This window comes from Malania oleifera, chromosome 2 (assembly GCF_029873635.1).
Source record: "Malania oleifera isolate guangnan ecotype guangnan chromosome 2, ASM2987363v1, whole genome shotgun sequence".
Taxonomy (NCBI): Eukaryota; Viridiplantae; Streptophyta; class Magnoliopsida; order Santalales; family Ximeniaceae; genus Malania; species Malania oleifera.
The window spans coordinates 146,787,150-146,845,653 of NC_080418.1; the positions used below are offsets into that span (position 1 = coordinate 146,787,150).

The 58,504-nt window shown below is 35.2% G+C and overlaps 2 protein-coding genes, 1 long non-coding RNA gene and 1 pseudogene across 4 annotated transcripts; 2 read left to right on the plus strand and 2 right to left on the minus strand.

Annotated features, from left to right (window-relative positions):
- Window positions 1-4,899: 4,899 nt before the first annotated feature.
- On the plus strand, window positions 4,900-25,315 carry LOC131149331 (uncharacterized). The gene is made up of 3 exons (XR_009135197.1): window positions 4,900-5,082; window positions 8,575-8,747; window positions 25,022-25,315. It is a non-coding gene; the product is annotated as an uncharacterized LOC131149331 (long non-coding RNA).
- On the minus strand, window positions 21,157-24,018 carry LOC131149330 (uncharacterized). 2 transcript variants are annotated; one of them, XM_058099696.1, is made up of 5 exons: window positions 23,439-24,018; window positions 23,093-23,163; window positions 22,346-22,416; window positions 21,611-21,923; window positions 21,157-21,502 (listed from the first exon to the last, which is right to left on the minus strand). In XM_058099696.1, exons 1-5 carry the CDS (start codon window positions 23,739-23,741, stop codon window positions 21,436-21,438), a joined length of 825 nt encoding a protein of 274 aa, XP_057955679.1. In that variant the 5' UTR covers window positions 23,742-24,018; the 3' UTR covers window positions 21,157-21,435. The 2 variants fall into 2 exon arrangements, with proteins under 2 accessions (XP_057955679.1, XP_057955680.1); XM_058099697.1 differs by having other exon boundaries at window positions 22,346-22,413; window positions 23,439-24,015.
- Window positions 25,316-33,819: 8,504 nt separating the features above from the next.
- On the minus strand, window positions 33,820-48,585 carry LOC131149365 (octanoyltransferase LIP2, mitochondrial-like; annotated as a pseudogene).
- A 2,839-nt stretch (window positions 48,586-51,424) lies between these two features.
- LOC131148449 (uncharacterized) lies at window positions 51,425-52,744 on the plus strand. Its single transcript, XM_058098147.1, has one exon. It carries the CDS (start codon window positions 51,425-51,427, stop codon window positions 52,742-52,744), a length of 1,320 nt encoding a protein of 439 aa, XP_057954130.1.
- Window positions 52,745-58,504: the final 5,760 nt, after the last annotated feature.

Genomic DNA, 58,504 nt, shown 5'->3' on the forward strand with positions numbered 1-58,504 from the left:
TATTTTGGATGAGTATAAATGGTTGTGTGTATGTATGTGGGCATCCGTTCACCCCACGGTATCGGACCCTCTATTCGTATGGTATCATGTATGTTTTAATTTGATACAGAGATAGGTTAGGTTACTAAATTCACATCTGGGACCCACCTGCGAGTTCAGGGCGTGACATATAAACTATATTTATAATCCTTGTTTGATGAGATAGTGAAAATCAACCGCTTGCTCCCATGGACGTTGGCAAATTACTGAACTACGTAATTTCTTCTGTCGTGTATTCTAATTATGATTTTTTCTCTTTGTGGTTGATTGTTAATTTCCATATATTCATTGTTAAGTGCTTGCATTACTTGTTTCGGATCATTTTGAGTTGTGCGAGATTTCTGGTGCGCGTTTGTATCAACAAAAGATTCTTAAAATACTTGAGACAGGTATAGTTTATAGTAAATTTTTCACAATGCTAGAGGGGTACAATAATAACAATTAAATTATTGATTCATATGAGGTGAATTCCACTAGTTGTTATGTATTCATCCTCAGTGCGGTACAATGTCCTAGAAATATATGAAGCAAATTTTATAGTTTGCTCCATTGTGGAATCGCAAATTACTACCTTAAAGGTGGTAGGAACAAAAGTTGAATAGTTAGAAATTTCTTAATCAACATGCTTTTATGGATGAGGCCACAGTAACTAATGCAAATAATAGAACTTAATTATAATGAGAAAAGTAGTCGTATACACCTAAGATATCAATGATTTGTTGGAACATGAGCACCGAAAAATACTTTTGCTACGTATATTACTAAATAGTCACAACCTCGAGTCACCCAAAAAAATAAGCTTAAGTAATATAATATGATGACTACACTATTAGTCGAAAAATGCGGAGAAGTACTACTAAAGAGTTCCAATTAAGTAGAATAAAACTCTTGTTATTAAAGGAAAGACAAATGGATCATGATATAATCCAAAAGCCATTTAATTTGCCTAAATAGTATACATGTTTGTTGGCATTATAGAAAGAGAATGCATACAACGAAGAAGAATGATGATGCCAAAAAATTTGAAATAATAAATATGGAGGCAAAGGCATCAAATAAAAGAGTTCATTAATCATAAAATTGATCTTTATTTTTTGTAAAAGTTGGATTTTAGTTTGACATTGATGTGCTCGATATCACATATATGTGCATTCATAAAGTATGATATCACGTATATATGTGCTTCCATAACGTATGGTTTACTTCTTATGATGAGTGTGGAGATAATTTTATGACAATGAGAGGTAATTCAAAATCAAAATAGTAGGAGTTTATAAGGATTGAAACAAAATATATTATATTGTTTTGAGAACTCTTGAAAGTGATATGCATATAGGCTTATAGAATACTTGAAAAATCAAACTTCATCGATGTCTTGCTCGGAATTTGAGAGGTCATAAATTCACTAGTAAAGGTGGAGGTATTATAATTTTAATGATGCACTTGAGACGATGAAGGGATCCTAAATTAAAATCTTGTACTAGATAATTGGTCTCATGTTGATGAAAAAAAGTTCATGGCTCGAGTTTATGAAAAAAAGAAAGAAAGAAAGTACTTTGGATTAAGAAAATGAGATGTAAAAGTGGAAGTAGCAAACCAATGGCTCAAAAAGACCCGTGATATTTCTATTTGAGAATGTTAAACCACATAAAACATCTTTATGCTTCAACAATAAGGTAAATATTTGGTGACTTGGCCTTGGTACATGGCAGCAATATACCTTCATGTGCTATAATATATTTGTTAAGTTGACATTATAGAAAGAGAATGCATACCAATAAAAATGTTGGTAGAAAAAAAAACATCAATAACAAAAATGAAGGTAAAATGCATCAAGTAGAAAAGTCCATTACCGTTAATAATGTGGGTAAAGTGTTCTTTTTTAAGTAAAATTTTTAGCACTCTTAAACATTGCGAGGTAAGGATGGGTACTATAGACCCATTGTGGTTCGTCCTTCCTAGGACCCTATATACACGGAAGCTTTGTGCACCGGGCTGCCCTTATTTATTTTTTTTTTAAATGAAAATTGGATCTTAGTTTTGTATTAAATATTAATGTGTTTACTATTATCTTAAACTACTCCTAAAAAATTGTAAAGAAAAAATTTTGGTAGTACTCAAAGTGACAAAAATTAAAATTATAATTTTACTCTTCATTTTGTATTTATATAATTTAAAATTTCACAAATGTCCCAATAGACAAAATGCCACCTATTCCCTTTCCCACTCCCGTCCATATGACTTCCCAACCATTCACGTTCCACCAGTCCACAAATTGATCTATGCAAAACATTTAAATCTCACAATTATTCAAAACACAAAGAATTAACTCTCACTCCTTTCATCTTTATTGGGCGTTTGTTTAATTCAAATTCCAATAGCATAAATTCCCTAGCCAAAAGAATGATATTGAATTTTTTTTTTCCGATCCTATTGCTGTTGGAAAGTATATGGTGATTGTCAATACTAATCTTTCAGTATCGTCACTTTCTTCTTCTCCTTCTCTTTTTCTTGGTTTTGAACAAATTAACCAAGTTGGCGTTTAGTTAGACATTTATAATGTTCTACCTCTACCGTACCTTATAGAAAAATTTAGCATTAACTCTAAGTAATGATTTTACATTTTGGATTAGATTGGAGGTTGATATAGTGACATGTATATTTCCTTTTTTTTTTTTTTTTTTTTAGGATCTTATTAGCATGGTGTTTGATTTCTTTTATTGGTTGTAGTTTGTAGTGCAGTTGGAGTACATACTGCCTTTATCTCTCCAATATAGTTTATATTTGCGTTTAGGATAATATTTTATAATAAAAAAAATATTAATTTATTTTTAAAAATTTTCTAAGCAAATTCTTGTGTTTGAACACATTGATTACATTTACAAAATTTAGTTTCACCGTGAATACCTTGGGATTGTTGATGAAAGTGACAATGAAACTTTCATAATATGGAACTATGACACTTCTATTGTTTGCACAATTACTATTTTATAAAAATTATAAACTTAAATAATGTACCATATATTATAAGATTCATCAAACCTAATCTATTTTTTAGTTTCAAAATTTTTCAAATCAATTCAATTTGAATGATACTGTCTCGGTGATCATGACGTGCTTGCATAGAAAAAAAAATACTTGTGTAGAGAGAATTGATTCCTTGCAGTCAAAGATACACTAGAACACATAAAAAGTGAAAAAAATAAATTAAAGTGAACTCTTAAAAGAACAAATTAACGGTCCTTTTTTATTTTTTATTTTTTGTGCGACGTGCAAAGCATGTGTTCCAAATTAGTACCCCTAAAATCACGATTTGTTTTGAAATTTTGTTCGCTGATTTGGTACATATATATATATATATATATATATTTATTAATTTTCTTTTTTACTTTCTTTAATAACTAGAAAAAAGTGAATTCCTTCAAAATTTTATTTTCTTTCCTAAGTATTATCCAAATTTCATATGATGCCTAAATGTGTGAGTATATTTTCTAAAGTTATTCATGTCCTAACTTTGTAAAGAAAAAATGAAACTGAAGATTTGTATTGAAAGAAATAATTTTTTTTTTTTTATTTCAATCAATGGCTACGTGAGCACCTAAGCTACAAGGGAGGGCATTTAAAATAGAGTTACATGATAAGGTTGTACATAAAAAGATATTATGAATCGCATATCGGATCTTAAGATATTCAAAACAGGAGGATCCTCGGCTGAATTGGTTGAGTCAAAACTGTCGACAGTTTCAATCGAAACCGTCGACTGTTTGATGAAATTGTCGATGTTTTCTTTCTAAATTAGCCTCTGTTTGAAACCGGCAATGTATCCATCAACGGTTGCGTATCAAGATATCGAGGAGTCTTCATGCTGATTAGAATATTTATTTTTTAATTTGATTTCATTGCTGTTAGAGCAATTTTCGTATTGGTTTGAATCTTCTTTTTCTGGTGAGAATTTAAATTTATTGTCATGTTGATTTGAATTTTCTTTATTTGTAGGAGTTGTTGAATCATCATTATGATTTGAATTTATTGACATGAGAGTTCCAATATCCCTCTAATTTGGGCTAGATTGGTTGCTTCATTGATTGTCTCACGTGTGTTGAGAATGTCGAGTTGTGACAAGTTGCTAATACTTTGGTCAAAACACATAAATCATATTACATTGATTATTAAACTAACTTAATATATGTTATTGTATGACATTTTAAAGAGTAGTCAACGACTATGTGCATACTTACCTATTTTTCTGAAATTGTATTGTTATTTTCAAGACTTAAGCAAATCTTATATAGTGAAGTAACTATATATATATATATTTATTTATTTATTTATTTTTATTTTTTTCTTTTGATTATATAGGAACTCCAGTCACCAACAAGTCCTTCAAACCCCCAGGTACGATACCAAACCTACGGATCAGCATCCTCCCCTTAGGTCTTACTGATCAGGTAAAGTCCGGAATGCGGACACAGCTTCCGTGCATCAGTTGGACGTTCGGCCAATCCGACCCTCGAAACATATCTTCATTACCATCCACGATTCCCATTGGCTCATAGAGAACTTTCACCATCCACGATTCCCACTGACTCACAAAGTAAACTCTCACCATTCACGGTTCTCGCTGACTCACAGAGTAAATTCTCACCATCCTACTGGCTCCTGAGTGTATCTACTTGTAATTGAACTCACCGATGTTTTTTCTTACGTGCTGATATCTTTACACCGCGTCATGCTTTATAAATTTTTATTTTCTTTTGCCCCATAATATGACTACTATGTATTATAAATCTGTGATTTCAATTCTTGTATTAAATTGTTAAAATTTTGTTTATGGTACATCCAAAGTCCAAAATTTGTATTGGGCACAAAAAAGTTTAATAATAGTAAATGTACTAACTTTTAAGAAGTTCTCGTGCCCAACACACTTGAATCAGAAACATCTTCCAAGTTCCACCGAATGTTAAGCTCTGCTACTTGCCATTCAGCTACTTCTCCCATGGATTACTCTCCAGAAACATTCAAAGATTTTGCGACGTTGTTGAGGTGAGCTCTTCTTTAGCTACTCCGGAGACCAAACGCCACCCTAGAGTGTGTTGTTGGATTTTTTTTTTCTTTCGAAAGCATTTGTGTGCAACTACGATCTGAGTTCTCGATTTAATTCCTGCAATGTATTGGGAATGACCCATTTCTTGATTTCATTGCGACGTGGGTGTGCTTACATGATCACAGATGCCCTTCAGGGGCAAAGGGCTCCATTGTTTTCATAATCTCTGCTCTACTAGTTTTGGTAGATGCCCAGTTTCTTTTCCTGGTGAAGGCGTTTGATAATTGCCTTTCCTGGTTCTTTTTAATTTCTTTAGTAAATATTTCGAGGTCTTATGTTGTATGTATGATTTCTTCTTTTGCCAGTTGCTGATTGAAACTAGGCTTTTGTTTGCTATTTTCTTTGATGATGTTCTTGTAAATGCATTGTTGTTGTGTCATTGTGTTGTTCTTCCTGCCCTTTAGGATTCTGAAGTATGAATGATATTCTTGATTTGTTTTTGTTCTAGTTGTGGATCCCATTTCCTTGTTCGGGAGATAATAATTTGAACTTTGATTTGAATTTGTGGAAATTTGAAGATAACTCGGTCGCCTAATTCACGCAAATTCAAATCCTGGGTCCAAAATCTGAATACCTGAACACAACCTTATTGTTTTCTTCATCATAGAGGTTTTCAATAAGAATATCATTCTGTTATTTCAGGGTTTTTACATGGAAAAACTTTGTTCTAAAAGGAAAAAGAAAGAATGATATAAATTTTTGGTGAGCCAATATACCTCAAGTCACGGAAAGAGCTTATCTGAGTGTGCAGTTAAGGCTGCATGTATCATGTCCATGTGCACTGGCTGCTGTGTTAATAATTCCTCTTTGCATTATGAATGTGAATTTTATAAACATCTTGGACAATATCTTTCATAAAAGCACAAAACAAGGTTAGTTGAATATAGTAACATCGCAACAATTTATATATGATATATATCCTTGTTATTTTTCTGATTTTTTTTTTTTTTCCTAAATCTTTTGAGTTATTAAGAAAGATGAGAAGCTATAAGAAACTAATATTTCTAAGCATAGAAGGTCTTTGCATTCTAATGCACCATAAAATATTTCAAATCAGGCCAACCTAACGTGGATGCTGAAAATTCTTTTATCTTTGTAAAGGGTGCATCCTAAAGCCCAGAGCATAGAATTCATATTTGTTGATATTTCTTTTTCTTTTTTCTCTACAAGTTATAAGGGAATTGACTTTTTGGAATAATTTTTTGCTTGCCAGTTACCTCTAGACTTCTCTTTTGGGTCCATTCCTTGTCAAATTATTGCCTTGGAAGCATATCAAGAAAGGTGAGAAGCTAGGAAACTAATATTTCCAAGCGTAGAAGGTTTCTGCATTTTAATGCACCATAAAATATTTTAAAGCAGGCTGAGTTAATGTGGATGCCGAAAACTCTTTTATCTCTATAAGGGGTGCATCCTAAAGCCCAGAGCATAGAATTTCATATTTGTTGGTATTTATTTATTTATTTATTTATTTCTCCGCAAGTTATGAGGGAACTGTCTTTTTAAGACAACTCTCTGCCTTTTGTCATGTGCACAAACTCAAACAAACAAGTATTTATAGAACTAACTGTGGTAATTAACTGATTGTGTTTGTTCCAAATATTTCTTGCTTTTTTGGGTAAAATTATACAATCGTACAGCTGCATTATGGTAATTTATTCTCTTCTCAAATCTTAACTATTAAATTGACTTCCATTTCAACTAATCTTGTATATTCAAATCATGGAAATTTTACTATTTAACTCTTTCTATAGATTTACCAATCTTTGTCTGCTTAATTTATTTTACATTTAAGCGATAACAAAAACCCTAAAGGAATAAAAGGAGAGCTTGAGGGATGCATAGATTACCAACCTTGCATTTTCTAATCTTGATACTAGAAATAATAGGTTTTTGCCTCTCCTTTAAGTGAGCTCTTTTAAGAGCTTAAAAAAAGATGTCCTGATATTGTATAAGGTGAAATTCCATCTGTAGTTATCTGTTGGGAGTGAGGGAGGGATGAATGGGGAGGAAAGAAAAGAAATTGTCTATGTTTACATGTTGAAAGGAATAGAGGAATGGAATATGTCATGCGTATTACCATTTTAGAAAATCATAGTCCTTCTCCTTGAACCTTCTTAGTCCTTTTTTCCTTTTTTTTTTCTTTTTTTTTTTTCAGGGTTTGAGTGGTTCAGGGTCTGTTGTGGTTTTACTTATTTGGAGTTCAGTTGAAACTCACTGTCTTTCAATTCTTCTGAAAGTGAATGTGCGTATTGCTTTCAAATGCTAGCGAGCTGGCGTACCTAAGAAGTTCTTTTACAAGTGTAAATTTGCAGCGACAAGCAGTTGGATATGGTGCCTAATATTAAGAAATTCTTTTTTGAGTTACAGAATTAACCGACCTGAATTCCTTCCCTGAGTACAAATTAATTAATGAATCAAGAGGATGTACTGTTACTAGATTGTTCCTTGAGTTAAGGTCTGGAAAGCAGGGGTTTGACTGCGGTTTTTCTCAAATCTTGCTTGTCATTAGTTCATTATGTTCTTTTGCATTATGCCTTCTATTTACCCTTTTGGACTCATTTTCTCATTTGTCAAAAATACTCACTCTCTCTCTTAATGTTTCTTAGGCTTCCAGCATAGTAAAAACATTGCAAACCTTGTCATAGCTTGGTTGCTTTCCCAGCCCTTCACGAAGAACTTGAAATTCATAAGATTTGTGGATTGGTCTTGTTTAGTATCAGGATTCTGCTATTTAAATTTACAAGCTTTCCTAAGGTACCTTTTTTTTTTCATAGTAGGAGAACTACCTGATGCTTTGTGGATTGGTCTATGTTAGTATCAGGATTCTGCTTTTAAATTACAAGCTTTCCTAGGTGCTTTTGTTTTCTTTTTTCATAATGAGAGAACTACTTGTTGCTTTGTTCCTACTAGAAAGATTCAGAAACTTGTGCTCATTGAGAGTGTGAACAGTTAGTTGTTACTTGCCTCGTTCCATGTTCTACAGTTTGAGACAACTCTGATTGATGAACTGAGGCTTAATGTCCATTATAAGTAAGACTCAATATATTTAATACGAGATCAAGGGTTCTAAAGTTCCTAGATGGATGCTAAGGAGAATAGGGCTAATGTTTAACCTATTCAAAGCATATTAACAGACCACTGAGCTAGTGGCCTAGTGATTGGTGCTTGAACGAAGTGCTTAGGTTTGAGTTCCTGCCAGACTGTTTGGTGGGCTTTGTGTTATGTTATTTTCCCACCTTTGCTTGGGTGAGCACCTCCAAGATCTCCCTACATGTGGTCCCATTCTGTCAGCACTTCAGGAAATGCAGGTTGACCAACTTCTCCATACCTAGCAATAAAAAGGAGATTAAAAAATATTTTTTTCTTAATAGATTTTTGCATGCATGTGTGCATGTATTTTGGGACCTCATGAGGGTTGAAACCATGTGCAGGAATTACATCCACCAATGAAAATGTTAGTCCCCATCTGGAAAGCTTTGTGTGTTGCTGTCAACATTACAGAAAGCTGAGGTATATTTACAGAAGATGTGGATGATGTTGAAAACTTGAAATCATGCGCAGAAAAGGACAGTGAGGCTGGATGGCTTCTGCTGGCCCATGTCAGGTATGCCCAGCTGGCCCTGCAGCAGTATTTCTCTTATGTTGTAATTCTATAAAAAGAAAATTTAAAGAATAATTTACTATAGGAAATGGAATACATTCAATGGTGTCTTTTATGTACTACTTTGACCCCAGATGGTTAAAAAGAGTTTGAAGTATAAGGAAACTGGTACTTAATTGGATATACAATATGTATGCAGCACTAGTAAATATTCAGCATCATACAGAAAGTGGTTGATCACATAACACTGCACATGGATATGATTGGATATAAATTGCAAGCATGTGACATATTATTGTGCAACTTGGAAAAATGTTTGTGTTAGATTACCACTTTACCTAAAAGCTTAAACTGTTAGGTTGTGAGCCAACAATGTACATCAAGCTTTAACACTCCCTTGCACGTGCAGCTTGACAGGACGTGGGGCGATAAACACATGGTAGATAACACCCATTACAGGGAATGCAATAATTTTTTTAATCACACAATAAACACGGGCAACAAGACTAGAACCCAAGACCTCTTGGTAACCAACTCTGATAACATGTTAGATTACCATTTTACCTAAAAGCTTAAGCTGTTACGTATTGGGCCAACAATGTATATCAAGCTTTAACAGTTTGTAGGGATATGATTCATTTAAAAGTGACTAGGCTAGACCTTTTAGAAACTGTTTTGCTTGCCATGTATAACTTGTATGCACAAAGGGACAGAAATGTATTTGGGTAAAACATCATTGCAGATGATTCACAAAATTTCATTTTACACAAGTTAAATAATGTGAAAGAATTTAAGAGTGCATGAATTGTTGGACTGAACTACTATACTTCTTTATTTAGACTCCCTGTAATTTGATGAACATTTTTGCTTCCCTAGGTGTTGGTGATATAACATATTTTTGGAGTTCATAAATTCCTTTCCTTGTGGATAGAATTAATTGGGTGGGATAGAAGGGAAAGAAATCGAAAAGTTTGAAATTCAATTATTATCTGTGGAGCTTGGTGGAATTAAAGGAAGATCAATGCCCTTGGAGTTTCTGGCTACCCTTCATTATTTTATTTTTTTTCCTAAAGAAGAATACAGAAAGCAAAGGAAATTGTTCCCTTCAAGCATCTCATTTTATTTAACTCGTAATTGGACCATACACTAGTAAGGAATGAGCTAGATGACTTGCTTTTTTAAGGAGGAGAGGAGTTGGAAACAAAAGGCTAGATCAACTGGGTAGGAGAAGGTGATTGTTATTCAAATTTTTGCCATAGAATTGCTAGTGGTTGAAGGTGTAGAAATTTCATAAAGGAGTTTGAATGAATGATGGATATATTATTAGGAATCAAGTTTTGATTGCAGAGGAGATTTCTAGCTTTTCAGAGGTTTCTACTTGTATGAGGATACTTATAGGCCTATGATTGAGGGTAAGGAAGTTGATTGTAACTCAAAGGCTTTCCATAGATTTGCTAGTGGTTGGAGGTTGAGAAATTTGTATTGAAGGTGGAGAAATTTGATAAATGAGTTGGAAATGAATGATGGGTATATTGTTAGGGATCAAGTTTTAATTGCAGAGAAGATTACTAGCTTTTCCAGAAATTTTTACTTGGAGGAGGACGCTTGTAGGCCTACAATTGAGGGTTGGACTGGTTTTCCATCTCTGATGATTAGGTGTTGTGGTGGAGAGGCCTTTTGAAACAGAAAATGATAAGTTTTGGGGATGGATATGGACAAAGATCTTGGTCTAGATGGACTTTTTACGTCTTTTTTTTCAAAAGAAAAATTCTAGAAGTTCTAGGATGTGGCAGAAACAGAGTCATTAGAAATTTTTTTAGGTGTTCTATGTTATTAGGGTGATTGGCAAGAGCATTAACTTGATCTTTATTGCCTTAATTCCTAAGGACCGAGCTTTGTTTGTTAAGGTAAAGCATTTTAAGACCGTGAGCTTGGCTACTAGTGTGTATATGATTATTGCGAAGGTTTTGACCAGTCAGTTGAGTGATCTAAAAGATAGTATTTATATTTCACAAAGTGCTTTTGTTGGTTGAAGGTGTTGAATGCTGTTCTGGAGGCCAATGAGAGGTTTTCTGAGCATGTTGCAGTAAGGTTGTGGTGCTCAAGTTGGACTTTGAGAAAGCTTACGATCAAGTAGCTAGAGTTTTTTAATATAATGATTTAGATAGGAACGGTTTTAGTTCTAGATAGACTCATTGGATTAGGGGTTGTTTGCATCACTATTTTTCTGTTGTTATTAATGGGGAACCCAAGAATTGGTTTCTACTCTTGAGGATGGGTGTGAGATGGAGAGATCCGCTGTGCTTCCTTTTGTTCATTCTTGCAGCAAATGTTTTAAGTAAGTTGGTTGATAGAGCGATTTGTCATTTGTGAGAGGCTGTGTGGTAGAAGAGGATGTTGTATTTTCAGTTTGTTGATGATGATAGGGCGTATTTCTGTAAGCTTCTTATCCTTTAGAATTTTTATCTTGAGCTTGAGAATTTATCCAGGGAAAGACTGCAAGAGTGATGTTGCTGCCATTAATTTGAGCAATGTGGTGACCTTTTAGACTTTGCTGGTTTTTGCAGATTGTGCTGTCTCTTGGTCTTTGGCTTAAAAGTAAGAGAAATTAAAAAGAAGAAACATTAAAAGTCTAATGCAACTAATTTTAGAATCCCTTCTCAAATCTTTCCCATCACAATTTAGACGAACACTTTAAATTAGCTAATTCTATGACCTTCTAACCTTACTCTTACCACCATCCAACCTAACTTCTTGCCGTTTGAGAGCAGACAACCACATGCCCACTTTATCCATTAGATATTGACAAGTGGGATCCGTATGACTGACCTTGTGCTCTGGAAAGTCGCGGTTAGGAGGAATATCATCCCCATTGATATCCAAAGCCTGTGCCTTCACCTAAACCTGCTTACTACTTTCTTTTCTAATATTTCCTTAATCTTCAAGAATTGAAACCCTTTCCAAATCAGTTAGGAGTCTCTGACACATGGGAGACATCTATAATGCCATTGGAGGAGCCTCAGTGACAACCATACCATTATTGAGGTTCATCCAATAATAAACTGAAATCACACACATAATCATTGCTGAACTCACTCCCCTCCTCCAACTATCATAACATTTCTATTTTTTGTTTTGTTTTGTTTTTGTTTTTTTTTTTCCTCCCATGGAAAATCCTAGGACCATTCTTAAGATTGAATGAGGCTCTCCACTGCACTGCTCTTCAAAAATTGTGGCATCCATGGTTTTAAATCACAGTCGCGGGTAACGTTGTGTAACTGTCGCGGGTACCGTGGGATGCGGGAGACGCGGGTGTTATATAGCAGGAAGTGGGCGTAACGGTCGTGAATTTTTTTCACGCATGCACAACCATGCCAAAATTGAGAAATAAGCATGAAATCCATTAATACATGTTTTTTAATGGATTTTGACTGCTTTTATTCAACCTGCAAATGCTTGTTAATAGGCAATATGACTTTTATATTAATTTTAGTGTGTTGTTTACAAAAAAAGTCATATTTATTTATGTTTTGCACTACTTTAATGAGTAAAAAAAATGTAGAAATGTAATTAAAATGAAGAATCAATTTATTAGAGACATAAAATTACTAAAAATGAGTCAATACTCAATATACACATACATGAATTTGAAAAATGATTTGTATCAATAGTTGAATATATGAATACAATATTACAAATTTACAATGTAGCACATGTCACCACTAAAAAGAATGACGTGGAGGGTCTTCATAATCCGCATTCCTATTTTTTCTTATTTTATGACTTATTTTATTAATAGTCCTAACTTTAAATATTTATTACATAAAAATAAAATATAATCTTTGGATAAAAATAATAAGTAGAATTTATTTAAAATCTTTAAATATTTAAAAAATTTTAATATTGGATATTTCATCATTAATAAAATAAGAGTCATAAAATAAGAAAAAATATTAATTATTTATATTTAATATATTTAGTTTAGGATCATTAAATTTATTTCTCAAATCTTAGCAAGTAGGAATTTAGGATTTTAGGTATTTATTCAGCCTAATTTAATTATTAAACTGCCTAAGTCTCAAATCCTATCCCTAAACCTAATATAATATATGAACAACTACTTAAAACAACTAAAGCTAAACCTAATATAATACATAAATAAATACTAGTTTAAGAGTTTTAGTTAACAAGAAACAAAAGAGAGAGAGAAAAAAAAAAAAAAAAAACAGAAAGGAACCTGAAGATTCAAGAATCAAGAGTGAGACAGAGATTGCGCTGGAGGAGGAGTCTCGAAGAGTCCACTGCAAGACTAGAACTCTTGAAGACCAAAAGGGGAGCTGCTGCAGGGTTGGCGGCGACTTGTAGAGCTGCTGCAGGGCTAGCCTACAACTTCCGAACAGGCTAGGGTAGGGCTTTGAGCCTTCGACTACTCGCCCGGGGTGGGGGGGGGGGGGGAAAAAAAGCCATCGACAGTTTGACCACATGAGACCGTGGGGGGGGGGGGAAGTTAGGTGCATTTGAAGGAGAAAAGCAAAATCAAAGCGTTAGCTATAGTAACGGTCCGTAACGAACTATAACAGTGTGTAACAGATCGTAATGGCCATTACGACCATGAATTTTTCTCCCCCTGCAATATTGGTTCGTAACGGTTTTCGGCTTCTCAATTTTCCGTTACGTAACGGCTGTTATTTAAAACCGTGGTGGCATCTCCAGCCTCGGTTTCTTTGCCCTAAAGATTGTGAAATAGGTTATTTGGCGTCACAGTCTTAGAGTCTTGCAATCATGACACATGCTTTTGGTTTATGATTCTAATTTGGAGGGAAGGTTAAGTAACCTGGATTTGACTATGCAGTTGTCATGAGGATGACTTTGGTATGCCACTATGACGTTTGATGGATCCAGATCGTAATGATGGTAGTGTTCTCGAATTTAAGATGTATGATTATTATATCTCTGGTGGTTACTTGTACTTAAACGGGAATACTTCAAAGATAGTACTTTTGGGGGAACACTAGGTGAGTGGCCTACCTCCCTAGGTATCCTATTGGTTACTAAGTGAGCACCTTGAGGAGCCGCACAAGGGAGGGCTCTTGACATTCTTGAGGGGTGTCTTGGGCTTTCATGTGGGATTGGAAGCCTCATGGACAATCCATTTGAGAATGAGGTCAAGTTGACTCTCAGCTTGATTGTTTGGGTGTTCACCTTCCTTGTTCATCAAATATACAGTTGGGTGGTTTCAACCAAGACCCTGCTATGCTATGGGGATGAGAGTTATCTTCAATGCTTGTGGAATGTGATTTTAACTCCTTACTATTCGAGTCAGGGTTCCTTAGTGATGATTTTTTTGGATCAAGCACTTTCGAGCTATGAGACTTTACCATTGGGTTAGACACTTGAGTGTTTCCTCAGATGAGGATGAGTATGGTTGGGCTAGACTTGGTTTAGTCTTGCCACCACATGGGCGTGACTTCTTGACACTTTAGGTAGATCTTGGGAAGGGTGATTCCTTTTGGCCTTTGAGATTTCTACGTCTTTGACATTTGGCTTATTTGGAGAATGTTGGGTGTGCTCAAGATCTTTTAGCTTTTTTGTTTATGCCTATAGAGGTTTTAGAACGGGTAAGGATTGTAGTCTAATTGTGCTATTTTTTCTGTTTTTGGACCATATGGTTAGAGAGAAATGCTTGCATCTTCAATGGGTATTTTTTGCTGATGCAGCGACTTTAGGGTAGAATTGGCTTTTTTGCTTCTTTATGGCCTTTCTGAATAATTGCTTCAAAGGAGTGTGTTTTTTTTTTTTGAATTTTTAATGACATTGGCTAGCATTCTGATATCCTTTTTTTGGTTATCTTTGTTTGTCTTTTTCATTTTTTCCTATTTAGGAGGATTCCTTATCTTGCCTATTGGATTCTCCTTTCTTAATAAAATTTATTTTTATATATATAAAAAAAATAAAAAAACACCAAGGATAGAATGATAAATCTCTAGCTATTTTCTTCATTTCAATCCATCCAATACCCTCACACATTTAGCAGTTATATGAAGTTATAAACCTTCCATTCCTTTCCATCTCCTTTTATTCCTTTCCACTTCATTCCATTCCTTTGATTTCCTTCCATTTTCCTTTCCTTTCCACTCTTAGTAAGTTATCTGAACAATGCATAGAGCTACTAGACTAGAGTTCTACGACTGCAGATTGGAGAGGTTAAGGATCAGGATCATTGGTGTAAAAAATAATCCAAGGGGTGGCTTTCCCCATGTTTTGCTCAATGATATTCTTCCAAGTATACATCTGTTGGGGATAATCCTGGAGCAACAATCACACACGAAGAAAAATAACCATCCACAATGGAACACTGGAAATTATGTGGTTCGGTCAAATCGACCTATGTCCATGGAGCACACACCACTGCACTATACTGGGAGAAATATTACAAGGAGGAGGAGCTACACTGCTCAACTCACTCTCTCTCTCTCTCTCTTACTGCAATTCTCTCTGCGTACAACACAACCTCTCTGCACTCACACTACACACTCCTCACCTCTCACATACACTGCACTTCTCACGCTGCACTCAGCTCCAACTCACCACACAATACTCACACACAATTACAAACATATATATATACACAAACAGAGGGGGAGGAATTCAAACAACAGCAGCTGCAAAGTCAACAAGGCAGGCAGATTTGGTGGCCGTCCATCTCCAGCTTCAACAATTGCTGCTGGGTGGTGCGGCTGCCGACACTTATACGAGCCACACCCCAACAACATCAAGATAGAGAACTTTGCATGCATAATGTTTTGTAGCCTTGAGATGGCCATTTGCTGCACAGAGTTAGGCTCCAATTTGGCACAAATTGGTCCTAGCATTGCTAAAATAAGATGAGGTCCTGCCCTGAAATGTTAAAAGTAAAATATTCGCTATAACACCAAGTAATATAACTCATGATTATTTGAACATAAATATGTGATATTTATACTAAATAATAGTAAAATTAACTCTTATTAGGTTTGTAAAGCTAGACTAGCAAAACCTAACTTAATCACCATAGTCCAAAAGATCCTGGCCAAACATTTCAATGCAGCCGTAAAGTCTGGGCCTGCCCTGGTCTAATTCATATGCCCAAGCCTGCAACTGAGACTGAACAAGGATCATCACACCAAGCAGCCATCGTCTACTCACGAAACTGTAATACCTACTTCTATGTAAGAAGCAAATCATATTTTTCTAGTTAGTGCTCTATGGCTAAGGGCACTAGAAAAGGTACAATTAAGCATGCATTTTACTAAAAAATTGCAATTAATGCTCAACACTTTCCATTATTATAAGAAGGCATGAAGCCATGACTCTTAAATAAACAACCCTCCTTTATATTTGCATGGGTGCTTCCAGAAAGTATCCTAACAATGTGTTTGGGGGCGTAGAGTTGAAGCCTTAGATTTGGAATTGTGTGGACTTCGACATAATTCAATACAATTTTATATTATGTTTTGTCCAAATCCACACAAATCAAAATTCAAGGCCTGAATGTTTTTTAAGTTAATTTTAAGAAATATTTTTCATTGTAAAGCACCATGTTCAAGATTGGCAGTTGCATTAAATCCTAAAACATTTCGAAAAACAACACCTTACCAAGTGCCATATGGGCCCTTGTTGGCTTGTTTATTAATTTGTGAAGGGCCACCCCCCCCCCCCCCCCTCCCCCCTCCCCCCCCCCTTTTTCAAAATTTGAAAACCAGAAGTACCTCTGAAATATTTTTCAAAAACACATTTAAGATAAAAGATACAACCTCAAGATTTTATTTTAGAACATAAAACTTTATGCTTCACAATTTAAGATACTCTTAAATTTTATTGTTCTTAGGATTTAAAATTTATTCATTTTTTGTTTAACAAGAGATTTGATCCAGTATTTTAGAGTTTTATGGTTAGACTTTAGAAAGGTTGCTTCAATTGATAAGGACTCAGCTAGTTAAATATGGTTCCGTTCTTCAGTGTTTCACATGACCGCCTTAAGAGGGCCTATTAACAAGTGCCCTTTAAGAAATATACTGATTTATTGCAATGGAAATTGTCACATTCAATGTCAAACCACTGCATTAAATGGGAGACTATTTCCTAAAATAGCACCCTTTACACTCTACGGCTGAGAGCATGTTAGTAAAATAAACAACTAATTAATGATTCATCATTTCGATTAAAGGTTGTATTATGCTGTAGCATTAAATGCTGTTTAAATAAAAGCTAACTTCATTTACTATTCCTTTGGCAGATGCATCTTTAGCAAGATCCAATTACATTTTGAAGGACCAACCAAAGCTCTGAATTCTAGTGATTAAAGCCATAAAAATAAAAGATAATGAACCAGACTAAGCTATGCCTATTGATCATTCAACCGGAAAAAAAAAAAAGAAAAAAAGAAAAAAAAAAGGTCCTTTGATCAAATCAGGTTGCCTTTATTTCATGCATGGCAGGGAATTGAAGTTTAGGAACATCCCATTAATGACATTGTCAAGTAATTGATGCTTCTTAATCTTTTTGATACCAAAAAAAGAAAAAGCTTTGATTAAAGAAGAAAGAATGTACAAAAAGGCAAATAAGACATCCTTTTATGAAGAAGAGAACAAAAAGTTAAAAACTACAATCAAAATAACAACGCCTTCAAATCTTGCTATAGATCTGAAAAAGACTCCCCTTTAAAAATAGCCAGCTGCAAAAGACCAAAGGGAAGCCAAATAATGAATCCTATGTGATAGGAAGGAACACATGATCTTCTTCCATCTAAAAATATTTACATTCTGTTCCAAACAAATTCCCTAAAAATCTGCAAAAATCCCTCATCTCCAAAGCTGAGCCATCTCTGCTCTTACCAATACTTGTACCAGAAAATAATCAACAAATCCTCCACCAGCACCGACAGAGGATTCTAAACTATCAAAACATAAAGCACACAATCCAGAGATCAAGCCTTTGAAGGTTTCCGACTCTGCAATAGATTGTTTTGTTGGTGTTAGGTCTATTAAGGACAACCAACCAAGTAAAAACCTTATTCTTAAAGGGGGCTTTGGCCTTCCAAATACTATGATAAAGTGGAAAGGACATATTAATTCTAAGCAAATGCTAAAATATTTTTTGACAAAAGTAGACCCCTGAAGAATGATAATCCCAGAATCAAATCTCACTCCCATTGGAAGGCTGATACCTGCCCAACAACAACAAAGAAGAGAGTTTCTCCACCTCTTTAGCACTAAGTGACCTGTGAAAATGGAAGTCCTGAGAGGTACTAAACCCATTAGAGATCAAAAAGAAAGATGATAGAGACAAGGAAAAGATATGAAAGTTGGCATCACCCAAACAAATGTCTTTCCATAAGTGAATCCAAGACCCATTATGGTATTACCCAAAAGAAATGTGGTCATAGAGAGAGTAGATCTGTGCAATACACCTCTAATGACTCTCAATAGAACATCTTGTTTCCAAATTTGCATCTCACCCATTTACCAACATGCAAGGTCTTTAATTTCAATTTTGACTAAAATTTCAAGATTTCAAGAGAATTTCACTGGGAATTTTGATGTTGATATCAATTTCAGTTTCAGTTTTAAAAATTAATGGAAATATGCAGTAAAGAATGGAATTCCTGTATGAAACTTTATAAACTATTAATTGACATAATAATGCAATTGGAACTAAAATATTATAAATAAAATACATCAAAGACAGGCATCTGGTGTGTAAGGTGCTATAACTGTAACATAATAATGATATTAAACATATTCAATTAGATAAAATTCATTTATCAGTTAAATATTATTTGTTATGCAAATACAAATAATCTAGAAAGGTCAAATTAAATGTTGTAGCCAATATCTACAATTAATTTTTCATATAATTCCAAAAGTCTGAAAACTTTTCATATGCTTTGTGTTTAGTTTCAATAAGAAAAGAAGATCAATTAAGAAAACTTTAAAATTAGGTTTTACATCTCAAATTTGAATTTCTAGGAAATTTCATTCTATAGTTAAATTTCAATTTTTTTTTAAAAATTTCAAATTTTCAATTATTTTTGGGTAATTTGTGAAGATTTCAAACGAAATTTTGCTGTGGAAATTGACTGCAACTTCAATTTCGAGGGTGATGGAAAGCGGAAAATTTAACAAAAATTTAGAAGATTTTGTGGGAAGTTAAGACCACGACCGCGTGCCTTACTTCTAACTTTATGCCAAAGGAAGTTCTCCACTTCTCCTCTAAGGGAAACTGCCAAAGCTTTTTACCCATTAAAGTAGTGTTCAAACACCAACATGCCAAGACTCAGAACCCCACCATGTTACACCTACAATCTCCCTTACCAAGTGATGGCTCTTTTCCCCCCTGCCCTATATCAAAGCAAATCTGTCCAGACTTTCTTGATTTTACTAGCTACTGAACAGGATTCTAAAGTAGACAAATTATAAAGAGGGATATTGGAAAGACAAGCTTGATGAGGGTGATACAACCACCTAGAGAAAATAAGACATCCTCCCATCTGTAGGCTTAGATACCTTCTCCAGCACTGGCTGATAGACCTAGGATTACCACCCAAAGGAATCCCCAAATAAGTCAAACGCCACTCTAAAATGCCAAACTTCGTCAAAGATGCAAACTCCAAAGATCTAGTAGAACTAAGATTAATGGTAGCAATCCCACTCTAAGCAAATTTATTTTTTAACCAGAAACCCGCTCAAAAAGATGGAGGATTGTAAGAATATTCAAAAAAGACTCCACGATCACCTAGGAAAAGAACAATATCATCTGCAAACAAAAGATAAGATACAACTACCCCCGTGTTACCCACCTCAATGAAAAGACCTCTATCCACAGCCCTATCAACCAATTTACTCAAGACATTAAGAAGAACAAACAAAAAAGGAGATAGTGAATCCCCTTGCTTAATGCCCCTTGAAGTAAAAAAACATTAGACAAACACTTCCCTCATCTGTGCATGCCTCCTCTCCTCAAAACCCTTTCTAGTGATGATCTTATAAAAAAATTTCAACTAACCTAATTACAAGCCTTAAAAAAATTTGATGGCCTCATTCTCTTTCTGCGATGAACACCCACTACCCCATTGGCTAGTCGGATGGCGTCCAAGTTGGTCTATTGCTAATGAAAACACTGGCTCTGAGAATCAGCCATCTGCAAGAACCTTAGCAACAAATTTGTACACACTACTTACTAATAGGTTCAGCAACCTTAGTAGACCGACTCATCTTAGGCGCCAGAGTGATGAAAGTGGAGTTCATGCTTTTGCCCAAGACCCCATTATAATAGAACTCATTAAAAATCTGCACCAATCAACCCTAACCAACAACCCTAAAAAAGGCCATTCTGAAGACATCTGGACTGGAGCCTTATCACTATCCATCCCGAACACAACAGCCCTCACTTCACTGTCCTCAAAAGCCTTGACAGAAGCAAATTTCTGGGGAGAGAGATTGAGAGACTGTCTCCCCTAAACTACATCGTTCCTGCTCTTGCATGATTTACATCTTCAAAATTACTCTCCTGTAGAATCATGTCACATAGATTCTGTCGGCCAAAAAGATCAAATTTATTTGAAATATCCTACTAGAAGAATTTTCATTCATGTGCCAAGCCAACATAGGACTCAGATCAATCCATCCTGCTATTTCCACAAAATTGTCACACTTCTGAACTGTGGCAATCTGTAGGAGAGAATAGGACAATAGGAGTATATTCATGCCCCAAATTGTTCCTGAATTTATATAGAGCTGTGTTACCCTGAAAGTGAAGATACTTCTTGTGGGGTGTGGTGCATAGATTCATTGTATTTTGTATTAGAGCTGTCATTTATATAGAGCTGTGTTACCCTGAAAGTGAAGGTACTCCTTGTGGGGTGTGGTGCATAGGTTCATTGTATATCGTATTAGAGTATTCATTTAGCCTTATCATGCAGTACTTTACTCGGTTGCCACCTAGGAACATGCACTGTGCTGGTTCACTGATAGTAGACCAATTAAATATTCATAACATGGCACAAAACTTTTTCCACCCAGCCGCAAGCTGGATCTGACAGGAGAAACATTTCTTGGGCATTAGCAGCAATGTGCAGATGGATGTGATTGTATAGTCACAACATTTGTAGCTTTATTTAGCAGTAGGGACCCCCCAAGGCCCAAAGTTCACAAAATTATCAATTTTCTGTTGAATGTACATGTATCTGTTAAAATATTTTTATGAAATTTAGCCTTCTAAAAATAAAGTGTATGTGTACATACATATATGTGTGTTTCACCCTCATTATTTTATTCTTAAATCCATCCTAGTGCATGCCTTGCAGCATGTGAAGTGAAATTCTTCTTTTTTATCAAATGTTATATTGTTTGCTAAAGATACTGAAAAGAAGATGTTGATTAAACAACATAAAAGGAGAATCATATTAAACACAAAACTGAATCCATGAAAGTCATTACTATCAACTATGTAAAGTACATCATTATCGGCGCACCATCTATATCCCTTTCAGGGTAATTACTTGACAGACTGATCTTTCACTGTCTTTGGTCCCCCACTCAGTTTCTACCTTCCATTCTATTTTCATAATCAGAAGTTACTTTATTGATAATTGAACCTCAGGGGAAGCAATTGAAGCACACAGAGGACTGGAGAGTGATTGTTACTCATTTTTCTAATTGACGGGCTGATCTCTGATTTTCTTGGGCCTCCCCCTCTTTGGTTTTTGCTTTTCTCCATTCCTTCATAATCATATTTTTATGTGCTAATGATTAGTATCCCAAAAGTATGAAAAACATGCTCCATGCATGTGCACATAGCACAAGCTATTTAGGCTGTAGAGTACTTACATACTGGGCACATTGGTTGCCACTGTTGCTTCCTCTTTGTGCTGATGTAGGTTAAGAATAGCCGTTGATACTGCACCTTCCCTTCTCATGTCCCATTTTGATTCTTCTGCGAAGTTCTTCCATGGTTTTGGTCTGGAAGCACCATGCCAATGGGTAACAAACTCCTTCGTCGGCTGATGATCTGTTGCTTTCTTTTTCCATGAATTTGTTAGCCCCTTTGGCATCTCTTGCTTGACTATAGTTTCAAACAAGGTATACGTTTCTTCTCGTTCTTCCTGCCTTTGCAGACTTTTTGATGCAGGTTGAGGTTTTACTACCAAAAAGAAAGTTTGGATTGTCAAAAGTTGGCTAAAACCTTGGACTTTAGGCAGTCATATTCAGTCTAACGAGATAATTTAACCCCTTCAAAAGAAAAAAAAAAAAATTGAAACAATACTCTTTTGGAAAGAATTTCACTGCCTTTGATATGAAACTGTGAAAACATTCAGTCTCTCTCTCTCTCTATTTAATTTCACATAGTGAGATTTGGGTTGGAAATATGTATGAGCTCAAGGATTTTCACCCAATAAAATTCTAACCAGCAGTGAAAGAAGAAGCTATGCGAGGCATTTATGATAAAATATAGCATGAGGTTGTTTAAAGTTGAAATGCAATATAATTTCTTCCATTTTGGGCAACTCTCTCTCTCACACACACACGCACACATGTATATACATAGAGAGAGAGATTGTTTACCTGGTCTGGAAGATGTTGAAGGTAGTGCAAGGACAACACTGACTGGAGTATGAGATTGATTTTCAGTCCTGCTATTCAGAAGAGAAGTCATTTTACTTAGTGTCTTGTTTTGGGAGTCCTACGTTTGGGAAAGGATGCCCTTAGGAATCCAAACTACCAGATCCCTGATGCATAGAATTCCCAAAATGAACCGAACATGGCATCATGGATTCTCAAATCACATTCCCAGGATCCTCAAAAATTTCTTGAGCCAAAAACTAGTTAGGGTAATGAACTTTTTAGCCCAGTTACACACATGTTGGCGGTAGCCCTCCAAACCCCATACTCATAAAGTCCTTATCCTGGTGGACGCAAAGTCCTTCTTAGTTCTCTAGTACTGAGACTGAGACTTTATGAGCAAGCCATCTGCCACCTTCTTCAGCAGAATGGACCTTTTGATGAAAGAATAAAATTCCAGTCTCCAAACACACTGCTATTAATTGCAGCTTGCAATATTTAACTTAATACATTAGAAATTTATTTGTACATCTATTGATTAATGAGAACAAACGGTACAAATCTTGACTTGGAAGAAAGAAAAACATAAAAATTAAGTTGATCAATTATTTTGAAGGCATAATAATGATGGATGAAATGGAGATTGAAAATGAGATTTAAGCTTTTTCTAGATTAATTGACAAGATTCTTTTACTTAATAAAACAACAAACAGAGGTTATTAAAAAAAAAAAAAAAAAAAGCAAATTTACCTCTGATAATTTGTGAAGGAATTTAACCTTCTTTGCTTGCGAGCTTTTTCTTTGCCTTGCCCTTTGGAGCCCTAAATTTAAATTGTAAATGAAATAAGATTATTGTGAATTCTACAGCATCATGTTAATTCTTCTCACTTGGAGCTAGCTAATCAAGTTCGAGCAAAGTACATCAGATATTAAATGGTGGGACTGCAGTGATGAAATAGATCATCCAAGGAACTTTCAACGAAAAATAAAAAAAGGAGTAAGCTTTCAAAAATCGGTGAGTTATACAGATAATATAGATAGAGACATAGAGAGAGAAACAGAGAAGGGGAAATGAGGTGAAGTAAATGCTAATCACCGGTGCTGGCTTCTTTTCCATGTGATAATTTTTCACTTTCTTCTCATCAACACATTTCAATGATTTCTCTCCCCTTGTAACTTTTGGTAGCTGCAACTTTGCTTCTTGTTGATCCCCTTTAGTCTCATGATTACAAGATTCTTCTCGTGGGTAAAATGACCATCCAATGCGTCTATTTTCTTCTTCTACCAAGAAAGGGTTGTGATACTGCGAACCCCTTTCCGAAATATGATTAGAAACCTTTTCTGCAATCGGGAATGCAGTGCAAATAGGCGGCCGTGGCCATCTCTTTCGAATTCTCATATTTAGCTCTGTGAGAGAAGAGAGAAGGCTTGTGCGCGAAAGGGGAAATGAGCGTCTCTAGATCAGATTTGGCATTTTGGGAGGGATTCTACTATATTGAGGGCAAAGGAAAGGAGGACCATCACTCCTCTCTCATTGCGGCGGCTTTTTCCATACTATTTTGCTAAGCTTTGCCTCACTTCGAGTAATAAATACCAAAAATGCATATGCTTTAAAGGTAGCCAAAGTGGATTTAATGCACAATGATAAATGTAGATCTCGTGAGGTGGATGATAATGCGAGACGAAAAAAATGTAGGACTCGCGGGCTAATGGAAGACATGTCTGTCATGTTGTCCGATCATCACTTTATTTTTATTTTTTTGATCCGTTGGAGGACCACACTGAGCCTAGGCTACACAACATGAGGTAGCCCATCTCTCCATTGTCCTTCCAATCCTCTCGAGTTTAGAACCTAAGACCCCCTACGGTATCTCAAGCTTTAACCGTAGGATGAGTCCTAGGAGGCTGGAAATCATCTATTGAGGCCACCAAAAATGTATGGATTTTTCATTGATGCCAAGAATTAATTTTTACTAACTATTTCAATAGATATATGTAGATTTTGGATATTCTTAAGTTTATAGACTATGCAGGCCAAGGACCAACCACCTCGACCCACTCTAGATTCATCCCTGACCATAGATCACAAACTTTTCCTTGAAATGTTTCTTGATTTTCCATTTTTAAAGTGTTAATATATAAATGTATTCTTCACTTGATATAAGTCCCTTTAAAATTAACTTCATGGTTCAATTGATCATTATCAAAATTAAGTTTGGTGCATATAAACAGACGCAATTATAGAAAAAAATTTTAAAAAAAAAAGTTGGCTGAGTGGTTTCTATTCAACCAGTACAAACGTAACAATATTAACAACTATAGTTAAAGAAGTAAAACAAAAGAAAATGAGATATATATGGTAATGTTCTACCAAATATTATGGAAGGTAAAGGGTGTACCTTCACGTTTTAATTACGCAAATTGGTATCCAACTTTGAATAACTAATATTGAGTGGTGCATTAAAAATATTTTGAACACATATTCTTACAAACCCTCGTATATCTATCATATCCTAATAATTCTCAAATTAACATGGGTATTGTGTGCTTCCAAATTTCTGAAACTAAATTATTTTGGCGTTTTTGGGTGAATAAGATCATTATACTTAATCAAAAGCAATGTTGGATTATGTCTTCTGTTTCCAAGTGCCTGACTTCATGTATTTTTTCGGTTCTCAGGAAGAGTAATGGAATAGGAAATGATGGAATAACATTGCATCTGTGTTTGTTATTACAGTCAGAAAGAATGGAAGGGTAGATTCTCTGCAAATGAGGTAAGAATTATTTTGAAGTATTTCTAATCTCAGGGAGATTATTCTTGAATTCCTGAACAATGGAAAAGACTAAGACTTTTGGAGTTCTTTGCTTTTAGCTTCTTGTATGTGCCCAGCGCACTGCGGTGACTGCGGTCTGCACACCCTTTGTTAATGAAGACCTTATTTACCAATTAAAACAATGTTTGCTGTTCTTGAATTGTTGTGGCAGATTGTTGTTCGTTTCTTCTCTATACATTTGCTGTCTATTATTTTGGCCGTTTGGAACTCGAAAAATCTTAGGGAAAGGAAAGAAAAATGTGAAGGAATCCACTTTTTCTTGTTTGGTTATCAAGGAAAGTAAGAAAGATAACAAAAAATATTCTTAATCATTGAACAAAAATTTATTTTAGACACCATTTACATTTGATTTTAAGCACACTAAATTAAAATTTTGTTTTTAGTAGTATTTGGCATAAAGGAAAAATAAATATAATGAAAAATGAATTTTCTTCTTATTTTCTTTTTCCCAACCAAAACCCTTGATTCAAGCAGACTCTTATGGTTTGTTTGAATCAAGGATTTCACTTGGAAAAAGGAAAGGAAAGAAAAATAACGTGGAAACTCATTTTCCATTGTATTTTTCTTCTATATTAAATTTTATTACGAATAAAAGTTTGTTTTTATATGATTAAAAATTGAGAAAAATTAAATATTAATGATGTCTAAAATCAAAATTTTATTTGTGAATTTAATATATATATATATATATATATTCACTTTTTTCGATAATCAAAATGAAAAACGTAGATTTCTTGATATTTTCCTTTTTCTAATATTTTTTGAACTTCAAACGGGACTTTAATAGACTTCACTTTACTAGAAAAAAGATGGAAAATTCTTTTACCTTTCTTTGTTTAATTTACCTCGTTCGGAGAACTAAAATGTAGATGATTATTTACATTGATTAAAAAACATCCAAACTTAAATTTATCAGAGAAAGGAAGAAATTCACGTAAAAAGCTCATCCAAATCTCTTTCTTTTCTTTTGATTTCATATACAGCTTCATTGGAAGAATTTCTTTGTTTGGCTTGTAGTATCTGTTCTCTTCACTTCTCAAAACTTACAGAATGCATACATGGTAAAATGATACTTGGGACATTTAGTTGTGGAAAAGAATTTTCAATTTCATTGTTTTTAGTTTTTCGAAGATCAAATCAGCAACCTTATTTTCTAAGTCTTCGACATTTATAAGAAAAATTTGAAAAACAATGAAAGATATGACTATCTTCGACAAGCCTAGCTTTCTCAATGAAATAAATTATTAATCACTGTATAAACTATGAACTGATGAATTGGTTTTACAATCATATAAGGATTCAATGGATGAGAAGCTTTGATTCTCAATTCTAGAGGAAGCCATCCATTTAATGCATTGATGAAAGATTCTAGATTCATTGTATTAGTGGACCCAAAGCCCCTTCAACCATTGCTTTTGATCTTAAAATGTATATTGATGCTCAAAACGTTAAAGGCATTTTTATTTATGGTAAATAATTATTATTTTTTAGTTTTAATTTTTTTAAAGTTTTTTAGTATTTACATGAAAAGAAAAGCTGGATAACAATAAAGAGATTTTCTTTTTCTAATTTTTTTTACGTTTGTCGAGGTTTCTATATAAGTATTGAAAATTTAGACATTTAAAAAAAATCATTTTGATGATGAAAAATATTTTTCATAGCTAAAAAGATTGCAATGGTTACACCCGTCAGTAACAAATGAAAATGAGGTAAGCTTTATGCAAGCATCCATATCTATAAGAAGGGAAGTTGATAGACATCTTTTTGGATGATGCATTAAAGTCAGCGTAAGTCAACAAATTGAATGCTTGAACTTAGTTGGACTCAAAAACTTTAAGTTTGAAATTGAATCAATTCAAAATAAGTCAAGTACATGAACTCAATTTTATTTAATTTTATTATACAATAATATTAATTGTAAGTCAATATATACATGACATAATATTAGATACATTTATAAACTATATATTGTGTCACTTTAAAATAATAAAAGTTGCACAAGGGTTGCAAAATAATATAACTTAATAGCTCGAGTTTAATTCAAACTCAAATAAAGTCGAGGCTAACTGAACTACGACACAAATTGAGCTTACACCGACCTATTTTGTAACTCGAGTCAGTTTGACTCACTTTGTAACTCGAGCCGATTTGATTCACTTAAATCTCTAGTTGCATTGTTTTTTCTTTCTTCTTTTTTTTAAAGGACATTAAATTAAGAGACCAGTAGAGGGACTCAATATAACATCAAAAAATAAGAACGTAAATGGATTTGGCTTAGTGAATATCTTTCCTCAATCCCCTGATTTGGTAAATAAGGGGGACATGTATATACATTCTTGCTAGGAAATCGCTCCACCCAACCTAAGCAAAAGTCGTAAATATGTTATTTTTTTCAGTTAATTATTTATGGCTTCTAAATATATTGTTTTAATTTAATTTATTTTATATTAATCTACTAACAAGATAATGTTATCTATAATTTTGTTATAATTATAGTAAATTATGTTATTTTAATAATAGACTTTTTTTAAAAAAAAAAAACTATACTTTATTATAATTGGTGGGGTAGATTCGGGTTCCCAATGAGAGACCGATCTTTTAATTAGTCGGGATGGGGATATAAATAATTCCCATGGCTGGTTCGGCATGGTAAATAAGATGAATAATTCTGGTATGGGTGATTTCGAATTCTATTTTTCCTGTTTCAAATTCGTCCCATTTACATCCCGAAAAGTCATTAGCTTTTCAAAAAATGCAAAAATTATCCCTTTTTTTTTTTTATATATATTAAAACTAAGAGGTTGGTGGAGAGGCCCAATGTAGCAGAAGAGAAGTCATTAGCTTTTCTTTTCAAAGAGCACAAATCAAAAAGATGTGAACTTAAACACAGGGTCAGTTGCAGATAAACTCCGAAGGACAGCCTCAAAAAGAGGAAGCTTTTGAGAGAGAGATAAAAGTATTCAGCGGCACAGCTGTTACAAATCACATTATTGTCTTTACATGTGCAGTTCTCTTTTCACCGGGCGTTACTAAGATGGTAAGACTTTGCATGGAACAGTGTCTGTATGTGAACTCTTCACATGAAACCACATGCACAAAGCTAAGAGAAGACAAAAGACACCAAATGCTCATGTGGGCATGTCATCATTCTTGAACTCTTCCTGCAAAGTAAAAATTTTATATTGAAAATAGCAAGTAGAGACACACAGGAAAAGGTTAATGGTTGCTGTAAGCCCCCACACTGTCAATTACTGAAGAGGAACTTGTTAGATTACCATATTACCTAAAAGTTTAAGTTGTTAGGTTGTGAGCCAACAATGTATATCAAACTTTAACACTCCCCCGCACGTGCAGCCCGATAGCACGTGGAGAGATAAACAGATGACAAATAATGTCATCGAATAAAGACGAGCGATAAGATTAGAACCCAAGACCTCCTAGTAACCAGAGCTCTGATATCATGTTAGATTACCACTTTACTTAAAAGCTTAGACTGTTAGGTTGTGGGCCAACAATGTATATTAAACTTTAACAGAACTGATGACTCTGAAACAGGACGAACTTAGTTCTGTAAATACACTTCTCATCTCATCCAAAGGAAATGTTTCCAAACTTGAAGAACTAAACGAATGGCATACAGAACTTGAAATTAAAGGAAGGTCCAAAAGCCAAAACAGAAGTCACGGTAGATCTTGTTCAATTCTACTACCTACCTAACACCCAAAAAAAATAAAAAGAAAAGAAATGGTGACTGCAAAAATGAGGAAAGAGAATGAATTTGATTTCTCTTTACTGCTTAGATCTACAAACAAGTGTGGCTGAAAGCTACTAGTTCTGTGTAGGATTTGGAATGCTAGATGGCACCTTCCTCAAACTTGCCTCTACATATCACCGGGAATGTTTTCTCCATCCATTTAACTTGTTCAGATTTGCAGAAATTTAAGTCACAGAAACTAGAAGTCTCCTTGACTGATGTTCTTCTCTTGGATGAACCTGTCTTCTTGCATGGTGCAGAGAAAACATAAGAAAATGAATGAGAATGAAGGCAAAGAGAGCAAGCATAGATTTTTGGCTGGTTCTCAAGATGGTGTCTGTGTGAAAAGAAGAAGACATTAACAGAGAATTCAAAGGAAGGTCTGGGCTGGTATATATGAAGAGTTCTTTTAAAGAAAGATGGCCATGCATGCTTGTCACATGCAATTTGTGCCCAACATTATATATAGAGTAACAGACCCCACTCGTTCATACTCTTCTTATCCATTCTTGGGGATCAAATTGAACTTCCTTCTCCCTTTTCTGCAAAGGATCAGAAGTACCTAGCCAAGATTGGCAATGGCACATAAAAAGAAAAGTTTGAACTTTTAACTGTCGATAAACAGGTTTGAGGATGCTCCTACACATACGTCTTAAGGCCAAACCTTTGGTCATATTCAACTCTAGTCATTGCAGAAAAATACTGGAGGAGATCAAAATTTTCAAGCCCAAAACAGGGCATATATATGAATACAAAATGTTATCGTAAAAAGATGAATATAGAAGTGCAGTGTCAGGTTTCGGATTACGTTTAGAAAATTCTCGATACAAACCTAATTTGATTGGTTCGGTCTTGGTTACATTTCCCTTTACTATAGTCATTTTGTCTGGAAACGTTAATTAAGAATCCTTGACACCCACAAATTCCATGCCATGGGGGCATCTAGGATTTCAAGAGAATCCATTCTGCCTATAAAACACTTTTATCTATTTCTTTGATAATTCGGATGCTCAAAATAATAGCATTCTTCTTCCAAGTATAGAATTCCCAACCGGATACCTCATTAGAAATATTTTACTGATTTCATTTATTTTACAGATTTCATCCCCATTCTAGTTTAGTAGGTTGGAACTAGGAAGCACCATAACATGTGCTGATGTATTGACTATTGTATTTCTGTGGCTTCCCTGCAATCTTGAAAAATAAAAAAATTTCATGTGATTAAACACATGGCACCAAATCAGTCATACTATTCTTCTGTCCTTTCTCAATAGATTATACATCTTGAGTAATAGTTTAGTACTCCTAATAAGTGATATGAGAAAATGTTCTTCTTTCCTTCTACCATTACAGTGTCATCTAAATTCACTATCACCCATGAAACAAAATAGAAGTTGGTTTGGCTAGAAAAACAACAACAACAACAATAACAAAATCAAGCCTTAGTCCCACTAAGTGGGGTCGGCTATATGAATCCTTTTCCGCCAATTTATGCGATCATAGATCATTTCTTTTGATAAATTCAAGGATATTAAATTTTTACTCACTATCTCCTCCCAAATTATTTTAGGTCTACCCCTACCTCTTCTACTGCCCCCCACAGTAACTAAGTCACTCTTCCTCACAAGTGCACTATGTGGCCCACGTTGCAAGTGTCCATACCATCTGAATCGTCTCTCCATTATCTTATCTTCTATAGGAGCTACACCTAACTTACCATGAATATGTTTATTCTTTAATTTATTTTTCAATGTTATACCACTCATTCATCTAAGCATTCTCATCTCAACAATTTTTACTTTTTGGATATTATGTTTCTTTGTCACCCAGCATTCCAATCCATATAGCATAGCTGGTCTTATAGCTATCTTATAAAACTTTCCTTTCAATTTTAAGGGTATCCTACGATCACATAGCACACTTGAAGCACTTCTCAATTTTACCCAACCTGCTTTAACTCTATGCATTACATCATCTTCAATTTCTCCTTCAGCTTGCATAATAGATCCAAGGTATCGAAATCTACAAGTGTTATTTATTTCTTCATCATCAAGTTTAACTTTGTCTCCAATATTCCTCCTATCATTACTAAAATTACATTTCATATATTCTGTCTTATTTCTACTAATCCTAAAACCTCTAAATTCCAAAACTTCTCTCCATAATTCTAACTCAACCTCTACTCCGTCCATAGTTTCATCAATTAATACAATATCATCTGCAAACAACATACACCATGAAACCTCCTTTTGAATACTCTTAGTCAATTGGTCCATCATTAAAGCAAAAAGATAAGGACTCAAAGCAGATCCTTGATGTACACCTATGGTGATTGGAAATTCTCTAGTTTCTCCATCTATAGTCCTTACACTAGTCATTACTCCATCGTACATATCCTTAATGACATTAGTATACCTACTACATACACCCTTCTTTTCTAAAACCTGCCATAAAACTTCCCTAGGTATCTTATCGTATGCTTTCTCAAGGTCAATAAATATCATATGCAAGTCCCTCTTCTTTTCCCTAAACTTTTCCATTAATCTTCTTACAAGATAAATAGCTTCTATGGTAGATCTCCCTAGCATAAAACCAAATTGATTTTCTACGATCTTCGTTTCTAGCCTTAATCTTTGTTCAACTATCATTTCCCATAATTTCATCGTATGACTCATAAGTTTAATTCCACGATAGTTATTACAATTTTGAATACCTTCTTTATTTTTGTATATAGGTATTAAAGTACTTTTCCTCCATTCATTTGGTATTTTCTTAATTTTTACAATTGTATTAAATAAATAAGTTAACCATATAATCCCATTATTACCTAAGCATTTCCAAACTTCAATTGGGATGTTATCTGGTCCCATAGCTTTCCCATTTTTCATCTTTTTTAGTGCAAACTTAACGAATAACTCTAATTTTATAAATAAATCTTATATTTTTAGTCTTTTTCCTTATTTGACAATTATAAGTTTAAAATTTCTACTTGGTTTTCGGTAAACAACTTACTACAATAATTTCGCCATCTTTCTTTAATGTCTTCGTCCTTAACCAAGACAATATCATCTTCACTTTTTATACATTTTATATTTTCTAAGTCATTGTTCTTCCTTTCTCTAGCCTTAGCAAGTTTAAATATATCTTTTTCCTCTTTTTTTGTACCTAATCTATCATACAAACTATTAAATGATCTATATTTAACTTCACTAATGACTTTTTTTGCATTTTTTTTGCCTCCTTATAGTTTTCAAAGTTATCTCTATTTCTACATTTTTGCCACATTTTATACCAAATTCTTTTTGCCTTTGTGATTTTTTGTACATCTTTATCCCACCACCAACTCTCTTTGCTATTCGAGAATCTTCCCCTTGATTCACCTAAAATCTCTTTTGCTATCTTTCTAATGGAGCTAACTAATCTATTCCAAATAGTATTTGTATCTATCCCATCCTCTACGGACCAATCCCCATCTTTGATCATTTTATTTTTAAATTTTATTATATTTTTTCTTTTTAGGTTTCACTATCTAGTTCTCTTATATTGGTTTATTTTATCATTTTTTTTTCCATTTTTTAATACATATATCTAACACTAAGACTCTATATTGTGTGGTTAGGTTTTCACCTAGAATAACTTTACAATCCTTACATGATAAACGATCTACCCTCTTAGTTAAAAAATATCTATTTGACTTCTATTTTGTCCACTTTTAAAGGTTATTAAGTGTTCTTCTCTCTTCATAAAGCAAATATTCATTATATTAAAATCATATGACATAGCAAAGATTAAGATCATCTCCCCAAACTCATTTTTGTCTCCATATCCATACCCTCAATGTATCATCTCATAATTTTTATTATCTCTTTCAACGTGTCCATTCAGATCTCCTCCTATAAATATTTTCTCAGTCCCTTGTATGCCTTGTATAATACTATCCATATCTTCCCAAAATTGTCTCTTAAGATTTTCTGCTAAGCCAACTTGAGGAGTATAAACACTAATGATATTTATTATCTCTTGTCATAATACCATATTAATTTTTATAATTCTATCATCTACTCTAGTTACATCCACAACGCTATCTTTTAAGTTTTTGTCTATAATAATGTCTATTCCATTTTTATGGTTTTCTTTTCCAGTGTACCAAAGTTTAAATCCTGATTTGTCAATTTCTCTAACTTTCTCCCCCACCCACTTAGTTTCTTGAAGGCAAATTATATTAATTCTTCTTTTGATCATTGTATCTACAATGTCCATGTTTTTACCCATAAGTGTCTCTACATTCCAAGTTGCTAATCTAATCCTAATTTCCTGAACTAACGTCTTTACCTGCCCACATCCAGAACGATGTAGGAACTCTTGCATATTTGACACCATACCCAGGCGCCAACACGGCGCGTCGCTTCGGGGCGACGACCTAGCTTACCCTCGCCCACTTTTCGCTACATCCAGGTAGTTCAAGTGCAATGCGTCGCCCATATAGGACGCCCCAGCAAATATTCGGTAAAGATTCATATCATAATGATCTGACAAATTTTACGCTGGCTGTCAGCTACCTAACGCAACCCTCCTTTACCCGGGCTTGGGACCAACTCTGCGTGAAAAAATTAGAACATTAAGTGCTGCCCTCTTTTAGTAAAATAAAAAAAGTCTTCTTTTGGCTATGCAAAAGGGGGGCGGGGGCAACCAACGTAGCAACTACCCTAGGTGTTACCATAATGGCTCCCTCTTGCTGCAATATGTCCAGATTAAGCCATTGCTACCCGGCCAGAAGCCAAGATTGTCATCACAGCACCACCAAAGCACTAGGGATCTAGTAGAACTGGATTTACTAGACTTCTGTAAGATATGCAAACAAAACATCCTTCAATAACCAAAACTTCAGGTGGAACAAAGTTTTCAAAATATACAATTCACTAAGGTCCAATGTCTCAAATTACGCAAAACGTAAAACATTTTTTTACATCTAATTAGAAACTCTTAGAATAAGTTGTGCCTTTAAAATTGGATACATTGCAATTTAAACTTGTGCAAATAATCATATAATTTTCTTTCCCTACAACGACAATCATTATTTTTATTTATCCAACAATATAGATGCACCATCTTTCCAAATTAGACTAGAAAACCCAAATAACCTAGCAAAACAAGAAATCAACTGATCCTGAATGACTTCTTCAGTAGGAAGCACGAAATTTGTCTCCCTTCTCAAAGAAGTAACTTCTTTATCTGCAATTCCACAAGGCACAATATGCTTGAAATAGTTCAAATCAGGGTCAATATTAAATGCCAACCCATGAGAGGTAATCCCGGATGAAATTCGAACTCCAATTGCACCAATCTTTCTCTCTCCAACCCAAACCTCAGTTTCACCTTTCGTCCAGCCTGTGCTTTAACGCCATATACAGATGCCAATTCAATCATAGTTAACTCAAGTTTCTCAACATACATTCGAGCACCCACTCCAAGATCCCGAAGAGAAATGATGGGATATAAGATGGCTTGATGGGGACCATGAAATGTAATGTCTCCTCCCCTTTGAGTGTAATGAAGTTCAGCTCCAATAGTTTGAAGTTCAGATTGCGAGACTAGCAAATTGTGATCAGTTCGCCGTTTTCCAAGAGTATATGTAGGTGGATGCTGTAGGGACAAGAGAGTATTTGAAACCTTATTAGTTTTTCTATTGGAGACCATCTTGTCCTGCAGCTTAAGTGCATCCAAGTAGCTGATTGTACCCATTTTCCAAACCTCAAGACTTCGAGGAACTTTCATTATCTGTAGATCATGGTACGACAAATGCAATATTCATATTATATAAGCATTCACCAATTTCACCCATCACAAAACTGAAAAAATAAAGGCGATTACAACTATGTTCTAACACATATTTAAAAGGAGCATATGCAAAAGCACTTCAAACACAATAAGCTACAAAGTAGGATGACTAAAATTTTTAAGCATTGGGCAACGTATACACATACACATAAAAGAAACATGATCATCAAGTTTGGCTTCATTTAGTCACTATGGAACCAACACCAAAACGTAAAAACTAAATAGAGAGAAACTAATGCTATTGAATAATTGGGTTTAATGGGAGACCTGATCTCAATGATAGGTCTCTCCCTTTAGTTATAATACATGTCAAAGTACATACCAATGATCATAATACCCTTACTGACTCTCCCTTATTAACATAACACTAATATACTAATAATGCTAAGGCTCTAATAAACATCAACACTCCCCCTCAAGATGGAGCATATATATCATATGCTCCTAACTTGTTACAAATGAATTCAACACGAGCACCCTCCAGGATTTTAGTAAATAAATCAGCAAGTTGCAAATTAGACTTAACATAAGTGGTGGTAATGAGCTTCCACACAAGTTTCTCCTGAAAAAGTGGCAGTCATCTTCAATGTGTTTTGTCTGCTCATCGAAGACCAGGTTGGAGGCAATATGAATGGCAACTAGATTATCACACATCAGCTCCATAAACTAAGAACGTGGAAAACTCAATTCTTCTAACATGTTCTTCAGCCAAACAAGTTCACATGTAGTGTGATCCATGACCCTACACTTTGACTTAGCACATGAAATTACCACCACAATTTGCTTCTAACTCCTCGAAGGAATCAATTTTCCACCAACAAAGATATAGCACTCAATTGTGGATCTTTTGTTGGAAGGAGACCTAGCCTAATATGTTAAGCGTCCTAGCCTGGGAGTATATAGAGTTAAAGGGGGGTGAATGGACTCTTTTTGCGTGTTTTGATTTTCTCTACAAAATAAAACTCTTAGCAAGATTGCAAGCAATTATATCACAATATATATAATATAAATTAAGCACAAGACAAATAAAATAAAAAGAAGGGTAGAGAAAAATCAACACCAAGATTTTTACGTGGTTCGGCATCAAGCCTACGCCCACGCCTTAACACCAAGCCAAGGATTCCATAATCCACTAAGGATACTCCTTCACCGACGAAGAAACCTTACAAATCGGGAACAAATCCCTACCATGCTCACCAAGAGCCTTCACTTCGGTTCACAAAGAACATTCACCAAACGGTTCACAAAGAACCTCACAAGAAGAAGATGAATTACAAGAAGATGCTCCTCAAAATGAGCTGATATCAATTATAATGCAAACCTCACACTACTCTCTAAAAAAATGATTCAAAAAAGATAAATGAACAAGAGAGATTGAGCACTTGTGAATGAATAACAAAGAGGTTTTGTATAAAATGATATTTTTTCACTATAAACTTGTATAAATCAACAAAACCATAATAAACAAGTCTAAGGACTTGTATTTATAGTCAAAAACCCTTGCTAGTCATTATTTAAACGTTGGGAGCAAATCCCAAAAGAAACTAACCGTTTTCTAGCTGTTGGTGCGCTATTCACGATACTAATCGTCGATTAGTGGCCCCATTCGTAGACGAGTAACACTCTACCAGCAATCGTTAACATTCTGCCTTGATTCGTCGACGAGTTGCACCAATCATCGACAAGTGTCCCAAATCAGAAAAAGTCATCAACATAAAAGTTGTGGGATTTTTTCTTAACTTTCCATAGACACCAAGATCGTCCTTTTTGGACTTTTCTAACAAAATTTATGCCCCAAATACCGAAGGGTGATCAAGAAATTTGATAGGTGCATAACTGAGGTTTTAAACCCAACCAAGATCAAATTTGTAAAAAATTATAACACTAATATAATTTAGAACTTGTCCTATTGAAATTTCTTTTGAATATAAGATATATTATTTATGAAAACACATTTAAAAGCTTATTTTGATATCTTATATGCTAGTATGTCATTTATAAAAATATACTTGACTTTCTTGAGGCTTTAGGACACAAAATATGCTTTGAAAAAACTGGGACAAAGTATGAAGAAGTTTATAAAACCAAGATGTTGAAAACTTGTCCCTTAAGAAATTATATTTTGAATTTAGGATTCTTTTGACAAACTCTTTAAATTAACTTTGAAAACTATGAATGGTGAGTTTGTGACTTAAGTGACATCCTATAAACTCATGTGTCCTAGTATGCATATGCAATTTGCTCAACTCTTGCTCAAAAATCATGTGTGAAACAAAAACCGCAAGAGTTACAAAGACTACTACTTCAAACACTCCAAAATATAAATAATTCTACAATAATCTTCCTTAGATGTGCTTGAATCCTTTCCGAGTGAGTGTCTTTTTTATCTTTCCTACTTGATGTCAACTCGGTCCAATCTTTGCCTTTGATCCAGTACTTCATGTACAAATACCTGTACTAAATATGATCTGCAAAGATAGGAAAACACTAGGAACAACAAATAGGTTAATATCATCAAAACATATTAAATATGATAGTGTAGCCACCCAGGCTAACAATCTCTCCCTTTTTTATGATGTTTAACCTATTAAGAATTTACTTAATCTTTGCATTTGTGATTATATTTATCATAACTTAACATGATGATAAACTTATCATCAAAACAAGACAATTAAACTCATGTAGCCTCCAAGGCTAACACAATCTACATCAGTATATCCTTGAAAATGAGTGTGACTTTGATCTTGATATGAGAGACCTCTCCCAAGTGCACCTTTGAGATATCTCAAGATGAGAATTACTACATCCCAATGACTTATTCTCGGAAAATCAAGAAATTGACTCACAACACTTGTTGTAAAAGATATATCCAACCAAGTGACTGTGTGATAATTCAGTTTTCCAACAAGTCTATGATACCATCTTGGGTTGGGCAACAAATCACTTATATCTAGCACTAGCTTACTGTAAGGATCCATAGGTGTATCAATGGGTTTGGATCCCAGAAGTCCAGTCTCATCTAAGAGATCAAGAATATAATTCCTCTGTGACAAGACGACTCCTATACGACATCTCGATACTTCAATACCCAAGAAGTACTTTAATGATCCCAAATCCTTTGTCTAAAACTTAATCCACAAGAAATGCTTTAGGCTTTGGATGTCTTGATTATCATCACTAGTAATCACAATATTATCCACATAGACAATAGGCCGAATCCATTCGGATGGAGTATGACAATAAAATACACAATGATCTATTACACTATTGAAGGCCAGAAAAGTATTACAACACTAAATCAACCAAATCATTCCTGGGAGACTGTTTTAAACCATATAGCGACTTCTTGAGCCAACACACCAAACCTAACTCACCTAAGCAACAAAGCCAGGAAGTTGCTCCATGTTATAGACATCTTATTGGAGATCATTTTGTAGGAAAGCATTTTTCACGTCTAACTGGTGTAGAGTCCAATGATAGGTGGTGGCTAAGGAGATGAACAAACCCTTTAATCGAACCATGGAACCATCTAGATTGACCTTCATAATGTACATCCAACAACAACCAACCTTAGGCTTATCAAGAGGAAGAGGTAACAACTTTCTAAGTACATTATCTTGTAGCACTTGCATCTCTTTAGTCATTGCATTCATTCACTCAAAATGGGACAAGACTTGAGAAATAGACTTTACAAAAGCAACAAAAGATAGAGTAATAAGTACTAACAAAATAGTAGTATGAGTATGACAAAAAATCATAGGAAACTAAATTAGAAAATGGATGTTGGGTATATGTGTGTTTCCTTTTCAAATAACAATCAAAGGATCAACCGCTTGGGGAAGAGGATCTTCTAACAAGGGAACTGGAGACGTAGAAGTGGAAGCTAGAGGAGGCTCTCCTTTCTTGAGTTGTCGTGCATACACTTGTACATTAGGATGATCGAAGAGACTAAGACTCAAACTAGATGAAAAATGTAGGAAGACTAGACAGAGGAAATAAGTTAGGATCAAGACGGCTAGGCAGAAGAAGGGACCCATCAAGGTCAACGAAACTCAAAGAATCAGGATAGGAACAACCTAGAAACATACATATGATAGCACAAGGATCCAATGTATCCCTTTTTGGATTCAACAAATAAACATAGGACACAGAACTTAATATACAAGGAGGAAGGGAGAACACAGGAGCCTTAGGGAAGATAATTGAATATGGGATTTTACCACCAAGGATAGAAGATGACATTTTATTGATAAGAGAGTAAGTAGGTGAACAAAGCATCACTCCAAAAAACTTTGGAAACATTCATTTGATACAATATGGTTTGAGTGACTTCAAGAATATGCCTGTTTTTCTGCTCTGCAAATCCATTTTGTTGTGGAGTGCAGGTAAAACATGATTGATGGATCATGTCAGAGTTAGTCATATAGATAGTGAATTAAGTACTGAAGTGATTCTTAGAATTATCACTACGACGTATCTAGACTAGCATATGAAACTGAGTCCTTATTAAAAAACAAAAAGCACAAAAGATATTAAAAAACTAAAAACGATCTTTCGTGAAGTACAACCAAGTCATTTTGCAGTAGTCATCGACAAATGTAACAAAGTATCAAAACCCCAACTTTGATAAGACATGACTAGGATCCTACACATCAAAATGGATTAACATAAAAGGGCTAACAGTTCTTTTTTTGGCTTGAGAGGCAAAGGGAACATCATGATGCTTTCCTAATTAACAAGACTCACTGTCAAGGTAAGATACAAAAACTCAAAGTAGAACCTAGCTGTTTTAACTTGTCCAATGATGGATGACCAAGGCGACAATGAATTTGATCTAGTGTGGAACCCACACTACAGGCAATAGGAGAAGAGAACGATTAGAAGTAGTAAAGTCCACCAGCCTCATGTCCTGTGCTGATCATCCTCCTCATCTTTATATCCTGAATAAGAATAAAATCAAGAAAGAAGATTACAAATCAATTTAGTAACTTTATAATTTTGCTAACATACTTGAGATTGAAGAGGGATTTAGGAATGTTGAGAACAGAATAAAGAGAGACAAATAGAGTAGGATTTACTGTTCCTACTCCATAAAAACAAGGGTAACTTGAGATAGATTTTTAGAATACCGAAGGGTAGAAAATAAGTTGGTACTGTCATATGGTCAATAGCAGCAGAGTGATAACACAGGGACTAGTGGGAGAGATACCGGATGACATAACGATGGTATGATTACTTTTCTAAGCAAAAGATGCAATTTGATGAGATGCTTGTTGGGGTGTCAGATATTACAGGAACCTTGAATACTCCTCTGAGACAGTTATAGCACGTTGTTCACTCCAACAGGTAACTGAAGATGGAGACACTTTTGGGATTTGGGAACTCCATCCCAACACACATACAACGTCAATAAAGCAGCAGATAAAAAATACACAATTCACCAACTCAATCTCAAAATACACAACCTTCAACAATTGATGTGAACCACAAACTCACAATGTACGAATCAAAAACACAACAAATACCACTTTTTCAGGCCCAATAGACTCAATAAACATTAGCTTCGGAAAGCATCAAACAACCATTCCCTGGGCGTTGCACATGAGCAACTAAAAAAGGTGAGATCTTTGGACAAAAAACATAACAAAAAACTTCAATTATATGTTAACAGAGGCATTTGAGCACCGCTGGATGAATTCCTGCCTGAAATTGGCATCATGCACTGGCGTGTGGAGCCTGCCCTAGGTACGTGAGGGCACGTAAGGGACAGTCTGGAGATGGGATTTCAGTGGGGAAAGGTCGGCAGTGTCTGTGGGTGACTATGGTGTTACTTTTCCAAAAATCAATAGTGGATTTTGTGTCCCTGAACTGGTAGTCACCCAGGAAATTTCCAGGGACTGCTCTAGCTTCTGGCAACTGCTGGCTGTTTTATTAGGGCTCTATTGTTGCTGGAAATTCTTCTATGATGGTAGGCATGGAGCAAATATATGGTTTTAGGCTTCGGTTTTGATGGTGGCTGTAACAATTAGGGTTTAGTTCTCAGAATCATGCTCTGATACCATGTTGAATAATTGGGTAAAATGACTGGAAGATCTAATCACAATGATAGGTCTCTCCCTCTATTTATAATATATGTCAAAGTACATTCCAATGACCATAATACCCTTACTAACTCTCATTTATTAACATAACACTACACACTAATAATGTCAAATGACTAAGATTACCATCAACAAATGCAAATAAAAAGAAATTGGTATAAACTAGGGATTTTCAATTGTTTGCTTTTCAAAAGTTGGTATCAAAGAAGTAGATGCGAGAAAAATATTGGAAAATAACAAATAACACAAATGGGTAGCTAACTTCTTCCCCATTATAGGCAAGGAAGTGAATTCTCCGGCAATTAGATACAATGCTCTTTAGCACTATCATTGCATTTGTTCCTTCCTTCAGCTACTTGCTCAACCTCCAACCTCCTCCACCTGTGAGGTATTTCCTCATAGCCTCTCTTTCTCTCCACTCACACACTCTCTTGAAGATGATGATTATGATGACAATGATAAAGCAAATGAACATAGCATCAAAAAATACACACAATAACTTAGAAAAACTACTCTGCTTCCATGTTGTGCACACCCCTCTCCCTGACAAGTATCAGTAGATATAACATTGTGCTAGTGAGGTCATAAGGAATAGTTAGTATCACCTAACTCTTAGGAAAATTTGGTAGAAACACTAGAGAAAAAATTTAAAAATAAAAATAAAAAAAAGGTGCATGTGAGATTCCCGCATATGTATTAATTTCCCCTGATAAAATTCTTCAAATTTTCCATCAAGTGGACACACATATCATAGGCTTAGAAGAGAACTAGAGAGCTCCAGATGTATGGCATACCAATTTTGACAATAATTGTTAGAATTGCACGATTCTCTATTTAAATTGTATGATTTGTATCAAGAAAGGCATAAGTCAGTTCGAATCACATGAAATAATCAAGAAGTCTGTGAAATATGATTCACCAGTGAATAGGGGAATCCAATCGAACATAGGATTCAAATCCAACTCCTCTAAACCCAACTAAAAGATTTTTAAACTTTTCCCTTTTTCATGATGACATTCAATTTTCTATTCACATGAATTTTGTCCTCAAAGAGAGAAGAAAGAAGTCTGTTGGTCCAATCATTCTGCAAGTTTCTTTTCTGCCATTAGATAAGATTAGAAGAAAACCAGAGTTAGAGAAAGAAACCAATCTTGAGAAGAAACCAAAGTTGACTAGGTGGATGAGCTTTTGGTTGGCACATTGGCCTCTGCACTCTCTCAATTTAAAGATCTGATTTTTTTATTAGTTTTTATGTTTTAATAAGTTTTTTATTTACTTTTACTTCTTGTTATAGTTGTTACTTGTTAAAGCAAACCCAATTAAAATGACTTTTTTTTTATCAAACACCATAAAGTTCAATTTTTCATTGTTTCTTATTGATTCATTCCCTTAAAAACCATAAAGTTCAATTTTTCATTAAGTTTTTCTTGATTCCTCTCCTTATTTATTTATTTATATTTTCTAAAGAAAGCATACACGTGAATTTTAATTGTTAAAAAATGTAAACTTGCACCATAAACATGAAGTTTAATTATTTAAAGTTTTTAAGAGGTCCTTATCTTACTTTTTAGAGTATCTTAAACTCTTAGACTTAGTGCTTTAGTTTTTAGTCACATAACATGTTATAGTTTCATAGAAACTGGCTGAACTTCATACATGATAGTAATGGAATGGTTAGATCATGGCATATTTTGTTCATATGGTTAGTTTTCCTTTTATTTTAATATATGTATGAGTTAAATAGACCATTGTACGATTTAGACCTACAAAACTTGCTCCAAAGGCAAGCCCTATACCAATTATCAACATGATTGATCCATATTTGTTGAAATTTCAATGTATTTTACTATTTTACTGGTACATATATGCAAGTCATTTGGAATCAATTTTTCAAATTGTGTATCGAATCTTCTAATTCATTTTGATTCTCAATTCATGAAATTGAGATTTCATATCACAATTTGAATCTTGATTTGACAACCATGATTTGATATCTATACAATATATATACACATACAAATATATAGATAAATAAAGAAATTTATTAGAAAGGGATAAAAAGAGAACAATAAGAACAAAAAAAATGCAAGTATGAAGGCCTATTTGGTTGAGGATTCAATATCCAAATGCTCGTTTTGGAAAATAAAAACAGTAAATAGTTTTCTGCATATTTGTATTCAAAATAGTGTTTGGATTATTAAAGTTGAGTTCAGTTTTCTATAAATAAAATCAAAGAATCTACTTGGTAGTAGCAGGGGTGGGTGGCAGTGGCTGATGATGACGGCCTTTGGCAGTTGGCAGCAGTGATGGGTGGTGGCAATGGGAGGGAAAATGGAGGGGGTGGATGATGGCACTGGCTGGTGGTAGGTGGTGATGATGGCATTGATGGGTGACAATAGGCGGCAGTGGGAGATGATGGGAGGTGGTGAAGGGTGGTGGCTAGTAGAGGTGGGTGGCAGTTGGTGGCAATAAGTGGTGGTGAGCGGTGGCCAATGGTGGTCGGTCGTGATGGGCAGCAGTGCATGGTGATGGGTGGTGGCTGGGGTGGTTGGTGGTGATGGCAGGTGGTAGTGCAAGGTGATGAGCAGCAGTGAATGGTGGTCAGTGGTGATCGGTGGTGGTACATGGTGGTGGTCAGTGACAATGGGCAGTGGTGCATGGTGGTGGTTAGCAGCAGAGGAGTTGGTGAAATGAGATAAGGGTTGGGAGTTTTGGATCATATCCGAATTCACAAGAAACATCATTTTATAAAATCCTAAAATGGGGTTGATTTAACGGGCCTCAAGATATCCTCCCAAATCAAAAGAAGGAAAGAAAACCCAAAATAAAGCAAAGTTAAACAATCCTATCCTCTGCTCTAGATCTGACATAGGTGCCAAAAGAACCAGTCACTGAAACCCACAAAATAAGGAACACCGCTCTATTCCAACCATGTTAAGAGAAGTATCCATATTGAAAGAAAAAATGCTGGCATTTCTCTCCATCCATATACACCAACGGATAGCCAAAATTGAACATCACCCCAAAGCCTCTCTCCTTCCCCTTCCTAAACAACCCTAACCCCTAAACATCATATCCCAAAACATCTCCAAAGAGGAAGGGTACACACACTCTCACAAAAAATACAAAACAACTAACTCCAGAGAGTCCAAGAGAAATGACAATGTAAGAACCAGTGTGAACAGGCCTCTCCACTTGTAAAACAAAGAGCATACTCATCAGGTGATAAATACTTGTTAGGTCTTCATTTTTAAAGCAAGTCATTGGTAATATTTTTTTCCAAGATCACTATTGATGTAAAGGCCTTAATATTAGAAGGAAATTTAGCTTTCCAAATCAAAAAGTAAAGAACAAAAGTCAGTGAGAAAGAAAGATTTACAACAAAAGTCCCCAAAAAAAGTCTAAAACCCAAACTCTTTTCTCAAAAAGAGCAGAAGTTAGTGAGAAAGATTTACAACAAAAATCCCCAAAAAAAGTGTAAACCCCAAACTCTTTTCTCACTTCCCTAGGGGTGTACAAAAATTACGAAAAACCAAAACCCAGCCAAAACTGGACCACGGTGTTTCGGTTTGGTTTTTTTGTTTTTGGTTTTGGTTCTGGTCCTTAAAAATAGAAAATTTGGGTTTTGTTTATAACCCAAAACTGAAACAAAAAATCAAAAAACAAATTAATTATTAATATATATGAATTTCAATATATAATATACATGTCAAAATCTGGTTATAGACTTATATTTAAATATATTTTACCATAATTGATTCATAACTCTATTTTTACATTAAATTATAATTTTAATTTTCAAATCATTTTCTATTGAAAATTCCGATTTTGATAGAAACAATGAGTCGATGATAGAACCACAAGGGTGGGCTTTTGCAGAGATGGGAAGGCTCCCTCAACTTTCAATTGTTTTATGTGGGACAAAGAGGCTCAAGTTCAATTGTCACCTACTTGCGATTGCCCTATTCCATTGCCACATTGGAAGCGCATGAAAGTGGGTTGTGCTCTCTTGTCCTTATAAATAACCATTGCCCCACCAACAGGTTTTGTAGCTTCCTATAGCTGGGTCTGCGTGATTCTCTACGCGGGCCCACACAATACAGTTCTCTGATTTCAAGGCAGTAATATAATAGTATAAAAATATGTGCAGTAAAGGATTTAAAATATTTTTTTCTATGATGTTTAACTAATCGGTTTAAAAAACAAATCAAACTGTTAAACTAGCAACTCTTTTGATGAGAAAATCATTGGCTTTGGTTCAATATCGGTTCATCATTTTAAAAAACCAAATTTTTCAATTTGGTTTTCGTCATTGGTCAAAACCAAATTGACTACACCGCTACATTCCCCAACAGGCACAAAAAGAATGGACCACATTAATTAAAGGAGCAAGCTTGTTGATCTCTCTTATTAAGGCTCATCACAAAATGAAAATGTACCCAATCTCTTGCGAGAGAAAGAAAGCAGAAACAAGGGTGATTTTTTTTTTTTTTTTTTTTTTTTGATAGAAGAAATAAGGTTGTCATGAAAAGAACATAAGCAAAAGACAGCAGACATGACAGCTAAAGTAGCCTCCCCAATCCAATGATCCTTCAGAAGTGGATTCTCTCTCCATTACCAAAAATATATTGAACATGAGCGGAAAAAAGAGAGAATAAACCTGAGACACAAATTTCCATGGACCTGAATAAGAATATTAACCCCAATTTTAGCATCACACCTGTTCTGAGGAAATCCAAATTTACTGCAAACTACCCTACGCCAAAGAGAGTCAGGTTCTAAAGGGGTACCACAATGACTTCCCCACCAAGGAAATATTTTTGGACACCAAATTACCTAGACCCAAACATCCCTATCTTTTGGACTTTAAGTCAGTAAGCTTACAAGATGATCTCTATCATGCTACCTACTCCCAACCACAAGAAATCCCTCACCAATTCCTCGAATCTTTGAGCCACACATAGGAATTTTGAAAAAGGAGCAGGTAATACATGGGGATACAGAAGGAAAAACATGCATGACCAAGAGTAAGAGTATAAGACCCTCAAGAGGAAAAGGAGGGGGGGGGGGGGGGGGGGGGGGGGGGGAGGGGGAATACGCCTTTCCACCCATTTAACCTCCTAGCAACTCTCAAAAAAACTGGGTCCCAAAAGGAATCAGCAGTAGGGTTACCACCTAAGGGGGCACCTAAATAAGCAATGGGCCAACACAAACACCACAACCAGCTAACCTAGAAAAAGGACTCAAGTTAACCCCAATACCCACAATGCCATTATTAGAGAAGTTAATCTTAGTCCTAAGATCAATTACTTTTCAAACACCTGCAAAATTGTAAACATATTAGAGAAACTACCCATACCATCTGAAAAGAAAAAGAAAGGTGCCATCTGCCAATTGCAAATGCAACATGGATACGTTCTCATACCCACGCTATCGCTTCCATCAAGCCTCTATCGACCCCTCTGTCAATCAATCTACTTAAAGCATTGGCCACAATAGTGAAAAAGAAGGGGATACAGGATCTCCATCTCTCACACCCCTTAGATGCTCTAAACGAGGGTTGATCCCCCCCTGCTCGCTAGAACAGAAAAAGCCACAAACGATAGGCACCCCCTAATCCATTTCCCCTATCTTGCTCCAAACCCTTTTTAGTCTGTCAACCGATCTAAGAAATTGCAAGTATACGATCTTAAGCTCTTTCAAAATCCAATTTCAAAACCAAACCCTTATTAAACATATTTAGAAACCTCATTTGTCACCAAAGTCACATCTAATATCTGTCTATCACCCAAGAAAACACTTTGACAATATGAAAAGGTATCCACAAGACACCAGTCAATCTCTTAGATAATGCTATAATAAAGATCTCATGTACACTATTCACCAGACTAATTGGCCTCAAATCCTTGACTCTAGCAACAAAAACTTTTTTAGGCGCTAGGCTAATAAAAGTTGAATTAATGCTCCAACCACAAAATCCTATCATGAAAAAACTCATGAAGATCTTTGAGACATCTTTCTTCAAAAAATCCCAGCTGTCCTTAAAAAAAAAGGCCATTGTAAACCCATATTGCCCAGGAGCGTTGTCTATCAATTTGAAACACTGCAACCCTAATCTCCTCCGCCACAAAACTTGCTTCTCTAAACACTCTGCTTTCTCTATTAAAATAGGGCACCAACCTAAACCTTCAATCATATCCCTTCCTTTCCGTGCTCCATGGAAAAAGTACCTATAAAAATGAGTAAACATACCAACAATACAATCGGGGTCCCCAGTAATTCTACCCCTATCATCAACGAATCTTTTATAAAATTCCTCCTCTCCCACTTGCCACCTAGTGAAAGATTCTTATATTATAGTCTTGTTCCTTGACCTAATTCATTTTAAGCTTCTGTCATCAATTAACCTCTTTAGCTAAAAGAACATGTTCAAACTCATCAAAAAGTGAACCATTCTACCCACTAAAATGCATGACAGCAAAATCCTCCACGTTGCAAACATTATGCATTGTTCACAATATCTTGCATTTATGATCAAGTTAAAATTATTATATTTAGGTTTTTTTTATGCGTTGGTCATTGAGGCTTGCAAAAATAAAGTCACATAAATGAAAACCCCTACCAATTATGAACTATTATGAATTGATGTACATGAGATGTGGGACCTAGTCAAGTTTCATGACTGTTGTATATTCTGTTTTTTATATAAGAACCCAACCCTGAAATCAGTACAGCGTGAACACAAGGCATGTAGGTGTTGGCCACTAAAACCTCCAATTATTCCCACATGGACACATTATTCCATTCATCAAGATACAGCAATAGTATTGTTTAAATGCACCGTGAAAACAAATACAATTGTTCAACAAACTAAGCACTCCAACGGAGGTAACAGCTATAGCCATGAAAATGCAGAGCAAAAGACCAGCTTTAATACTCAGATCCGTTAAACAGAGCCGAATGCAAAAAACTACTTCTCCCAGTCAGTAACCTGTATCAAAGCTGCTTTGGGCATTTTTATTCTTCTACAAATATTTTATCCAATGTAAGCATGTAACAGAAGTACCCTCCTATTTTCCCAATGCAAGAAAAGGCATTACAATTGATATATATTCACGGCCTAGAATGAAAAGTTGTAAATTTGCGCTGTGTTAAACAAATCATCGGGTGTGTGAAATGTCGATATGTTCCCTCCTCCTCCCCTTCCTTCGCAAGCACAACCAATTTCACAACCCAAAAGAAAATGTAAATAGGGAAAATTGAAAAAGAAGATATGCAAAACTGGCATTTGGGAACCTACATCATATGTCTTCTGATGTGAATTGGGGGTTCATGGAGGCTTCCATTTGTGTTCTTAAGAACAGAGAAGCAGCAACTTTTCAAGATGAAATTGAAGAAACCTCACCTCACCTCAGGTTGATGAGTTCGGTTGAGCATCCGAGCGAAAATCTCACAATAATCTCGGTTGCGAATCGGATCGCTTCGTCTTCAAAAGCATAGAGAGAGAGAATGAGTGCTGATGGAACTGATATCTAGCGCTTCGAAGCCCATCAGATTTGCTATTAATAATTTACAGGTTTGGCACAGGCCCCCACCTCTTCCCTTTGTTTCAACGGAAGTGGCGGCGAAGGCGGCAGTGGTAAGGGAGGCGGCGAGGATGGCGGCCGACGGCGGCCTGGTTCCGTGCTTGGCTTCTATTTCCATCGAAGGAGTAAAAAAAAGTTTATTTCATTTTATGAATAAACAAGTGACGTAAATTTTTTTAAAAAAATATTTGTCACATTATTTTGAAGAATTGATTTTAAATTAATTAAAGTTATAGGTGTTATAAAAGATGTAAAAATAATAATAAATAGAAAATTAAATAAGACGGGAAAGAAATTTTAAGCTGTTCGGATATACCTACTCCACGGGTGGATAAGATCACAACTTCACTATTTTGCAGAAGAATTACAAAATAATACGCAATTGGTCTTATACAAAATATCTCTCTCTACTTTCTTTTATATCGCTCATCTTTCTTTTCACTTCTTTCTTTCTCTCTTCTTCTTTCTTCTCTTCTATTCTTACAATACTGGCTATGTAGGAGGAGACATTTATAGTTTTCACAAGCAAACTAATGTTAACTTTATTAGTGCAAACATATAGGGTAGATTCACATAGGGACATAATTAGTGTAGACATATGGAGCATGTTCATGGGGACATGAATTAATACAGATATATAAGTAGGTTCATGTGGACATGAATTAGTTCAGACGTATAGGGCAGGTTCATAAAAATATAAAAAGGTAGACAAGATATGAATGAATGATAGCCACCTCATCCATTCATAACACTCCCCATTGACTATCACTCATATATCTAGTATGAGACCTTGACTGAGACCACAAACGAGTCCAGCCAAGTTTCAACATGTTTAGGATCGACTTAGTTCAAGTTAAGATCTAGGTTTGAAATTTAAATTATTAGTTATAGTTCGATTTATCCATTTAATTTATTTAATTCTTTAAACTTTGTACGTTGGTGCAACATGCAACTTGTCAGAATTGGTCCTTTGGCCTTAGCCTTGAAATTAGGCTTAGCAAACTTGCAAAGATAGGGACTTAGCCAACTTCAAAATTTATTTGACCCGATTAACAAACTCAATATCAAGTGTATTAATAACTCTAATTACTAAAAAAGTCCAATTGAGTCTTTAATCGAGTTGTTCGTGATATGAGAGGAGCCGAGTCTGAAGCTCCACTCCTTTATTAAACGAGCATATACAAAGTGTGTAGGAATCACTTGTTTATATAGCAAACGAGCCAAATGAACTCTTATTGAACTGAGCTTATGAGTCGCTCATGAGCAGCTTGGTTTGTTCGTAACTTTAACCATGACACTTCGCATGTTAGGTTGCTATATATGTACGTATATGTGTGTGTGTGTGTGTGTATATATATATATTCCCTTTTTGTAGGATTAATTAAATGTTGATTTGATAGGAAGAAAAAGATTTATAAAGAATTATTTATCCACTTAAGATTTCTAGCACGTGCCCCAATCATAAGATGCATGTCACAAGAATACTTGCAGTAATAGAAGTGAGAGATATATATAATTTAGTGCAAATTTCAGTGATTGAGTCCTATCATTTTAGTAAATTCAAACATTAATGTAATACCTTGTGGTTGGTAGATTTCCAATCTTACATGAATAAACCCCTCTTTAAAAGTATTTCTCTAATCAAATAAGTATGTCTGTCTTTATTCTTTGAATATTAGCTGCTTAATTATCCTCCAATTTTTTTTTTCTTATTTTAGACTTTCCTCCCCTTAAGTTTCCAAAATCTTATAAATTTTTCCTACATTTAATTTTTGAAATATTTATTTTTAAAAAAAATTTATCAAAGACGAATATATATATATATATGTACAAAAAGTTCATAAAAATTTTAAAAATCTCAAAAGATGGCAGATTTTTTCTTTGGTCCCAAATAACTCTCTCTCTCTCTCTCTCTCTCTCTCTGGGATTTATCAAGGGTATATATTTTGTTGATTCGCTCTTCTATATTGGTTCTCCTCCACATATAGGCAGCCATGGATAACAAATCCCTTGCATGTGGTTTCAGAAATCACAATGTGCATATATAGCAGGGTGGATCTCACGCCTGTGACACCCATTCCGGAAAGAGTAAAATTTAATTTCCTGACTAAATGGATAATGAGAGAATTGAAAGACTTGAAAATTAACTAGGGTCTCTCTCAATGTAAAACTATATAATCTGCCAATGACCAAAAGACATTTTGATCAAAAGATATTTTGTTAATAATTGGGCCTATGAAAATGATCCAGACCCATATCAAATGCTATTCTATTAATAATTAGACCTACAAAAATTATTTAAACCCTAAATCTGAAATAATATTGTATTTTCCTTCAAGTCTATATTAATATTATTACAAAGAAAGTTTGTTTTCATACAATCTAAAAATAAAAAAAATTAAATATTAGTAATGAATAAAATTAAAATTTTACTCATGAATTTAATATATCCTTTATTTTTCACTTTTTCTAATACATAATAAAACAAAATTTTCTTAATATCTTCTTTTCTCTCTCTTAATCTTTTTTGAGTATTTGCACCTTAAATCTCTGGCCTAGCTCCACATGTTGGCAGGGATGATTGATGAATAACATGGTCCTCACCTTCAATTCTTTTAGAAACTGCAACTTCTTTTTACATATATACACGCATACAACTTGCACGTGTTTTTTTTCCTAAAATCTCTCTCTCTCTCTCTCTCTCTCTCTCTCTCTCTCCGTGGAGATAACAATACCATAAGTGTCTGGTGTTGCCGCGCCTGTTGATCTCCACGTGCTTATCTTGTTATCTCTTCTCTGCTGGCTTTCCTCCACTCATCGACCGCCATGCATGGACAACATATTCCGATTTTCCGCATTACTAAGCATATATATATACACGCGCGCACACACACTTGTTCAAGCACAACCATTCTACCAAAAGAAAAAAGAAAAAGCAATCAACAGATTAGAAGAGAAGAGTAGTACTAATGGCGGATGATCCAGATTTCACAGTAGAGCTAGACCTTACGAATTTTCCCTCCTACGGCTGGCCAGACTACAACAGTTTCATTGAAGACATTCGCCGACAATTGCCCGTCCGATACTCTCATAATCGCCCTGTGCTTACCCCTGAATCGCAGCCACCATCTCACTGGTTCCATGTCGTATTGCGAACTTCTGAAAACTACGCTGTGAGATTCGCCATGCGAGCAGACAACCTCTACCTGGTGGGCTACCGGTTCGAGAATTCTCAACAATGGTTCGAGTTCACCGAAACCGTCACAAGGGAAGATGGTTCTCGGGAAATTGTACAGCTCATTGACGAATCCACACTCCTAGGCTTCAGCGGGGGGTACAATGCTTTGCTGAGAGCTGCCGAAACCGAATGGACAAGTATAGGAGTAAATTTCACCGACGTCCAACAAGCTGTGGCGAATCTCAACACCGACAACGGCCAGCAAAGAGCAAAATCGCTGCTAAAAATAATTATAATGATCAGTGAAGCCATTAGATTTGAAGAACTCAGACAGTTTATATCCACAAATTACAACACTGCATCAGCAACAGTCACTCCCGAGCATCAAACCCTGGTGCGCAGTTGGGGAAACCTATCTGGCCGACTCCTGCGTGCCGACATCGACCCCGACTTGTATTACTTTCGACTCCCGGCGAACAATACTCTGCCCATACAAACGGCTGAGGAAGCAGCTGCTGCACTTGGCATCATCAAGGATTGTGTCGCAGTACGCCAATCTTCGACGTTCCAAAGGGTTTCTCGTGCGGCGAACCTTTACGGGGAACCACTGGTGGAGGTGTTCTCGGTGAGTATCAAAACCTCCGGCGGAGAGATCGGCCTCTACGGCATGGTCACCGTCACCGACGGTCTGAATTCTCAGTACATGTATGACAGGCTCAGAGAGGATCCCGAGTCCATTTATTCAGGTGATACTATTACGTTGACCGGACCGGCTCGAAGCATCTCTGCCTATGACAGCTTCACCATCGCTGTAGATCTCATGGACGAAAACGCAGATGCGTCCACTGATGAAGTCTCCTATGGGCAACTCTCTTGGAATGTTTTCGTGACAGCGAATGAGTACGACACGCCCTTGAAGAAGGATGTTGAAGGCAAGGGAGGCTCGGTAACAATAAGCTATATAGTGTTAAGCAACGCTGTACAGGCCAATGTGGAGATTATCCTCATAAACGGAGATGGGAAAGATCCTGCCCAAATTTTTGGAATTGTGACTGCTGCCAGCGACCAATTTTCTAATTATGAAAGTATGCTCAAGATATTGATCAAGTAACACCGGGGCAGCCCATTCCTTTGCAAAAATCTGCAGTGGCTGTACCATTGGACTCCGCCCTCGCAATCAGGGCGGAATTAAACATTCATGACAAAGATACAAATACCAATCACGAGATAGCAAACGACACGGTAATGTTTGCAACTAACATCTCTGGTACGTACACGAAGAATATTTCTGGAAAATATCGAGAAATTCAAGTGAACGTCACTTGGATAGATACATAAATCTTCTAAACTTCAAATGGCTTGGTAGGATGAGTGCTAGTTGTCACGAACCAGTGCTAATCAAAGATGGCATAGCAAACAGGCAAGGTGCGGGTCAATGTGAGTCTATGCGGGGCTTACGCGCCGCTTGCTCACCGTTTAAACTTGTGACACCACAACCCTGTGATAAATATGATCTTTGCTTAAGTAGTTCTTATATGTGTATTTAACATTCTATTTATGTCATGCATTTTTCTTATGTGTGTTTAGAAATATGCATGCGTATGGCCTTTTGGAGGCCTTTAAATAAATTAATTCATATTATTTGATGTCTTTCAAGGTATCTTTGTTAATTAGTAGTTAAATCTATTTTGCATATGTGGCTTTAATTAATGAGGCCTTCGAATAAATCTCGTGATCTCAAATAAGAGAGTCATTTTCTATAACTTCTTTGGTCGTAATTTTTTTTAATTTTTTTAGTTTAAAACTTTGATCAACCAACAAGCATATATAAGCGGTTGGTGGTGATAAGTGTGCAACCTATGACATGAAAATAGAGAATAATATCCTTATATTTCATATATTTCAAAGAATACATATGCACACACACAATATATATATATATATATATATATATATATATATATATATATATATATATATATATGGCTATCGTATCTCTATACAAGGAAAGAATCCCTAATTACGTCAATTTCAATTAATTACAATATTTCAGCACGCCTCCTCTAGTTGGTGCATAAATGTCACACATTCCCAACTTGTTCAAAAACTTTGTAAACACTCGATTTGAAACTATTTTGGTGAGGATATCAGCTAACTGGCCCTCTGATCAAATATTGTGCAACTCCACAATTCGCTCATCCAACTTCTCCTTAATGAAAAAACAATCTACCTCTACATGTTTTGTACGATCATGTTGCACTGGATTACGAGCAATATCACATGCTGCTTTATTAATGTCACAATATAGTCGAATTGGTTGTCGAGGCAAATAGCCCAAATCCCTCAAGAGAAGTTTTAGCCATAACACTTCACAAACTCCAAGTGTCATTCCTCTAAACTCAGTTTCTACACTTGATCGTCCAACAACATTTTTCTTTTTGCTTCTCCATGCAACAAGATTACTGTAGCACCCCTAACTCGTTGGGGCCCGGAGTGCTATTCTACCTACGTATATCTCTGATACCAAACTATACCGACCCGTACCCAAAGTGGGGTACTGGGACACTTGTCCATAACTCATGTTAAACAACACAGTTGAAGCATAAATATATATATAAACCCTAAATGCAATACCAGAGTTCTAATTTCACCATAATTACATACATAAATCCCCAATATTCATAATACATCCCATGATACACAAAACATATCCATGTCTCACCAATACTTACTCTGAACTACAATATCTAAGTCCTGCCTTGGAGGTCTCTATGCTTGGTTCCTTGGATTTCCTGAAATGTTAAAGTTATTGGGGTGAGACACCTCTTAGTAAGACAAAATAGATTATCGTCAATGCGTGACAACATGGATTTTAGTGTATCATAAACATATCATGTAAATGATTAACTATAACTAATAAATCATGTAAATTTGTACTCATATATATATATATATATATATATATATATATATTTGGAAAATACATACTTTTTAATAGAAGCATACTTTATCGTAATAAGTTTCTCTATATATGTAAATCATCTGTTATATTTATACATAAAAGAATTTTTTCCTAAATGGACAATCATATAACATCATATAATAACCCCACATGATCGGGTTGTGCGGGCTCATAAGCGGGACTTGCAATGGCTGGCCTACCACACTAGGCCAAGCATAACGCTTCTGTAAGTACGATTGGCTACCCAGCCTGGTCCGGACTACCAAGGAGGTACTCTACTCTTCTCTGGCTCAATTAACTATCCATACACCAACACTTCCTTAATAGTGTGGTGACACTGACTATATCATATTAGTTACAATACTGTGCTCTAAACATAATTGGTCCATCAGGGTTCCTATACCATATAATATTGTTCATATATATAATAAAACTATAACTTGATCTCATTTTCATAAAACATGTTTGTATCGTCATAAAATATTATAACAGGTTTATTTATGCAGTAACATATTCATTACTCATGCCACACAATTTGAGTGATAATTCATAATATAATAATTTGCCTGGGAAAAGTATATTTTAGCTGAAAAATAAACGTATAATCATTTCTAGGATTTACTTAAACCCAAAATACCTAGTTTTCCAAAAACATACATATAATAATAATTCAAAATGTCCATTTTCATATGCCTAAATATTCAGAAAAGCATATATATATTATTCCTGTAATCACATACTACAATTTAATCGGTTAATTTTTCCAAAACTAACTGACATAATCTACTCCTCTTACCTTATCCCTAGAGTGGTGCTTAGGATCCCCAAACAATGAATTTGCTCAGGTTAAAATGCCAAGGATCGAAGCTGGGACCCTCTAATGGTGTCTGATCGTCAACTTGACTGAAATTTGGGGAGAAATTGAAGAGAGAGAGAGAGAGAGAGAGAGAGAGAGAGTGTGTGTGTGTGTGTGTGTGTGTGTGTTTGCAACCTAGAGAGTGAGAGAGTTATAATTTTTTCCAAAAAAATGAACTAGGAACTATTTATAAATTGCTATCCCCGAACAAAACCATCAACAATTTCCCAAAAATCGTCGACGATTTGGTTTTTTAACCAAACCATTTTTCACCGTTTTTCCCTTACTGGCCCTCGCTAAGTCAAAACCATTGACAGTTTTCTCTAAGCTTACCAAACTGTTGACGGTTTGGTCCTGCACCAAACCGATTTTCAATTTTTCTTTATTATTATGTTTTTGGGTCTCTACATCCTCCCCTCCTTATAAAATTTCGTCCTCGAAATTTTCTAATTAGCTCTTATATCATCATTTGGAAATCATTGTCATGTTTACCCGACTCTAGAAAGAATCGACGGTCACCCAGATAGCAGCCCCGACCCAAATTTATTAATTACCCTCACTTATGGCGAAAGAATACTGTGGTTACATATATGGGTTTTGGGAGATTACAAGTAGTTAAATAAAAGTTCTCCCAAAACTACTCAAAACTTAAATACCATATACAGATAGATTTAAACTAAACAACTTATCCTAAACAAATTGTTGGCTTAACATGGCTTTTGAATCTCGTTTTGATGATAACAAATGAAGGTTGATTTAATATGTATTGTTAAGTGATGATGTTTTGGGAATGCTTAAATGACAAAGTTCAATATATCAAAGGAAAAGCAAGTTCAAGATCACCAAGGACCATGAAGCAACACTTATCTTCAAAGTGATCCAAAGGAAGTTCAAGTGAACCAGAATTATCAAAGCATGTGGAATTATAAAGTTGACTCAAGCTCAAAGTCTCAGAGGACTCAAAGCAAAAACTCATATGAAGACTTCAAAGCTTAGAGTGTTTAAGGCTTTAGGATGAACTTTGTAAGTACTTCATATTCAAATATCATCTGAAATGGTTTGAAGCTCACTAGGGTTTGTCTTAGACTTAGAGACCTTGTTTTAAAACACTGGAAAATGATTTTGTAAAGTAACAAAGCAAAAGAGCTAAGTATTTTTGAAAACTAAACATAAAAATAAGAAATTTGTTCATTCAGGCGACTAAAGTCAAAGCTCAGGCGCATGAATAATTTCCTCAGGCAACTGAATAATAAGTTCATGCGCCTGAAGATTTCCTAATGAATTTCTGAAAAGGCAGTATAGGTTCAGGCGACTGACCCTTATCACCTCAGGTGACCAAACACTGTTAACGGCTATATTTTTTAAAAGTTTTAAAATTCAAAATTAAGTTTCTTGTGCCCCAAATTTTGTAAAAACTTGGGAATACTCCAAGTAAACTTAGGCAACACGAATTAGCCTTTATGAGCTTATAAATACATGTTTTCATGAATCAAACTATACCAAGCAATTAAAAAATCTGCTCTTAAGCTGAAAGCTCTCTTATTCTCTTAAAGCTCTCTCTTGCTCACTTTTACAAACTGAGAATTGCTGAAATTTTGAAGTGCTGATCATTCTTCTCTAAGCTATACAATCGAAAATACTGATTTCCATCTAGAGAAGTATTCCGGTAAATTGTTCTTGAGCTTTAACTCTATTTTGTTTGGTATTTGTTATTGAAGTATATAGATTTCAATTTTACTAACCAACTCTATCTGAGAGCATTCTTTGTACAAAAGAAATTGTTTTCTTGTTTCTTGTTTCTTTAACCGGTTTAAGTATTTGGATTGTTGTAACCGAGCGTGGGGTATCGCTTGGAGAGGGGGCTCCACCCTAAAGGAGGGTTGTAATCGGTTTGTTCCGTCTAGAAAGGAACGAATTAGTGTAATCCTTAGGTGGTCTTGTCTAAGGCGAGGAAGTATGCTGGGGATAAGTCGAACCTCGCAAAAAATCTTGGTCTCACTCTCTCTACCCTTTTCTATTTAAAATTCAGCATATATACAAATTGTGTTTTCAAAGTGCAGGGTTGTTGAAACTGAGATTGAGAAGACTTTTTAATCTAAGAAAGTACGTTGGTTAATATTTTGCGGAAACCTTTAAGGAAGTACGTTGATTAACCTCTTACGGAAATCTTGATTAAAAGAAGTTCTTAAAAATCATACATATAGGGCTATAAGCTGAAAATTGGCAAACGCTGAAAATAAAGAAAAGTACTGCAAGCTTTCTCAAATTTTGGTTAGTATTGTGGTTGATTAATAGGTTACTATTTGTGTTTGTGATTGGTATTTGGTTTATGTTTGAATTGTGGTTGATTTAAAATTAAGTCATTCTTATGTGTTTGCTTAAATATACAAAAAAAAAAACTGAAGATTTGTAATAACACTTAGAAGAATTTTTATAAACCCAATTCACCCCCCCCCCTCTCTTGGGATAACACCTTGACTTTCAATTGGTATCAAAGCCTAGTTATAGCAAATCCTAAATAGAAGTTATATAAAGGTCTAAATGGCACGCCTAGGTGTTTCCCTTTTTACTGAAGGTCAATTATCTACTAGACCGCCTATCTTTTGTGGTTTAAATTATAAATTTTGGAAACAAAGAATGAGGATATATATTCAAACCATGGATTGGAAAGCATGGAAGGTTGTCACACATGGTGACTACATTCCCACTAAACTCGTAAATGGCAAAGAAGTCCCTAAAGAAGAAAGAAACTTGACCGACAATGATTATAAAATGATGCAAGTAAACTCTAGTGTCATGAATGCACTGTATTATGCTTTAGACATTAATGAAATTACTAGGGTCATGACATGTAAGTCAACCAAAGAAATTTGGGACAAGCTAGAAGTAACCTATGAAAGAACTGTACATGTTAGAGATAGTAGAATCAACATGCTCACAAGCGAGCATGAGGCTTTCAAGATGAACTCAGATGAAACCATCACTAGTATGTACACTAGGTTCACTCACATAATAAACTCCCTCAATGCCTTAGTGTTGACCTAATTGATCAT

Coding starts and splice junctions, on each gene's coding strand:
- LOC131148449 (XM_058098147.1), top strand. CDS start 51,425: ATGGCGGATGATCCAGATTTCACAGTAGAGCTAGACCTTACGAATTTT.
- LOC131149330 (XM_058099696.1), bottom strand. CDS start 23,741: ATGAGAATTCGAAAGAGATGGCCACGGCCGCCTATTTGCACTGCATTC. Junction 21,924..22,345: donor TTCAACATCTTCCAGACCAG/GTAAACAATCTC, acceptor TCTTTTTGGTAG/TAAAACCTCAACCTGCATCA. Junction 21,503..21,610: donor GCAACCAATGTGCCCAGTAT/GTAAGTACTCTA, acceptor ATGATTATGAAG/GAATGGAGAAAAGCAAAAAC.